The sequence below is a fragment of the Vitis riparia genome, chromosome 13 (genome assembly GCF_004353265.1).
Source record: "Vitis riparia cultivar Riparia Gloire de Montpellier isolate 1030 chromosome 13, EGFV_Vit.rip_1.0, whole genome shotgun sequence".
Taxonomy (NCBI): Eukaryota; Viridiplantae; Streptophyta; class Magnoliopsida; order Vitales; family Vitaceae; genus Vitis; species Vitis riparia.
The window spans coordinates 25,324,631-25,389,025 of record NC_048443.1 but is presented as its reverse complement, the minus strand read 5'-3'; the positions used below and the strand labels follow the sequence as shown (position 1 = coordinate 25,389,025).

At 36.5% G+C, this 64,395-nt stretch overlaps 5 protein-coding genes across 5 annotated transcripts in view; 3 read left to right on the top strand and 2 right to left on the bottom strand.

The window, feature by feature from the left end:
• Positions 1–14,085: 14,085 nt before the first annotated feature.
• LOC117928461 (cucumisin-like) lies at positions 14,086–20,310 on the bottom strand. The gene is made up of 10 exons (XM_034848339.1): positions 19,861–20,310; positions 17,019–17,110; positions 16,798–16,889; positions 16,464–16,707; positions 15,860–16,373; positions 15,635–15,738; positions 15,290–15,508; positions 15,078–15,189; positions 14,783–14,996; positions 14,086–14,615 (listed from the first exon to the last, which is right to left on the bottom strand). Exons 1-10 carry the CDS (start codon positions 20,308–20,310, stop codon positions 14,086–14,088), a joined length of 2,571 nt encoding a protein of 856 aa, XP_034704230.1.
• A 7,193-nt stretch (positions 20,311–27,503) lies between these two features.
• On the top strand, positions 27,504–30,774 carry LOC117927995 (cucumisin-like). The gene is made up of 9 exons (XM_034847738.1): positions 27,504–27,595; positions 27,860–27,954; positions 28,045–28,288; positions 28,379–28,892; positions 29,014–29,117; positions 29,247–29,465; positions 29,566–29,677; positions 29,761–29,974; positions 30,142–30,774. The coding sequence occupies exons 1-9, from the start codon at positions 27,519–27,521 to the stop codon at positions 30,660–30,662; spliced, it is 2,100 nt and encodes a 699-aa protein (XP_034703629.1). The 5' UTR covers positions 27,504–27,518; the 3' UTR covers positions 30,663–30,774.
• A 7,059-nt stretch (positions 30,775–37,833) lies between these two features.
• On the top strand, positions 37,834–41,726 carry LOC117929169 (cucumisin-like). Its single transcript, XM_034849398.1, has 9 exons — positions 37,834–37,922; positions 38,618–38,709; positions 38,783–39,026; positions 39,170–39,683; positions 39,843–39,946; positions 40,104–40,322; positions 40,429–40,540; positions 40,628–40,841; positions 41,112–41,726. Exons 1-9 carry the CDS (start codon positions 37,849–37,851, stop codon positions 41,633–41,635), a joined length of 2,097 nt encoding a protein of 698 aa, XP_034705289.1. The 5' UTR covers positions 37,834–37,848; the 3' UTR covers positions 41,636–41,726.
• A 7,911-nt stretch (positions 41,727–49,637) lies between these two features.
• Positions 49,638–51,692, bottom strand: LOC117928460. The gene has a single exon (XM_034848338.1). It carries the CDS (start codon positions 51,690–51,692, stop codon positions 49,638–49,640), a length of 2,055 nt encoding a protein of 684 aa, XP_034704229.1.
• A 12,603-nt stretch (positions 51,693–64,295) lies between these two features.
• LOC117928459 (cucumisin-like) overlaps positions 64,296–64,395 on the top strand; it is a 3,928-nt gene continuing 3,828 nt past the window's right edge. Inside the window, exon 1 of the mRNA XM_034848337.1 lies at positions 64,296–64,385. Coding sequence (XP_034704228.1) covers positions 64,296–64,385 — 90 coding nt within the window. The remainder of the gene's footprint in view (positions 64,386–64,395) is intronic.

Sequence of the window (64,395 nt, the reverse complement as noted above, 5' to 3'; positions counted from 1 at the left end):
CGGGTGAAGACCAGCAGTTGTGTGTTCAACGATGTGGTTCAGTGGCCAGCTTATTTGCACCCCAGACCCATTCTCTTTCCTCAAGCATGACCTGTTTTGCATGGCCACCTTTGGCATGCAACTCAGGGGCCACGTGTCAGTTTCCCTTTCTCCAATCCTCTTTGGTTTAGAAAGTAATTCTTCCCAACTTCATTTTGTAATTCCAAATTCTGTTTTGTTTTAAAATAACTTCAAGTCTTCAAAGTTTTCATCCTTAGAGTCTTTAGGTTCCACAAGACCCATTTTCAATAAAATTTGGTTGCCATTTTCTTTCCGGCAAGCCACTTTTGCATTTTCTTTATTTTTAAAATGTTTTTAAAAATAAGTAAGAATTAAATTCCGTAATTCCAAGTGATGGAATTTATGGAATTGATTCATGCAAAAATAAACGGGCTTTGGTGGGGGCCCAACATTTGAGATTTAAAAATAAATTTGATTGGATTGTGACATATGGTGATTCCTTGCTATGATTTAGTAACATCCGAGTTATATTTTGTATTCATTAATTGTGTACTAACCCCATTTCTTACTAGCACATTGCGGCTCGTTGCCCAGGTACGTACCCCCTTTCACTCTGATCAGTGTCTACGCATGTTCTGATTCTCATGTGTGCATGATTCATTATGGGTACTCATTGGTTTACTCGTCCACTGCCATGTCAGCTTCATTTTATTAGTAGAGACCCGACTTTAGGGACTTAGAGGGGTGCTACGGTCTTTACCGTACCTTCCCAATAAGTAACCTGACCCCCGAACCCGATCCGGTTTTTTCGTAGATCACCTTTTCCAAAATAAGGAGTCACGCTTAGGGTTTTTCTTTCTTATTTTGTTTACCCTTTAAAAAATAAAACAAAAATAAGTGGCGACTCCAAGTCATTTTCAAAGAATCAATAAAAATCAATTTTTCAAATAAAAATCGAGCTCACCATCGAGTGAGAAACGCATTGAGCACGAAATGCGGGGTCCACACACATATATATATATATATATATATATATATATATATATATATATATTTCCCTTCATCGATTTTCTCTTCCGTCCCTTTTCCCTTAACCGATTTTCTCCTAATTTGAATACATTTATGTTTTACAATAGCTTTCTTTTGTATATATATACAGACATAATGACAGAATAAAACACACAAGTTTTGTCATTGCATCCAAAGTTTTCATGGTATCAAAACGCAGTCGTTGTGCATAGGTCATGCAACCTCGTTGACCATCTCTTCTTCTTTGTTTTCATTTTTCCATGATAAGAGGCTCTATTGGTAACCAGAAAATAAATAAAACTGTAGATGGGAATAATCCATTTCATCTCCATCATTCTGACAATTCAGGATCCATGCTTGTGTCCTAACCTTTGAATAGTGAAAACCACTCAACCTGAATTAGGGTTATGCTTATGGACTTGAGTGGAAAGAACGAAGTGGATTTCATTGGTAGATCAATAAAAAAAACCCTCTTCAACGGATTCAACCTATGGCTTGTGAAATCATTGCAACAACATGATAAAATCTTGGATCCTTGATTTTTTAACTCAAGATTTAGCCAACGGTGTTATTTATGTAGATACAAGAGCTGAAATTAAGTTTGATCTCAAGGAGTGTTATTCTCAACTCAATGTCTCTCACCTCTTTCAAATTGAAAGAGATATTATCTCTCTAGGATAAGAACCACTTTTTGTTATTACCTATTATACCCCATTAAAAGCTTTATGGGATGAACTTACAAATTTGCAATTTTTTTCCACATGTATATGTCAAGCAAAAAAAGCCTTAGTAGATTATCAACAACACCATCTCATTCAATTTGATCTTGATGGTTTTGAATGAATCATATTCTACTATACATGGACAAATTTTGCTCATGGACCCTCTTTATAATGTGAATAAGGGATATTCTCTCATTCTACAAGAAGAAAGGCAAAGGAACATGGTTATGTGCTACAGGACAACTAAACATTGAAACCATTGCGTTAGCAACACAAGTAAATCAAATAGTAAAGAAATAGAATAATAAGGGCTCTAAGTCATTATAACTCAATTCGTAGGGAATATATGACCACCTTTAAGGTCTTACCCATAAGTCAAAGTCTCCTTTTGACTTCAACATACACTCAATGTCCTCTTAAGGTTGACAACTCATATAGTATAGTTGGTTAGTGAATCACGACTACCTGATACCTAATGTCATGATTCATTATAGGTGTAATCTACTGTGTAACAATACATATTAGTGCACTCACCATGAAAAAACAATTCCAATAACTTATCCTGAACTACTTATCATTTTGTAAGAAACCCGTGATTTAGATATTTTGTACAGTTTGAATGTATCCAAGTCATATACAATGCAAGTGATAGGGAAATGAATGCTCACATAACTAATTAATGCTAATAAGATATATATTAAAGGGTATCAAGATCATAAATAAATAAATTTATTAATGACACTCAAATGTGTTACATCATGTAATACTTTTAGGGCTCTATCCTAACAAATCACATGACTTCCACATTGAAAACGTATTATGAAAAGAGAAATTTACCTTTTTTTAAAAACTACAAATAAGATGACCCGACAACTCTCCCTCTCCCTATGAAGTCTTCCTTGAATTTCAGAAAGCATTTCTTTCTTTCAATCCAAAGAGTTAGGCAAAGAGTGCTAGGTTGGCCATGTCGTCAGGGTAAATAGAAGGGTTAGGGTTTTCTCTACCTTAATAGTGATGGAAGGTTTGTATAGTGGACTTTGTTTTGGGGTGATGCGGTTGCTAGCGTTGAAGATGGGTATACTAAAGCTCTCATAGTGGTGAAGGAAGTAAAACAAACATGGGTTTTCTTTGGGTTTGATTTTGGATTTTCTTTCTTATTATTTTCTTAAGCTCCCATGGAATGTACATGTGGATCCTTGAGGTGGTAGTCGGTTAGATGACAGTCAATGATTTAAAAACCGAATCGGACTGATTGATCGGACCGTCGACCGGCAACCAAACCGGTTCGGTCCACCCAAAAAAACGTTTGGGCATTAGACCATCAATGAATTGGACGAACTAACGGTTGAACCGATGAATCGAACAATTTTTTTTTAATTTTTTTTTAAGACAAAAAAAAAAAAAAAGTTTTGATGCCTTAAGAGAACCGAATCACTCCATGAGGAGCCCATCCAACCCATTTGTCATCAAGCCCAATAAGCTTTTAGTCTTGCAAGTTAATGATTCTTGCATGCCTTTTATACCCCACAATCCCTACATATTTTTGATTCATTTCCAATGTGAGATTAGTTAGTGAGAAGAAAGAAGAAAATTTGCAAGCTGGAGAGCTTGAGCTTGGGACCTTTAGGTGTAAAAATTGAAGTTTAATCATTAAGCTATGAAACTTCTTCATTACATTATATTTGCAAATCAAAATATATAATAAAATTAATATTTTTTTTAAAAAATTTTATTGTATAAAACCCTTTCACATTTATTTTTATAATAATTATATAATGTAATTATACAAATAATATAAATTCATTAATATAATAATTTCAAAATAATAAAATACAAAAGACATGCAAATAAAATTAAATATTATAATTTTTTCCATTTTAAATATATCTTTATATTTAAATATTATATATGTTCTATTTAATAAAATTTAAAACATTAACATATTTATATTTTTCTACATAATTTAATTTGATATATCAAATATAAAAAATGAAATATTATTAAAATTTTTAATTATATATAATTTTAATTTTTATAATTATTTAAAATTTTATATAATATATAAATTATTATTTATGACGTCACCAGTTTGATCGCGATTTAACCACCAATCTGACCAGTGAACTGTGAATCAATAACTTTTTCGGTTCAATTATCGGTCCGATTCTGAAAACATTGATGATAGTTGTTGAGGAAGGCTTTTTATTTTATTTTATGTGCATGCATATTCAAGGTTGGTTGCTATGAATGATAGACAACTTTAAACATAGATGATAGTCTTGGAAGTGTGTGGATATAGTGGGTTATATGGTAGTTGCTAAGGTAGACTTTTTTGATGTGTTGATTCGAGGTTGGTTGCTATAGGTGATAGACGACTTTAAACATAGATGTTTGTACTCGCTCTCGGTTAGAAAAGATAGTGTAGAAAATGTGATAAACATCCGGATATAATTCTCGGGTAGATTAACACATAAATAGGAACTACCACAGGAGTGGAGTGAGTGGTAAGTGGATAGAGTCGACGTGGGCACTGCTCTAATTAGTTACAATAGAACGTGGGAAGCAATAGGAGCAATTCCTGACATGATACAATCTCCCTAACAATTCTGTTGAGATAGTTGCCAGAAAGGTAAATAAAAAGGCATTCAAACTGCAAAATAGGTAGGTCTTGGCACTACAAGGAAAAAGATATATGGTGACATTTATAACAAGTCACCATATACATAGGGTGTCACCACAACATAGCATCACCTTCTCCACTGACACCATAGAGGGTACCAATTGGTGACGTATTTGGAAGTGACACCAAAGTAGATAAATGGTGACCCATTCAGAAGTGACACCATATATTTCTAGTGATAATAGGGTGTCACATTAAATGCATCATCTTTGAGTTATGATGTCATATTAAATGCATCACCTTTGAGTAATGGTGTCACATCATTGTAAATTATTGTGGAAGATATGATTGCTTTTAGTTATAGATTTTTGTAATGCTTATGAATTAATAAGTAAGATTAACTTGTTTATATTTTGTCCATAAATATAACAATCATATTATATTTAACTCATTTTTCTGTAATGTTTTTGGAATAACTCATAATACATTGATCATCTAATAATATTTGTATATTAAATGTTCACAAAAAGATAGTACATCCAACATATCAAACCCATCAAAACTAAAAAAAGAAGAGTGAATACATACCTCCATTTCATAAGCATAAAATCGGCTAACTATAAAATGACATAAAAGTCCCATCTAAAAATCTAAATTTCTCAGTACTAATTAAAGTAACATTTATGTCCTACAACGTATGACATAAGAGTTTCATTTAAAAACCCAAAATCTTGTTGCCTTCTTCTTTCTTTTTATTCTCCATTCCACCATCCCAAAAGTGTATATCTACATTTCATAGTTTAATGAGTTTTATAGATTTTTATTGAAGAAAATAAACATGGATCGATGTTATCATAAATGAAAAAATCTAAGAACTATTTTTTTTCTTTGTTTTTTTTCAAATAGAAACATTATTCAAAGAACCTATGGAAAAATTCATGTAGTAGCTAAAGGACTCACCATGCATGGTGATCATGATGCATCAACATGATTCATGATTAGTTGTAGCACAAAAGTAGCCCATTCTCATCTAATTTCATCGAATTCTACTTGAGAATATGTTTTTTTTATCACCAAATTGAAATCAAATAAGAAAATAACATTAAAATGCATAACATTTGGAAGCCTAAAACTATGTACAATTCATTAAATTTGTAATACCTTTGAATCAATAATTGTAGGATAAAAAATTATCTCTTTTATGAATTTGGGTGGGCCATTGAGACTACTATGAAGTGGTTATGTGACCCCACAAAAGGAAAACATTATGAAATACCTAATATTCCAAGCTCATGAAAAACATCCCTAGCCCATATTTATAAAATGGCTTGCTATTTTACATTGGCATGCTATTTTACAATAATGGGAAACTGATTGACGTGCCTATTCAATCTACAAAAGGACATAAAGAAGTAGCGAGAATGACAAGCCCCTGTTATCCTACCCGGTTTTAGAGTTACTTTCTTGTCTAAAACCGATTATACCACAAATTTCAAATTTTAGTAATTTTTTGACAACGGATTTGATGTGGGGACCACAAGATAAAATGTTCTACCAAATGAATTTATTTTTCTCATTACTAAATACTAACATTGAATTTTCTTCCATTTTCTTAGTCTCCAAGCATCACCAAAACTAATTGATAATGCCTACTTACAATCAAACTATATTATTTTCTTCCTCCTCAATTGAACAACTTATGTCACTTCTAAAGTCTTAGGTGGATAGAAAAATGGAAAAGGTTTTTATTTCTTTAACTTATGTTAGAAAGAAAATTAAAGGGAGAAAAAGAAAATATTCCATTTTAGCTAGCTTAGGATCAATATGGGAATTATGTTGTACAAGTTTGTTGTATTTCTTGCAAGCTTTTTCTTCAATTCTTCATGTTTCTTTACATATGGGGTTCTGATGTTGGTTGGAGAAATGACTTGGTTTCATTGGCATTGTTTACCAAGACAAGAGCTTTCTTGAGATGAGTGAGATTCCATTGTCAATTTTGTTTACAATCATCTAGTCATAACCATTGATAATCCCCTGAAAACAAGTCTTGCTTGTTTGTTTTTAGTGTTTTTTTTTGTTTGTTTTTTATTTAATATAAATTTTCTAGAGTCTCTTGACTCTCTTTGAATAATACACCTCAGCGACTAGGCAGAACATTATCAACAAAATCTTTTACAACCATATTCATTACGTTCCTAGGACAACCAATCTCCTAAACATTATCCTCAGTAAATCTGTGGATAAAGTGTGTTATCTTCTTTGCTGGCCTGTTCCTCTCCCTTGAGATATGACTAAATTTAGCATTCATTCTTGATTAAGAGAGATATAGTGCTGAAACAATGACACCAAGTGTTGAAACAATGACACCATGTGTTGTTGATAAATGTCACACACACAAAAATTCTAGGTCTAAGTTTTTGTGTTTGTGTAGCGCTTAAACACACACTAGACCAGCCTTCCTCCAAACCACAAGGTACACACACAGATTACAGGGCTCTTCCCAACTTGTAACTTATTGATTTCCAACAGAATACAAGAGGCTCTCTGTAAAGACTCCTACTAGGTAGTTCACTTGCTTTTTAGAAGGTCAGACCCTCCTTTTATAAAGGTTGCACCAAGCAGTCCTAGTCCTACTAGGAGACTAACTTTTGAGTCCTACTCTGAGTCTAACTCAAGCTCAACAGATGACAAATTTGAGTAGGACTCCAAGTCCTACTGAATTTAAAACTCTCATGCCACATCTCTCTATCTCCTTATGCATGAAGATTTAGTTTCCTATCCCGATTAGGAGTCTTCTCATGTCAAGAGTCCCTTTCTCTTCCTGCATTAGGTCTCAATCTCCCACTTTGACTAGAAGTCTCATGTGATAGGAGTATGTCTCATGCAATAGGAGTCTTGCTCATGTGATGCATCAGTTCACTGTACTTCCTAGTGTAGGAGACTACACTTTGCTCAAGCCATCCTGATGCCAAGATGTGTCTACTCAAATCATTCTTTTTTTTTTCTCTCTCTCTCGTTTTTGAGAAGGGATGAAGATTATGTGGTAGTATATCTAAAAAAAAATCTATACCTATCATTCTCACACAAATACATATTAAAAATCATTCCTTTTTTCTTGTTTTCCACTTGTTTTTATGGAGTTGATCGTGTGTTTGGTTTAGATTAAAAAATCAATTAATCTACAGGTTTTTTCTTCTATGCTAGAACTTTGAACCTAAGTTTTTCTTCCCTACAACTCAAAAAAACGCAGTTCATAAAAACCATAATACAAAAATGTTGAAACAATCAATATAATGACATTAATAAAAGAAAAAAGATGATAGATCGAAGAGATTTTGGCTTACCTGGGAGTCCACAAAGAGAAGAATGTCGATTATGAGTGTGTTGACTATGGGTGAGAGAAAATGTAGAAGAAGATTGTGATTTTTATTATATATAAGGTTTGTATACTGAGATTTTTTGGATTGTGGGTATCATGTGGAAACAATGGGCTTTTTATATATTGGTCCTCATTATTAATTCTAAAAGTGGGCTCAAGTAGGCTCATTAAGTTATAATATTTAAAAAAAATTGTTTTATATGATGCCACTTCCCGAAAAATGACACTATTAATATAAAACTAACATCATCTAACTACCTCAATTGAAGATTTTTAATATGATGTGTCACCTTTATTAATTATAAACCTTATGGTGTCATTATTTTAAAAGTGACACCATAAATAGTGACACCATAAATTATTTTTGTAGTAGTGTGGCTGGGGAGTTTTTCATCTAAGAATTATTTGCCAACAAGTAATTAACTTAGGCATTGAAGGGGATTGCCCAGAAACATATCTGGGTGAGCTTTCTTTTGCAGGAAGAAAGGAAGGCTATCGATCAAGAGTAGTTATTGATGCTAGATCAACCGAAAGAAACGTTTCTTCCTTGTTCCTGCAAAAGATGTTCGGACAGGTGGTCCGGACACACTCTCCGAAGCTCAAGTCAGATGATCAGTTAGAGAGAATGCCTCATTTTTATAGAAGCTTGGGAAAGAATGGATTAGAATACCTCCCTCCTTTTTTTCTCTCCCCTTTCCTTTGAGTTATGGGAGGGCTTTTATAGTGTCTGGGGCCCCGTCACATTTATGCTGAGATGCTCTTTTGACTTTCACAGTCATGATGGTTGCATAGATAGTAGCAGAGCAATCATGACTCTTTGGGTGGCTGACAAGGATCGTTGGTGAGGCGATCTGGTGGCTCGCTAGTCACCTCACTCTGCAGACGGCATGGCATAGAGTGTAGCAGGTCCTTTGAGAGAACAAGGAGGCGTCCCATCAAGTGTACTTTTGATGGGAGGGGGAATGATTGCTTGTGGAAGCCGACTAGGGATCCTGCTCGGAACGCATCATGCATTCTTAGAAGAGCACAAAGTAGTCGACCATTGACTCTTAGGGCCGGATTAGGGGTTCTTGATTGATTGCGCTTGTTCAGGCAAAGACGGAGGGACGCCACATGTCCAATAGAAGGGTGCCTCTAGGGACCAAGGCAACCTGCCACGTGGTTGCCAAGGAGAGGTCCTTACAGTAGCAATCATCAAGAACCCAACAATAGAGGATAGTATTGGAAGTGTGTGGTATTATTATTGTTAGAGTGCATGTTGAGGGATTATTTTCCCCACCCTCTACTTATTCCGAAACTCAAAAGTTTAAGTTCTCAAAAATGCTATTTTTACCCGTCGTTATATGGTTACATGATTTGCCCAATAAGTATTAAATAATATAGTCCAAATAAGAAAAATTTAGAATAAAATATTCCAATGAAAAAGAAAAAAAAACTTATATAACATGAATTTTTCTTAATACATCTTTCACCATCATTTTTACTTTTATTTTTATCAAACCCATTTAAAGAAATACAATGTTATTTTTCAATTTTTTTTTCTATAACCCTTTAGTGAAGAATTACCTTTTATAAATAAATAAAATGAGGTTTATTTAGAAATTTAATTTTATTATTCAAGAACAAAGAATAATTTTTTAAAAAAGAAATTCAATTTAACATAAGTAAATAAAAATATATTTTTGTAATAAAATATGAGAAATATTTATCGAACTATGAGAACTTGTGGATGATCATTCGTTATGATGTATATTTCTTTGTGAGTCCCTATAAATGATGAGACCTCTAATGAAAATTCATTTAATTTTCTCCCTACATCTTAGACCAATTGTTGGTGTTTTAAGACAAGCTAAGGAAAGAAGACAACAGAAAATAGAGAAAATATATCAGTGGAAGTCACTTCAAACTCAGGTAAGCCTTCCACCATTTCTGATTTTTGCATTTTGAGAAGCCCTTGATAATGATAGTGCCCCAACCGCTTATGCCGTAACTCAACAATATTTTCTTTTGCTGGAAAAACTATTTGTTCTTCCTCAAGTGGATCTAATGAGAAACTTTTTCCTCTCATTTTGACCTTAAACAACTATTTCGGGTATGTAAAGCACATCATCAATGACTTTAGTACCTAAATGGGTTGCAATAGCAATAGTTCCAATTCCTTTCGCAGGAATATGACCACCGTGACCTATCCGGACTCTTGCAATTCTTGCAGGCTTCAATTCTTTGAAAAGTTCCTTGTCATGAGTCATGTGATTGGTGCATCCACTATCAATCAACCAGCTATCGCTTGAAATGCTACTTGAAAAACAAGTTACAACAAAGAGATGATCATTTTCATCTTCATTAGCGATTTGGGCATCTACGTTTTGCTGCTGATTTTGGTTCTTGCAAATGATAGATTCATGTCCAAGTTGATTGCACTTGTTACACTTAGCATCTGGCCTTTTCCAGCACTTGAACGGTGAGTGGCCAGTTCTATCACAATGCTTACAAGGTGGGTACTTTCCTTTGGAACTTCCAGCTTTGTTTTTGTTGCTCCTGTGCGCCGCAGCTTCTCCATTTGCTTGCTGGTGCTTTCTATTTTTCTTCTTTTTGTTTCTCCAACCATCTTCATGTTTGGCGGGCAAGGCTTCCTCTATAGTTGCTTCTTGTCTCATAACCATCCATTGTTCTTGCGCCTACAAAGAGTTCAACAACTCTGCCAATGTGATTTTGGACAAGTATTTGGTATTTTCCAAAGTGGTTATGGTAGCTTCAAATCTTTCAGGAATAGTAACCAGAATTTTTTCAACAATACGAGAGTCTTTAAACTCCGAACCAAGCAATCTTACTCTGTTGGCTATGCTTAAAAGCCTTTCAGAGTACTCCTTGATGGTTTCTGACTCTTTCATCTTCTACAACTTGAAATCTCTAATTAGATTCAGCACTTTCATGCCTTTAATTCGATCACCTCCTTCATATTCAAATTTGAGATAACTCCGTATGGCTTTGGCTGATTTCAAAGACATAATTTAGGTGAAGATTGTAGCTGAAATTGCTGCAAATAGGCAAGCTTTTGCCTTAGACTTTCTGGTTTTCCTTTCCTTGTGATTCTTGACTTGAGCCATCGTTGGGTTGTCTGATATCGGAGGAATGTCATAGTCATCTTCAATAGCCTCCCATAGATCTACAGCGTCTAGGTAGGCTTCCATCCGCACAACCTATATGGTGTAATTATCACCATTGAAGACTGGAGGTGCCATTGCTGAGAAACTTGAGTCTCCTTCCATGCTTGAAATTTTGGTGAAATACGTGGTGTTTTGGTGGCCCTCAAATCTCTTGAAAACTCACAATTTTTTTCACTCATGGTCCCTCAAGAATATAAAGCTTTGATACCAAAAGAATGCTTGAAATAAAAATAAATAAATAAATTCATCTATAAAATTTATTATAGGTATGTAACTTTATTTTCTTTAAACAAAATATGAAAAGTAGTATGCGTGCATTATATTTAATTGTTATAATTTTTATTTACTTTATCTCATAACAAGAAGTTATGTAAATCATATTTCACATAATCAAACCAAAAATTTGTAACTATAGATATTTTAATTATTTAATAATTAGAAGTTATATAGAAAAAATTTTCATTATTAAAAGTTATGAAAAAATAAGTACAATCCTCATAACCAGAAGTTATAGGGTAAATTACAAAATTACAAATATATAACCAAAAACTATGCATATGATTCCTAAATATTTTTTAATTATACTATATAACTGTAAGTTATACAAAACAATATTATATGGTCAGAAGTTATATAATGAATAGTTCATAACTTAAAGTTATATGCAAATTTGCATAATGTATTGTTCATAATCTAAAGTTATTTACAAATTTACACAACAAATAATTCATAACCTAAAGTTATATAACAAATTTGCACTTTTTTTTTTGTTCTAATAAAATAATCATAGTCCGAAGCTATGAAAAATATTGATTTTTAATTTCTATTTCGTATTCACGCATTTTCCATAACTAGAAATTATTGAAACATTCTTTATTAACAATTATTTCATAGCTAGAAGCTATACACACAATTTCTAATTTTTTTGTATAACCATAAATTATATAAAACAAAATTATCAATTAACAACTATAAAACTAGAAAATACAAAGACAATTTTTAATTTTGTTATATAACCCAAAGTTATATCATAATATAATTATCAATTGTTTAATGTTATTATAACATTACTCAAATTTTAATTTTTCATAGCCTAAAACTATGGGAAAAAAAAGTTAGTAAATTAATAATTGTTAAAACTCGAATAACCAAAAGTTATATGAAAAATATTTTATTATAAACTTATATTATATAGACAGAAGTTATATAAATATTATTATTCATAACTTGAAGTTAAGAAAATGAGAAAATTAATATTCTTTGTAATCAAAGGTTATGCCAAAGTTGTTAATATGTATTTTCTTATGCCTAGAAGTTATAAAGAACAAAATTGTTAACTAACAATTTTGTACAATTTTATGAAATTCATGTAACCAAAAGTTATAATAAAAAATATTATAGCCTAAAACTATGATAACAAGCATGTAGATAATAATTACATATTATCAAAAGATCAATATTTTGTATATTAAGCTATACAAATAGGTAAGTTCTTGATAATTTTTTATGAACTCCTATTATTAGAAGTTACATCGTCATTAATAGAAATATTTACATATAAATGTGGAATTTTGTGTTACATGAAAGTATGATATTTATACTTAATATTTTTGTGTCAAAGGTGATATTTTTACATATTTTTATTCTAGTTGTTTAATACACAATAATTTTTTATATGATATAATAGTTGAGATTAATCTTAATCTTTATTTTCCAATATCTAATGTAAAATATATTTGTTATTCATATAGAAAGTTAAGATTTTTAGATAGCATATGTGCTTATGTTCCGAAAATTCTGGATAACATCTTTTTATTTGGTTGTATATGATTTAAAATTTTAATGCTTTAAAAAGTATGTATAAAAATTCTTCTCATGTAAAAAAAAAAAAAAAAAGTTTGGATTTACTTGTTGAGAATTTAATACTGAAATTATGCGTTGAAAATTTTGAGTACATAATTTGTTTTGAATACATGTGAAATATATGACTTGATAATATAATTAATAATATGATTTTATATGTCAATTTTCTTTAAGCCATGTTTTATTTATTATTTTTTTTAGGATTGCAAAAATTTTAGTTATATAAAATAATATATATTATTGCATGCATGTTTCCACATATAATATTTTTATTAATGCAATAATTTTATTATCCAACAATAATTTTGAAATTACAATAGGTTCAACTCTTGCTTTCAATATATTTTATTATATCTTTGTATATATATTTATATATATTTATGGTGGTTCAATTAAAGTTTTGAGACATGAAAAAATTGCAAGATGCTTTAAATCATGATGTGTTCTCTTAAAATTTTGATATATGAATTAATTTTTATACATTGATTTAGATCATAATAATATGTGAATAAAAATTATTGATCTATTATTACAATTAGTTAGATTATTGAAATACTTAGTTATTTCATGCATAAATTACTCCACACTTACGAAATCAAATATGTGAAATATCCAAGAAATATATAACTTTAAATTATCTTTCTGATATTTTTTTTGTTCTATTATATATATTGTGGGAACTTGTGAATGGTTATATATTATGATATATATCTCTTTATGATTTCTTACAAAATGGGATGGTTATATTATATATAAAAATTCATTCAACTTTCTTCCTACATTCTATTTTCTTTTTCTCGTTTTCTTTTTCTATCACTTTATCATTTTACGACATTACTTTATTATTTTACAACAACATGTTTGATTTATTTTCAAAGGAACTAATAATAAAACTTTGATTTAAAAGAGAAATTTTAGGATAAGGATGATTTAGTAATAAAAATCTTTATTTTACAAAAATCTGACGATGTTTTGTCTCAAGTGTTAGATAAACTTTTTTATTAGATAAAATTGAGGGGTTTATAGATAGGCTTTAGGGTTAAGTGATATAAAAACCTACAAGTTTCTCTTTCTCTTTCTCTCATTTTTCAAAGTTAGTTATTTAATCAAATACCCCTTATTTTATATTCTTTTATTTATCTCTTTTGCTAGCCGTAAACCTATTCCTCTGAGTCCTAGAAGCCTAGTAGATGCGAATATAGGATAATATGTCCTCTACGATTGTATCTCATTACAATTCTAGGATACAAGCCCCTATTTATTAGCAGAAATAAAAATAATAATAATCAATGAGGACAGGAAATTTTACTTAAATGCAGGAGCAAAAGCAGCAATGGGGCTTCTTACTTGAAAAACCCCATCATCCCACACCAAAGACCCTGATAGAATACTTTCATTGCCTGCTGCAGTAGCTGTGACAGTGAAGGTCTGCCTCTGGCCGACGGACTTGAATGTAAGGACAGGTGGCTCAACTTTGACCGTGAGTCCTGGAGGGGCAGTCACTTTTACCTTGTAAGTGGAGACTGGCGATCCAACATTCGTGACCGTCCTGGTGAAAGTGCGCGTAACGGTTTCTCCAGCACTAATAGATAGAGCAAAAGAAGGATAGTTCAAATCCCAAACAGTCCCGTTTGTGGCTTTTGTGCAAGTGCTGTTATCTCCAGTGATGAGCCTCAAGTTCTCAGTGCTATATCCTTGCCCACACAAAAATTTAACGTAATCTGCCGCTCCAGCATCATACACTAAACCAGGATTTGCAGCCTTTACAGGATTTAGATGACCCGCCCCGTATGCGAACTCCAGATCGGTGTTAGTTTTAACATTCATGGGAGTAGCTGCAAACAACAATGTAATCATGAAGATTAGTTACAGATTTGGTTATAGCATGAAGTATATTCTTAAAGCAATGGCAGTAGAAACAGATTTCTCATTTTTTTCTCTTCCTCTTAGATCTCAGACCTTAGCTTCAAAAATGTCCTCAGATTATGGATTAAAGCATTACCAGTTGTCATTAAAGCAGACTTGATAGCAGCAGGAGACCATGTTGGATGAAATGATTTGACGTAGGCGGCAGCCCCAGAAGCATGCGGGCAAGACATGGACGTGCCTGAAATTATGTTGTATTTAGCTACTCTTTCATCCCCTGGTACATCAGTCAAAGGTGAAGCTTCTGCCCATGCTGCTAGAATTTGAACTCCCGGTGCAGTTATGTCGGGCTGCATAAAAACAAGACGTTGCAACAATGAAGAAACTGGGTGGTCACAGCAAAAGTTAACGAAATTAGTTTGCTGAATTACACTGAGAATGTCACTTGTAATGGGGTTGGGCCCCCTAGATGAAAATGAAGCTACAATCGGGGCCGATTCTTCTTTCACGGCGATGGACCTCTCTATTTTTGCAGTAGGATTGCTGTTTATACCAGAAAGGATTGCATGAAAATTAAAATATATTTAACATCATCCACTGGTTCGCCAGAATCGATTATCAAATTGAAAAACATGAAAAATACCTAGCTGAGTTCATGTACTGCTGAATTTTGCTAATATTACTTGTGTCCAAGCAGGATGTAGGTACAGGGAAAGAAAAAGTTCTCCCCTCGTTGCCATCATCTGGAATTATGGTACCGGCTGCTCCGGCAGCCAGTACCGCCTGTCCTTGACTAGTCTCGTCACATAATACTATTTTTCCAGTTACCAGAGAATTGTCCAAGGAGTCCTCATAGCAGTACCTGCATTTCATGATAAATTTTTGGGCATTTTCAGTCTTCAAATACCAAACAATACTGAATTTTTTAATTTAGATTAAATGGATCTGTGGTGAAGACTAATACAGATTTCACATTTTTTTTTTTTACCTGGATTCAGACCCAGTGAAACCTCCTGCCTTATTTGGTGCATCTCCAGCATAAATGATAGGGAGCATATCCTTCATCTTGAAAGTATTAAGAGAGATTGAATCCTACATTCGAAAAATAGGTTGAATATTATCTGGGAAAGCACAATAAAGGGTAATGTCCAATCTCAAGATATGATTTTACAGAACTTAATGTATAAATGTCGTAGAAGGAAAGCTTGGTCACCTCATAAACCTGGTTGTCACCCAACACCAACTTGGTCAAAAACTTTCTGTCAATGGTACTTGCAGCGACAGAGAGAGACCAAGGCGAGAAATTTGTAATAGATGCAAGATCAGGACCTGAATTACCAGCAGAATTAGATGTAAGAATCCCATTCTTCATAGAATGGAACGCTCCAATAGCAACTGGGTCTCGGAAGTAATCATTGGGAGAGGATCCTCCAACAGAGAGAGAGATAATATCAACTCCATCAGCAATTGCATCATCAAATGCTGCAAGGATATCTGCACTGAAGCAACCATCAGACCAACATATCTTGTACACTGCAATGCGGGCAGAGGGAACCCCTCCTCTAGCTGTTCCTGAGGCAACGCCTAGCAAGCTTGCATCATCAACTATGCCTCCAGCGGCTGTGGATGCAGTGTGTGTGCCATGGCCATTAGCATCTCTTGCTGATTCAAACTCTCCTTCTGGTATACTTCCACTACTTCGGTAGTATCTAGCTCCAATGATTTTACTGCATAGGATTCCGTTTCAACTAAGCAGAATTAGGGATCTCTATCTATATATATAGTGGATGGTGGCAAAGAAAGAAAACAAATATTACTTGTTGCAAGTGAAATTGGCTGAGATATCACAAGTGCCCTTCCATTTGCTTGGTGGTGGACCAAATCCTTTATCGTTGAAACTTGCAGACTCAGGCCAGATCCCACTATCGAGCACTCCAACAACAATATCGCTTTCAGTAGTATTTCTTGTAGCCTTTTGGGGGAAGCCCATGAAGTCCCATGACCTTGTTGTTAGGAGTTGCTTCTTTTCATTTGGGAACACAGACACTACCCCCTTCATGGCTGATTATAAGCAGTAGATACAATCAGAAAGACAAACAAATTTAGGACAGTGATAATAATCTCTTGATAATTTATATATAATTCACCCACCAGACAGTCTCTTCATCTCCTCCTTGGTTAATTCCGCAACAAATCCATTGAAGCTCTTCTTGTAGCTGTGGAGTAAATATTTGGATGCACTACTACTGTGGAATGCAACCAATTGGAGAAGTTAGGAAGATCTGTCTTCTCAGGGTGTCATTTGAAGGTCAAAACTGGGAAGTGCTTCATAGAAAGTGCTCTTGATTTCAAAAGAAAAAAATGATGATTACCTGCCGACGACTTGTTGTAGCATGTTAGTGTGGAAAGATGATAAGGAGAGAGCACCACCCTTCGGAAGATCCCCCATGTACACGATATAGACCTGCAACCACAAATTGGCAAAAGTACCTATCAGATCTCAAGCCCAAGTCTTCTTCACGCATCAAACTTTTGAAGACGTTTTCTATATTTATAATAGTTTCTTCAATGAACACAATGAAAGAATAAAATATAAAAAGACATGGCAACAAGGCCAATGAGAGGAAGGGATCATCTGCCTCTCGATCTTCTTCGGAAGCTGTGCAGCTGATAAGCAGAGTACTGCAAGTAAGAGTGATAAAGAGAAGCCATGAAAGTGGAGGTGCCATATCCCCTAGCTATGGGCAGGGGTCGTACCAATTGCTTGCATTTTTATGCAAATGAATGGCCTTTAATTTATAGAAGAACTACAAGGCCCCTCTAAACAATGTTTTCGCAAATACAATTATTATTTGTTGGAAGTTTTTGATATTTTCTTATTTAGCTAATGTTTTATAAGGAATTTTATTATTATTAAAAAGGAAATTAAAAAATAAGTTTATCTTTGTAAAAAAAATATTTGTATGAAATCAGGACAAAATATAAAGTGAAATTTGATTAAAATAGTGAGTCCTTTATGAAATTTAGGAATCACTCTTTGACTACAGTGAATGGGTAGAATGCCTCACCACATTAACATTTATGTTCTCTCGTGATTGCTTTTTATTTATTTTTGTTTCTTGTTTATTATTCCCTTGCTTTTACATAACAAATATAGAGAAAATACAATGAATGTGATTAAGTATGATATAGAAAAAAAAAGAAATTTATTTTATGTACTTAAAAATATTTTTTTTAATATTTTAAAATTTTGTAGTGTCCAAATTTTTTTATTTCTTTAAATTTTAACCTGTTTAAAAAAATTTGTAGAAGAATTCATATTTAAAAAAGAAAAAAGAAAAAAAAAATCTATTTTTAGAAATAAAATAGAAAGTATATTTAAAACTATTAACTTAATAAATTCTAAAACCTTACCAAATTCAACTTTAAAGTAGTCCTAACCTAATTAATATAGATAGGCCCAACAAAATTAAAGAACATAAATTCAACCAAAACCAAGTTGATCAAAACAATTTTCGGCAAACCAAAACCATCAAAACCACTAATATAAGTCCAAACAAAAATAAGAAAATAATTATGGATCAAGGAAATAAAATGAGCAATAAAGATAATTTTATAACAATGGTCTTAAATTCATTTCCTTCTCAATAAGATTACCAACAGCTATATCATACACATTCTGGACTTGCAAAGCAATTTCTCAATTGAAACATGGTGATGTCCATCCTCATGTGAATTAGTCAACTGAATCAGATACTTTGGTTGTTTAGGGGGCTAAAGCTATCTAAATACATTATAATCAGTCATCACTAAATTCCTATACTTGTTAATGCTATCCATTCAACAAATTAAGTAATTTTATAAATGGATTACAAAAGAGAATATATATAAATTAAACCATGAGAAACATTCAGAGTCCAAAATCTAAAAGTTGACAAATTTTTTATTAACTATAACGTAAAGAACACCTCTTTTCTTATCAAACTCTTCATCATTAATATTAATAGAATTTAAAGTCTCTTGAGATTCAAAAATTTTCATTGCTTTTAGATAATTTGTCAATTCCTCACAATATCTTTAATATGTCTCTTTTCATAGTAGTAATAACTGTTGAGATTTAATACGGAAATTAACACACAATAATCCAGATCATTGAATTCAAACTCATCTCTGATAATAAAATAATAAAAACATTAATTCAAAAATAGATTACATACCGTTTGACGAACACGCAGCCATGAGAGATTTCCCTTCAGTTTATAGATCTTAAATCCTTGATCTCTTCTTCTCCTTATCAAACCTTAATACACAGAATTGTTTTCTGAAATTGATGGAAGAGAGCACACACCGCACATGAAGGGGTTTCTGTATATATATCTTATTGATAGGAGAAAAGGACCAAGAATACACGTTCAAAAACCGTTCTAAACGTGTTATTCGAATAACTATTTTTATTCTAAATAATAATATTATAATTATTATAATTTACCCACTCCATCAAGGGTAAATATCTTTATAACAGTTTAAAGATATTGGGTATTCTTTTAATTGGCTAAATACTAGGTTAGTGGTCCACCCACTTAATTTTAATGTGGAAATAACATTCTCCCACTTGGCCCACTAAACCGATTATGAAAACTATAATATATATAGTTTATATATAAAATATATACTGGAAAATAAATTTGACACGTGATCACGATTTCAATAAACTTAGCCAATACGTTCAAAATCATATACCATAATACTGAATAGTTTAGATCATAAATGCGAGTCATGGCGGTCACATGACCATAATGTCATGTTTCCTTCTATGCACCACACATCAATAACCCTTACTAACCCAGTCCTTAATGCCAAATAGCCCCTGTAATTTGTCTTGTTAGGACAATTCTTGTTTATCAAACAATAAAACGTGCACCCATAATTGAAAACAAGAATAAACAGAAACAATTTTAATGCGCAAATTGTCAATTACATAACCACCATTCATTATCATACATATTATGGATTACTCAAAAGGCCCATCCTCATAACATGTTCCAAATATGCCTTTAGAGGTAATCCTTTAGTTAATGGATCAGCAACCATAAGTGTGGTCCTAATATTTTCAATTGACACTTGTTGTTTCTGAACTCTTTCTTTAACAACTAAATACTTTAAATCCATGTGTTTCGATCCACTAGAAAATTTGCCATTCTTAGAGAAGAAAACAGTTGCGGTGTTATCACAATATATTCTCAAAGGTTTAGCAATAGAGTCGACAACACCAAGCCCTGAGATAAAATTCCACAACCATAAAGCATGACTTGAAGCTTCAAAACAAGCAACAAACTCGGCCTCCATCGTGGATGAAGCAGTAATTGATTGCTTTTCACTCTTCCACGAGATTGCCCCATTTGCTAGCATAAAGACAAATCCTGAAGTTGACTTTAAGCTATCGAGACAACCACCATAATCAGAATTCGAGTAATCGGCAACCTCTAATTGTTCTGATCTTTTATATGTGAGCATATAATCCTTTGTCCCTTGTAAGTACCTCATCACCTTCTTTGCAGCTTTCCAGTGTTCGAATCCTGGATCACTTTGGTATCTTCCTAACATACCTATAGCAAAGCTGATATCCGGTCTTGTACATGTTTGAGCGTACATCAAACTCCCCATAGCTGATGCATAAGAAATTTTCTTCATTTGTTCCCTTTCCATGTTATTCCTTGGGCACTGCATTTTACTTAATTTGTCACCTTTCAATATAGGTGCAATACCCAATGAACATGCATGCATATTAAATATCTTTAAAACCCGATCAATATATCATTTCTGAGATAAACCTAGCACTCCTCGAGATCGATCCCTAAAGATCTCAATGCCAATAACATAGTTTGCCTCACCCATATCAACCATATGAAAGTTTTTAGAGAGATATTCCTTGGTTTCACGTAATAAACCAAGATCACTGCTAGCAAGCAAAATATCATCCACATACAGTATCAGAAATATAAACTTGCTCCCACTAACTTTCAGATATATACACTGATCAACAATGTTCTCTTTAAATCCAAAAAATGTAATGGTATTATTGAACTTAATATACCATTGTCTGGAAGCTTGTTTAAGACCATAAATGGATTTCTTTAATTTGCAAACTAGGTGTTCATTTCCTTTCTTTGCGAACCCTTCAGGTTGTTCCATGTAGATATCTTCATCCAAATTCCTATTTAAGAATGCAGTTTTCACATCCATTTGATGTAACTCTAAATCAAAATGAGCTACAAGTGCCATGATGATTCTAAGCGAATCTTTCTTGGAAACCGAAGAGAAGGTATATTTGTAATCGATACCTTTCTTTTGAGTGAAACCTTTGGCCACAAGTCTGGCCTTAAATCGTTCGATATTGCCTTTAGCGTCGCGTTTTGTCTTAAAGACCCATTTACAGCCGACGAGTTTTCAACTATTAGGCAATTCGATGAGATCCCAGACATCGTTATGGGCCATAGATTTCAACTCTTCATTCATAGCTTCCATCCATTTACTAGAATCATCACTTTCAATGGCTTGTGAAAACGAAACCGGATCCTTCCTTATCCCAATATCAAAATCAGATTCCTGTAGATACACCACATAATCATCTGTAATGGCAGGTCTCCTTTCTCTTTGAGATCTCCTCAAAGGTGCCGGTTGTGGTGGCTCTACAGCATTTTCAATGGCAATATTTTCTGGTGGTAATGAACCATCTCTATTATGTTGCTCATTTTCCTCAACTTGTTGAACAGGTTGAGGGACAATAATTTCTTGAGGAAAAAAAAAGTGGTGGGATATCCACTCTTATCTTCTCAATATCTACCTTTCTTGGTTCATTACTCCCACTGATTTGGCCATTCTTTAAGAATCTGACATTACCGATTTCAACTATTCTCACACTGTGGTTAGGACAATAAAATCTATACCCTTTCGATTTATCCGGATAGCCAATGAAATATCCAAATATCGTTCTTGAATCAAGCCTTTTCTCATGTGGGTTATAGATTCTTGCCTCCGCTGGACAACCCCATATATGTATATGTCTCAAGCTTGGTTTCCTACCAGTCCATAACTCGAAAGGAGTTTTTGGAACTGCCTTACTAGGAACTCTGTTCAAGATATACATTATGGTTTTTAAGGCTTCACCCCACAATGAAATAGGTACAGAAGAGTAACTCATCATACTCCTAACCATTTCCATTAATGTGCGATTACGCCTTTCAACAACACCATTCTACTGTGGCGTACTAGGCATTGTGTACTGAGCACGAATGCCACACTTTTCAAGGAATTTGGCAAAAGGACCAGGATTTTGTCCTGATTCATCATATCTGCCATAATATTCACCGCCTCGATATGATCTCACAATTTTAATCTTTTTATCTAATTGTCTCTCGACCTCTATTATGAACATCTCAAAGATGTCAATGGCCGGAGACTTTTCATGCATTAGATAAACATAACCATAACGAGATAGATCATCTACAAAGGTGATAAAATATTTCTCTCCTGTAAAACATGGAACAGAGAGTGGTCCACAAATATCTGTATGAGTTATCTCAAAGAGCTCATTAATTCTTGTGGCACCTTTCTTTGTATGTTTAGTTTGCTTTCCCTTTATGCAATCCACGCATACATGAAAATCAGTGAAGTCAAGATTTTGTAAAATTCCTTCCTTCACTAATCTCTCAATTCTTTCCCTAGAGATGTGCCATAGTCTTCTGTGCCACAAGATTGAAGAATTTTCATTAATTAAGCCACGTTTTGAACCAACATTTGAATGCAGGGTTATCAAAGCTTGTGCAAATTCATGATTCAAGGAAATTTTATATAAACCATCACATAAAATACCAGAACCAACTGTAACAGAATTTAACATCAAACTTAATTGTCCAGAACTGAATAAAATAGAATATCCAGTAGCATCTAATTTAGACAAGGAAACTAAATTCCTATAGATAGAAGGTACATAAAAAGTGTTTAAAAGATCCATCTGATGACCCGTCTCTAATAGTAAGCGATAGGTACTAACAGCTACCACTTCAACCTTGAGACGGTTTCCTATATAGAGGAACTTTTCACTTTCCTTTGGTTTCCTGGTTGTAAGGAATCCCTGCATTAAATTAGTCACATGAGTTGTGGCTCCAGAATCAATCCACCAAGTATTTGAAAGAACTTCAGCAAGATTGGATTCATAACATACAAAAGAAAGATTTATACCTCTCTTTTCGAACCAAGCCTTGCGCTTGATACAGTCCTTCTTCACATGTCCTTTCTTGCCACAAAAGTAGCAACTTACCGTGAATTTTCCATCATGACTCTGGCTACCTTCCCCAGGTCCGCTTTTCTTAGGTGGAAAGTTCTTTCCTTTTTTGAATTTTCCTTTCTTCTTCGTGACTCCATGAGTTATAGCAAGAGCAAGATTATGTCCTTCTTGTCTTAATCTCACTTCCTCTTGTATACATTTATTGGTGAGCTCATTCAAGTTCCACTAATCACTGTTAGTATTATAGTGGATTTTGAATGGAGCAAACTGTGATGGAAGTGAGTTAAGGACAAACTGTACCAAGAAGGACTCATCCATACCCATGCCTAGTGCCTTAAGCTTTGCAGCCTTTTCAGTCATGTTTAAAATATGTTGCCGAATACCTTTCTGATCATCATATTTCATGGTGGTCAATTCAGCCATCAATGTGCCTGCAAGGGACTTATCAGTGCGTTTGAAGCGCTTCTCAACAGATTTCAGAAATTCCGAGGCAAACTCGGTTTGAGGGAGAGAGGTCTTGATATTATTGGCAATAGTCATTCTCATAAACCATCAGACTGAGTCTGTTGGATCTTGCCCAGGCTTTTGATTGTTCCACTTGCTCCGGAGTATTGTCATCCGTAGCTTCAGGAGGTTTATCCGTTATTAAAGCTAGGTCAAGATCCAATACGCCCAGTGAGAATTGAACCCTTTCATACCATTCAGAAAAGTTCGACCCATCAAAAACAGTCATTCCAGATGCAAGAGAGTGTAATGAAGTGGAAACTGTACAAAATAGAACAATGCTCACAATAAGGCCTCAAGTATAAAATAAATAGCAATGAACTATTGATATCATTAAAATTCTCCTTTGGGTAAATTTTAACATATCCAGTGTTCACTTGGAGGGAGCTTAAAACACTTTACTATTTTGTGTCATTTATATGTTACTTTGGGTATCCATTTTACCTTTCTAAGCAACACAAAATAAAAACATTAATTAATAATTAGCAGAAATTGACTCTCCTTTGGGTTAGTCTCATTCTCCTAATTATAAAGAGAATTATTAAGAATTTTAAAAGTCTCCCTTTATTCTTTTATGCAATTCAATAAATACAAGACTCACTAATTTAGGTTACTCTGGCAACTATCTAAATTAGTTAACCTTACATTTATAAATTGTCATTTGGATAAAATTTCACAAGATGAAATTAATTCTTTTATTTGAGTTAAAAAAAAATCAAGGAAATAGTATCTTTAATAATCATCTCATTCCACCTGGACGGGAATCCCTCATTCCACTTGGACGGGAATCCGGCACCCTTGTCGCCGGATGGGAGAGGGGGACGCTTCAATTTCCCCGGGCAGACATGTCTGGATCCTTCAGTAACACCTATCTGGAGTGCGCGCTTAACTTGTCCGCGATCCTCACACTTAGCTCCTGGGGTTTGAACCACCAAACCTCCAGGCTTTCCTTGCTTTCCGCCTAGGCTCTCAAGGGTGCAAGGTCTACCCATAAGGCCTAATTCTCCAGGTCTGAATCAAGTGGCTAAGGGGCTGACAAACCAAACGACCAGCAATGGCGCTTGAAATGGCGCCTGAAAATGGCCAGCAATGGTGCCTGAAAACGGCCAGCAATGGCGCCTGAAAATGGCCAACAATGGTACCTAAAAACGGCCACCGGACTGACGCCAAACCAGCGCCCCTCACCGGCATTGATCCAGTCAGCGTTGCAAGGAAAAATAAAAATCTTCCTTCTATGCGTTGAGACTGGTCTTTACTTTGTTTAATTAATTTTTTTTTATTCATTTTAGTGAGACGAATTAATCAAAGATAAATCTTAAAATTTAATCTTTATAACATAATGATTCTGAATACTTAAATTCAACCTTGCTCTGATACCAATTGTTGAGATTTAATACGGAAATTAACACACAATAGTCCAGATCATTGAATTCAAACTCATCTCTGATAATAAAATAATAAAAACATTAATTAAAAAATATATTACATACCGTTTGAAGAACACGCAACCATGAGAGATTTCCCTTCAGTTTATAGATCTTAAATCCTTGATCTCTTCTTCTCCTTATCAAACCTTAATACACAGAATTGTTTTCTGAAATTTATGGAAGAGAGCACACACCGCACATGAAGGGGTTTCTGTATATATATCTTATTGATAAGAGAAGAAGGCCAAGAATACACGTTCAAAAACCGTTATAAACGTGTTATTCGAATAACTGTTTTTATTCTAAATAATAATATTATAATTATTATAATTTACCCACTCCATCAAGGGTAAATATCTTTATGACAGTTTAAAGATATTGGGTATTCTTTTAATTGGCTAAATACTAGGTTAGTGGTCCACCCACTTAATTTTAATGTGGAAATAACAATAACACCTCATATCCCTCCATAAGTGTGATTGGGAACAATCATCTCTCTTATCATAGTACTTTTCTAGCAATTTACTCATACTACAATGTGGTTTAAAATTCATCACAAGAGTTTGTATATGAGATGAACTACTTGGCTATTTAATATTTTTAGTTTCTAAAAGAACAATTAACACCTCATTCACCATCATTGTTGTCTTTCCAACTGAAAGTATAATTACCACTATCTCATATGATTTTGGTAGGGATCCTAAACAATCTTGACTTCTACACTTAGTAATTAGGTGATTGCTTGCTAATCTCTATTGTAAATAAAACACTAAAAACTAAAAACATGATCACTCTAGCCAAGAAAAATCGAATATAGAATAAGCATGGTTTTGTAGTATTCCAAGTTGTCATCCTCGGGGATCAATATTTATATGTTTATTTGTTTTTAAATCAAAATGATTAATTATTTGTTAAAGGTAAAAAAATGCCTAATTCAAATAAATTAGAATAAAATATGAACAAAGATTTCTTCAATAAACATATTTAAATTGTAGAATAATTATTGATTTTTAATTTAATTAATCAAGATTGGGGATCCACAATCTAACATCGAGTATAGACCTTTAGGTGAAACTAGTCTTAGAGTAATTAAAATACATGGTCTAATAAGATTAACCTAAGTTTCACACCTTAAGAGTTAATCTATATCATAACTTTTAATATTTTATTCTATTGAATTACCTAATATATCAAAGAATATGAAATTTCAGTTTGAATTTAAAGTTCTTAAATGTTTATCATATTTACCTTAAGAATCAAGAATTACCTTTGATAACTAGGGATCAAGAATTATCAAGAATCCCTAATATCAAGAATTACCTTATGTAGATTTACCAAGAATATTAAAATAAAATGTTAAAATTTAAAGAAATAAACAAATTTGGACACTTACAAAATTTTAAAATATTAAAAAATTATTTTTAAGAACATAAAAATTTCTTCTTCTTCTTCTTCTTCTTCTTCTTCTTCTTCTTCTTCTTCTTCTTCTTCTTCTTCTTCTTCTTCTTCTTCTTCTTCTTCTTCTTCTTCTTCTTCTTGGCTTGCTGATTATTGTTTTGATCAACTTGGTTTTGGTTGAATTTATGTGCTTTGATTTTGTTGGCCTATCTATATTCGGGCTTTGCTAATTATGTTAGGACTATTTTAAATTTGAATTTGGTATGTTTTTAGAATTTATTAAGTTGAATAGTTTTAAATATACTTTCTATTTTATTTCTAAAAATAGATTTTTTTTTTTTTAAATATGAATTCTTATACAGTTTTTTAAATTTGGACATACAAAATTTTAAAATATTTAAAAAACATTTTTAAGAACATATATATATATATATATATTTGGGTTCCATAATCACCGGTTTTTTGTTTTTTTATTTTTTATATCATACTTTATCACATTCATTGTATTGCCTCTATAATTGTCATGTAAAAGCAAGGGAATAATAAACAAGAAACAAAAGTAAATAAAAAGCAATCACAAGAGAACATAAATGTCGACGTGGTGAGGCATTGTACCCATCCACTGTAGTCAAAGAAGTGATTCCTAATTTCATAAAGGACTCACCATTTTAATCAAATTTCGTTTTATATTATGTGCTGATTGCATACAAATATTCTTTATAAAGATAAAATTATTTCTCAATTTCCTTCCTAATAATAATAAAATTCCGTATAAAAAATTAGCTAAATAGGAAAATATCAAAAGCTTTCAAAATATACCATTTTAAAACATCTTCCAAAAAATAATAATTTGTATTTGCAAAAAGATGGTCAAAGCTAGCTTAGAGACGCCTTGTAGTCCTTCTATAAATTAAGGGCCATTCGTTGGCATAAAAGTGCGAGCAATTGGTACAACCCCTGCCAATAGCGAAGGGATATGGCACCTCCACTTTCATGGCTTCTCTTGATCACTCTTACTTGCAGTACCCTGCTTATCAGCTGCAGCACAGCTTCCGAAGAAGATCGAGAGGCAGATGATCCCTCCCTCTTATTGGCCTTGTTGCCATGTCTTTTTATATTTTGTTCTTTCGTTATGTTCATTGAAGAAACTATTATAAATACAGAGAATGTCTTCAAAAGTTTGATGCGTCAAGACTTGGGCTAGAGATCTGAAAGATACTTTTGCCAATTTGTGGTTGCAGGTCTATATCGTGTACATGGGTAATCTTCCAAAGGGCGGTGCTCTCTCCATATCGTCTTTCCACACTAACATGCTGCAAGAAGTCGTCGGCAGGTAGCACCGTTTTCTTCTTCTTCTTTTTTTTTTTTTATTTAATCAAGAGCATTTTTTTATGAAGCACTTCCCAGATTCTTTTACATTGAAATGGCACCCTGAGAAGACAGATCTTTTGTGGTGCTTAATTAGTGGTGTCTGCAAAATTAGGCGTATAGGAGAAAATAGATAATCATGATCCAATATAGAACACATGAAAAACATTAATGCCAAGAACGAAGATGTACCAATGACTTAACTTCTCCAATTGGTTGCATTCCACAGTAGTAGTGCATCCAAATATTTACTCCGCAGCTACAAGAGGAGCTTCAATGGATTTGTTGCGGAATTGACCAAGGAGGAGATGAAGAGACTGTCTGGTGGGTAAATTATATATAATTATTAAGAGATTATTATTAACTGTCCTGTATTTGTTTATCTTTCTGATTGTAACTGCTCCTTGTAATCAGCCATGAAGGGGGTAGTGTCTGTGTTCCCAAATGAAAAGAAGCAACTCCTAACAACAAGGTCATGGGACTTCATGGGCTTCCCCCAGAAAGTTACAAGAAATACTACTGAAAGCGATATTGTTGTTGGAATGCTCGATAGTGGGATCTGGCCTGAGTCTGCAAGTTTTAGCGATGAAGGATTTGGTCCACCACCAAGCAAATGGAAGGGCACTTGTGAAACCTCAACCAATTTCACTTGCAACAAGTAATATTTGTTTTCTATCTTTGTCACCATCCACTGTATATATAGATAGACATCTCTAATTCTGCTTAATTGAAACGGAATCCTATGCAGTAAAATCATTGGAGCTAGATACTACAGAAGTAGTGGTAGTGTACCAGAAGGAGAGTTTGAATCAGCAAGAGATGCTAATGGCCATGGCACACACACTGCATCCACAGCCGCTGGAGGCATAGTTGATGATGCAAGCTTGCTAGGCGTTGCCTCAGGAACAGCTAGAGGAGGGGTTCCCTCTGCCCGCATTGCAGTGTACAAGATATGTTGGTCTGATGGTTGCTTCAGTGCAGATATCCTTGCAGCATTTGATGATGCAATTGCTGATGGAGTTGATATTATCTCTCTCTCTGTTGGAGGATCCTCTCCCAATGATTACTTCCGAGACCCAATTGCTATTGGAGCTTTCCATTCTATGAAGAATGGGATTCTTACATCTAATTCTGCTGGTAATTCAGGTCCTGATCTTGCATCTATTACAAATTTCTCGCCTTGGTCTCTCTCTGTCGCTGCAAGTACCATTGACAGAAAGTTTTTGACCAAGTTGGTGTTGGGTAACAACCAGGTTTATGAGGTGACCAAGCTTTCCTTCTACGACATTTATACATTAAGTTCTGTGATATCATATCTTGAGATTGGACATCACCCTTTATTGTGCTTTCCCAGATAATCTTTAACCTATTTTTTGCATGTAGGATTCAATCTCTCTAAATACTTTTAAGATGAAGGATATGCACCCTATCATTTATGCTGGAGATGCACCAAATAGGGCAGGAGGTTTCACTGGGTCTGAATCCAGGTAAAAAACGAAAAAGACTGAAATCTGTAATAATCTTCATCACAGATCCATTTAATTTAAATTAAAAAATTCAGTATTTTTTGGTATTTGAAGTCTGAAAATGCCCAAAAAATTTATCATGAAATGCAGGCTTTGCACTGATGACTCCTTGGACAAGTCTCTGGTAACTGGAAAAATAGTATTCTGTGATGGGTCTAGTCGTGGACAGGCGGTACTGGCTGCCGGTGCAGCCGGTACTATAATTCCAGATGAAGGCAACGAGGGGAGAACTTTTTCTTTTCCTGTACCTACATCCTGCTTGGACACAAGTGATACAAGCAAAATTCAGCAGTACATGAACTCAGCTAGGTATTTTTCATGTTTTTCAATTTGATAATCGATTCTGGCGGACCAGTGGATAATGTTAAATATATTTTTATTTTCATGCAATCCTTTCTGATATAAACAGCAACGCCACTGCAAAAATAGAGAGGTCCATCGCCGTGAAAGAAGAATCGGCCCCAATTGTAGCTTCATTTTCATCTAGGGGCCCCAACCCAGTTACAACTGACATTCTCAGTGTAATTCAGCAAACTAATTTCCTTAACTTCTTTGCTGTGACCACCCAGTTTCTTCATTGTTGCAACGTCTTGTTTTTATGCAGCCCGACATAACTGCACCGGGAGTTCAAATTCTAGCAGCATGGACAGAAGCTTCACCTTTGACAGATGTACCAGGGGATAAAAGAGTAGCTAAATATAACATAATTTCAGGCACGTCCATGTCTTGCCCACATGCTTCTGGGGCTGCCGCCTACGTCAAATCATTTCATCCAACATGGTCTCCTGCTGCTATCAAGTCTGCTTTAATGACAACTGGTAATCGCTTAATCAACAGTCTAAGGTCATTTTTGAAGCTAAGGTCTGAGATCTAAGAGGAAGAGAAAAAAATGAGAAATCTCTTTCAACTGCCATTGCTTTAAGAATATACTTCATGCTATAACCAAATCTGTAACTAATCTTCATGATTACATTATTGTTTGCAGCTACTCCCATGAATGTTAAAACTAACACCGATCTGGAGTTCGCATACGGGGCGGGTCATCTAAATCCTGTAAAGGCTAGAAATCCTGGTCTAGTGTATGATGCTGGAGCGGCAGATTACATCAAATTTTTGTGTGGACAAGGCTATAGCACTGAGAACTTGCGGCTTATCACGGGAGATGACAGTAGTTGCACAAAAGCCACAAATGGGACCGTTTGGGATTTGAACTATCCTTCTTTTACCCTAACTACTAGGGATGGAAAAACTGTTACGCGCACTTTTGCCAGGACAGTGACCAATGTTGGATCAGCAGTCTCAACTTACAAGGTAAAAGTGACTGCCTCTCCCGGACTCACTGTCAAAGTTGAACCAAGTGTCCTTACATTCAAGTCCCTTGGCCAGAAGAAGACCTTCACCGTCACGGCTACGGCAGCAGGCGATGAACTTAAGCTAACTGGGTCTTTGGTCTGGGATGATGGGGTTTTTCAAGTGAGAAGCCCCATTGTTGCTTTTGCTTTTTGAGTAAAATTTCTTGTTCTCGCAGATCTTCGCCTCTGTCGTGTCTAGCTTTTAATAAATCTCATCAATGTTTATTTATTTTTGTCATATCCTAGAATTGTAATGAAACACAATCATACAGAACATATTATCCATTGTTCGCATGTACTATGGCTTGTGGTACTAAGAAGTTTAGGGCTAAACACACAAAAATAATTACGTAAAAGAGATAAATAAAAGAATATAAGACCAGGGATGTTTGATAAAATTAATAGCTAATATATGAAAAGTGAATAAGAGAGTGACCTTGGCTACGTTGTGGGTTTGATAACATAAATTTTTGTCACTCAACTCTACACTAAATGCTACTTACAAACCCTACAATTTATTTAGTAAAAAAAAAAAAGTTTGATTGACCACTTAAACAATATACCTTTGGTAATTCTTAAATTGGGTTATTTGATTAAAATTTATTTAGTAAAAAAGGTTTGATTGACCACTTAAGAGAATATTCCTTTGGTAATTTTTAAATTGAGTTATTTGATTAAAAGGGTTATTGGAAACCAATTTTGGAAATCTAACACTTCATTCTTTTTTAACCTCATTTTTACAAAAATGTTCTTATTATTTTCTTGTAAAAATAACTCTTTCTTTTAATACATATTGTAAATACTTGAAATAGTCAAGGACATTTATGTCAAAAATAAGTTATTTTTTTTTAATAAAAGTATGGAAATAGTTAAATTCATAAGTATAGAGAGTATTTCATCATTTTTAATCAATTATTTCTTTTGAATTTTTATAATCTACTAAATCATCTCTTCTTTTAAATCAAAATTTTATTATTAGTTCCTTAAAAAATAAATCAAATTCTATTTTATTTGACATATTAAAATTGAATTTTCTTTTAAAATAAAATATTTTATTCTTTATTCTTTAATAATAAAATTGAATTTCTAAATAAACTAAATTTAATTTATTTATAAAAGCTAATTCTTCATTAAAGGGTTATAGAAAAAAAAAATGAAAGATATCATTGCATTTCTTTAAATGGTTTTGACAAAAATAACAGTAAAAATGATCCTAAAGTAAATTAGGAAATGCATCATTTTTATGTACTATGAAGATTTTTTTTCCTTTTTGTTAGAATTTTCTGTTCTAAACTTATTTTCTTATCATGACTATATTACTTAATACTTATTTGATTGTAAGAAAGTTTGGGGAGAAAAATTTGAAAAAGAAAAATAGAAGGAATGAATATAATGAAGAAAATTTGTAAAATTCTTCTCTTATTTAGTTATTTGTAGAAAACTGGAGAAAAAAAGTATTGAGAAATGTATCTTTCCCAAACTTCTAAACTTTTTTTTGCGGAAAATATCAAAGACAATATTTTAACATTTTCCTTATGGTATTTATTCGCCTCTTTTTGTGCATGTAAACATAGGATAATGATTTTTCTTAACATTCTTTTCCTTTTCATAGCATTTTTGAAGAAATGTAAATATTTTTATTAAAAGAAAAAAAATATAATAATGAAATTAATTGATAATCTACTACTTTTATTGTTAATTAATATTTATGAGATATTTTTAGATTATATTTTATTGGTTGGATATAATATGGAATAAGATAAAAGAATGAATAATATATTCAATCTCATGTTTAATTGGTAATGAGATAATTTTAAAAAATACACGGGACTAATTAGTAAAAGGCCTAAAGCCATAAGTGATCAAGGGACCTTTCCTGAGGTTTGTACCAAGTTTCAAATAGAAAGGAAATAGGATCTTTATTTGAATACCTTCTCTTAACTAGTTATCAACACAAGTGTTCTTCACCCAAAAAAATATTCATTTTGAAACAACATCTGTGATTACTACTCAAAAAGTGCTATTTCATAACTTGTAATTAACTCTTATAAACACTTTTGAGTAGTAGTTATCACATTTTAACCCAATTAACATATTAATGACCCTTGTAATCAATTCTAATCAAATTGTGTTAAGTTTTGGTGTTTTGATAGCTTTTTTATCACCAAAGCAATCTGTGATTGAGGAGAGTTCTTTGGAATCCATGGCAAAGCAAAGGAAAGCTCAGAAACATGAAGAACTGAAGCTTTGAAGTCCTTTGCCATAAGCAGATCCGGAATGTAAGGAGTAAAAGATGTCCGGACAAGGCGTCCGGACAGGATGGTGACGGAAGTCAATGATCCGGACAACACATTCGGATAGATATGCTATCGTCCGGGTGTGATGTTCACGAGTGCCGTGTGCTTCTCCCTAAGGGAATCCGGATAGGGGAGCGCGCCACATGTCCTATTTGGGAATCTGGATGGAGTTGATCCGGATAGCCATGCGCACTCCGTGTCATCCGGGAGAGGGGTCCCTACACCTTGCACGCAGACGGTTCCCCTTTGCGGCATAGCTCTTTTCACCTGGGGGAATCCGAATGGAGTTTATCCGGATGGGAAAGGAGGACGTTCCGTTCGCCGACATTTCACATCCGGATATCTCACAGCCGAATAGGAGAGGAGGACGTTTCAACTTCTCCGGTCAGACATATCCGGATCCTCAAACAGCGCTTATCCGGAGAGTTTTTCTCTCAGTATACAGTGCCGCGGTGTTCTCCTGAAGCTTCTTGATATTTTTGACTGACATCTTGAGATATTTTCGACCGACATCTTGAGATATTTTGCTTTAGATATTTGTTGTCTAAATCCCCAAAGTCTCCTTGTAGCCCACCTATCATAGGATTCTTTAGTCTTTAAGTAAGCACAAAGGGGTGAATAACCTCTTATATATAGATCTCGGGAGCTTGTTCTTGGAGACGGATCCTTTGTACAGTTTTGAAAGGAAGTAAAATACAGAGCACTTGCTCTGCTTTTCATATATATTTTTGTTTTCTTGTTCTTTTTCTTTTTAGCCAATCAAACTCTGAGGATTTTTCCTCAGAGGATGAGAGGCTAGGCTCTTCGTCTCTTGGAGTGAAGAAAGCCGGGTAAGTTCCTCATGCAGAAATTGGAAGTTTTGTTGTTTTAGTTTTTAATGAAGAGAAAGCGTGACCTGTTAATGGTTTTTATCTTTTTAGTTAACTTAAAACACCTTTAACTCACCTGGGCCAACACTTGATAAGGCAAGTGATCTTCATCCATTGAGATGCACTTGTTTATCTCTTGCGAGCCTTTGGGAGGTGGTTTGAAGGTAGGATTTTCTAGAATAGCCAACACTTGGGAAGATTTTGGACTCTAAGGAGACATCCATTAGTTATCTCTTGCGAGCTTGTGAAGGGAAATCCAAGGTTAAAGATCACCTTGAATGGCAAATGCTAGGTGAGAGGCACGAGCCATTGCAAGTTGCATCAGTGAGAGGGATTTAGTGTTTGAACCCATTAATGGGAAGCATCTGTACCACACCGGTTAGAGAATTAACTATATGTTAATTCTCTCATGCGAGGAAAAGAAACAAGTGATCGGAACTTTCCTTTTTGTATGAGGAACCTGAATCTAGTGATCTAAACTCCAAGAAACACTTTTCTTTGTAAGTAAAATCAGTTACTATTTTTGGTTAGTTTAAAACCAAACCTTTTTCATTTAAACATCTTTATGTTTTCTTTTAAAGCTAACCTTGAAATGAAAAGACACCAATTTAGCTTTGAATTAATATCAATTGTGAAGTGAAAACCCATCCCAGTGAACGACCCTAGAGCCACTATGCTATGCTATGCTAGCTAAGGCTATCCTAGTACATGGTGTAATAGGTTATAAATTTTGTTGATTACTCCCTGAGGACCACAATTAAGGGACACCAGCTGGACACGAATCAAATGACACTACTGTCAGGGACCATTGAGAGGACATGAATCAGCTGAGACACCAATTGGGAATGAATCAATCTGCATTAGTATAGTGGTAGAAAAAAAATATCATGCTGGGTCTGGACTTTAAACGATTTAGATACGCATATAAACGAACTTTGAGGAAAAAATACCCATTTGAATGGTTCATAGTACATATCATTATATGCATTGAAACTAGGTTATTTTATAATTTATTTTATCCTATATTTAATTAAATATGAGATAAAATAAGCTGTAAGATATATTATCTACTCTCTTTTTATATCTCTTGTACATAAAATATGTTAATCCTAAGTTAAGAAATAAAATATACATACCCATGTATCATAAATCTTTTTATCAAATTTTAATATTTTTTATTACTTATTTTTAAAATAAAAATTTTATTATAAAATTAAATTTGTGATTGAAAAAGAAGAACTAAAAAATATTTATAAAATAATATCAATATATTTATGATTAAATATTATATATATATATATATATATATATATATATATATATATATATATATATATATATATATATTAAATAACAAAATATAAAAATCTTGATTTATAAAGTTTAAATATTTTAATCACAAATATTATTAAATCATAAGAGAAATTTCATATTTTTTAAATAGAAAATATTAGGACACAATATAATTTTTATTTCAAATAGTGAAAAATAATATATATTCTGTTTTATTTTTTTTATTCATTTTATAAACTAAATATAATCATAACATAGCATATCCAATTGATATAATATCTAAAATATCATATATCCCATTGAAAATCATATCATAAAATAATTTCCTATTAAATGAGAGATGACATCTCAATCAAACCTAACATTAGAGCATGATTAAATTATTTTTAATTACACATGCTAAATTGAAGAATGTGATTGAATAAGCTTTTGGAGTTTTGAAACAAAGATTTTCAATCTTGAAAACCAAGGCACCAACTACTTGTTTGGTAACTATTTTTTAAAACAATTCTAAAAAATAGTTTTTAAGAATAGTACAATGTTTTGTAAAACAAAAGTCCATTTGAAAAATTAAAAGGGTTTTTCCTATTTTTAAATATGTTTCAAAAATAATGTTTATATCTATAGCTTTATTTTTAATCATTATATATGTTTGTATTAGTGTTTTTAAAATAGCTCTAGAAAAACAAATCAAAACAATTAAAAATAACTAAAAGATATTATTTTAAAACACTTTATTTTCTGTTTTTGATAATAAAAAATAAAAAACAGTTTCTCATTGTCAAACATATTTTCGAATTTTTTTGTTTTGAAAAATAGAAAATTGTTCTAAAAGATAGTTGTCAAACAGATAATTTTTTATTGTAAAGAAAAATTGTTATTATATATCTAGTAATACATCACTATCTTGAAACACAATCTAATTAGATTTATACGTTCAATTTGTATGACCAAATTATAATAAATTATTTAATAGTTAAATTTGAATATTTTTTTTAGTTATTTTAATTATCAAGGAATTTTTTTTTTTAACTACCGCTCATTGTTCTAATAACAGTAGGAAACAATCCATATAATATTATATCAATTAAATTTTTTGTTAATCAAATATGTTATTCATATAATATTTAAACAAATATTCAAAATATATCATATTATAAATATAGGATTAATTAAATTTATAATATAACCATTTCTACCCTTAAACTACTTCTGTTATCAAACCGTTAAATTAAATTCAATACTTAGATACTTTTAGCATAAGATAATATCAAATACTTCCACTTTTATTAATATAACACTTATAATTAAAGAATTAAGTTTTCAGTTGTGATTTTCATTTTATTACCCTATTACTCAAATATAAAAACTAAAATATATTATTCAAATTAGAAACTATTTTAATTCACTTTTTTTTTTAAAAAAAAAAAATCTAATCTAATTTATAAATCTTCCAAAAACTCATATATACTTCCCAACAGTGGAAAGATTATATACTGATTACTACTTTGAAGTTATTATTATGTATTAGGACTATAATTCCAAGTGCAATGAGAGAGAATTGTGGGGAAGAGTACAAATTTTCTATATATGACACCCAAATGCCAAAAGGACTTTATACAATAATGTCTAACCCTTTTGGCTTGCCCAAATGCTACTGAGGCAGCCGCTTATGTGAGGTCCTTTCATCCCACAAGGTCTCCTAATGATACAAGTATGCTCTTATGACTATTGGTAAATATTGTATCAAAGATAAAATTAATTCACACATTAAGATATACCAGTTTTAATATTCTTTTACCAATTAGGTTTATATCTACGTACCAAACAGAATCAACCAACCATATTATAAATAGCTCTAAAGCATCCTATGTACTCATATTCCTTAAGCATCTTATGTTCAAGTTCCCTTAATGTTTTTTTTTTTTTTTTTTCCTTTTTAAGTTTAGGCCCATAAATGGTTGTATTAACATTTTGTTCAAGTATTAGTTAAAGTCTATCATTTGGGATCAAATTTTTCTAACAGAATTTGTAAATACTCTAGTCTATTTCCCAAAATAATAATAATAATAATAATAAAAAATTGGACTATGTTAGAGGTATGTGTTGGTGTGGTATTTTTATACATGTTGTATAAGTATCTGAATCACATAACGGGGGAAGAAAAGCTGGCTAATGTTGAAGGACGGAAAAGATCGAGCATAGATTCTGCTTCTTAGCCGAATGATGGAATATATCTAGGACGTACACCCATATTGTGTCTGTTTCGAATTACAATTCTTGAGCATATATATACTTATATCACATTGATGTTGCCAAAAGCATTGGAATTCATATAGCTCCAATTATATGAGACAAACTAACGTAACTGCGGGCAGTGATTGTGATTCATTAGAAGCATTAACATATAACAAAAAAAAAAAAAAAAAATCACACCCTTAGCATTAGAGCTAGCCGGCTTTGGACTGTAATATTTGTTGGCGAGGTTAGCAATGATAGTTTGAGAACCCAATGAGAGGGCGCCTTGGGTCAATTTCCTATAAAAGGCAGCTTGCATCAAAATACAAGCACTGTCACCTCAAGATTCTGGGACTATCCCCTTCCAGTGGGCAATATGGCGTCTCCTCTTTCATGGCTTCTCTTGATTAGTCTTGCTTGCACTCTACTTATTAGCTGCAGTGGAGCAACGGACAAAGATCGAAAGGCAGATAATCTCTCCCAAATGTTTCTTCTTCTTTTGATCAACTTATTGTTTTTTGATATAAAAATGTTTGAAGTATTTTAGAGTTCGATGCATGCAAATGGTGCGTGGGATACAATTGTTTTATAATGAAACTGATGGATACTTGGGAATTTGTGGTTGCAGGAGTATATTGTGTACATGGGTGACCTTCCAAAAGATCAAGTGTCGGTGTCATCCCTTCACGCTAACATGCTACAACAAGTCACCGGCAGGTTATAAGCTCTCTTCTTCCTTTTTTTTTTTGGTTCTAAACGAAAGAGGATTTATAATTGCTTCCTCCATAGATTATGATAGCTGACTGGCTAGAAAATTAGGGGCACCACAATGTGAGATGCACTAGAGGCCTTGAAAATTAAAATTAGCTATTAAGAAGTTAAAAAATAAAATAAAAAATTGTTTTAGTTAGGCCTTGATTAATTTTTTAATTAATTGGTTCTTGTTCTGTGAGGAGGATATATCAACGTTACTTCTTAAACTTCTCTTACTTCACTTTTTAATTAAAGCTAAAACTAAAAAATTATCTTAATTAAATTGTTTTTACTATAAGTAATAAAATAAAATAAAAAGTTGCAATTTAAAAGTTTAAGAAAATAGATCTAATGTGAGTTTTTGTATGAATTGGTTCTTTAAGATCTGTATTTTTCCAACCAGACCAAAAATTTAAGCTTGCAAGTATGGCAAGTCACACTTGCACTATAGTACTGTCTATACATAATTTACCATGACTACAGCACGGGGAAAAAAATTTCAGAAAGAAAGTTTAGGGAAAAAAAATGGAACTTTAGATGGAAAAGTACATCATATACACATGGATTATGATCCAAGAAAAGAAAACACACACTGGAAAATCTGCCAAGAATGAAGATCTTTTAGTGGCCTAACTTCTCTAGTGGATTGCATTCAACAGTAGTGCGTCTGAATATCTTCTCCATAGCTACAAGAGGAGCTTCAACGGGTTTGTCGCAAAGTTGACGGAGGAGGAGTCGAAGAAACTGTCCAGTGGGTGAATTATATATTATCTTAAATTGTCCTATATTTGTTTGCCAACCTGATTGTAACTTTGTATATCCAGGCATGGACGGGGTTGTGTCTGTGTTCCCAAATGGAAAGAAGAAACTCCTTACGACAAGGTCATGGGACTTCATCGGCTTCCCAGTTGAAGCTAATAGAACAACTACTGAAAGTGACATTATTGTTGGAATGCTGGACACTGGGATCTGGCCTGAGTCTGCTAGTTTCAGTGATGAAGGGTATGGCCCACCACCAACCAAATGGAAGGGCACTTGTCAAACCTCATCCAATTTCACTTGCAACAAGTAAATGATTTTTTCTTTTCCTTCCTTTTTTTTTTTTTTTTTTTTTTGTCTTTTCTATTCCCTTTTTTTTTTCTTCACTGATGAGATATGTAGAGACCCCACTGCTGCATGCCTAACAAAAAATTAAATTTAATGCTATGCAGTAAAATTATTGGAGCTAGATACTACCGGAGTGATGGAAAAGTACCTCGAAGGGATTTTCCATCACCAAGAGATTCAGAAGGCCATGGATCACACACTGCATCCACAGCAGCTGGAAACTTAGTTGGTGGGGCAAGCTTACTGGGCATTGGCACAGGAACAGCTCGAGGAGGGGCTCCTTCAGCCCGCATTTCAGTGTATAAGATATGTTGGGCAGATGGTTGTTATGACGCTGATATCCTGGCAGCATTTGATGATGCAATCGCCGATGGAGTTGATGTAATCTCTCTTTCTGTTGGGGGATTCTCTCCATTGGATTACTTTGAAGACTCAATTGCAATTGGAGCTTTCCATTCCATGAAGAGTGGGATACTCACATCTAATTCTGCTGGTAATTCGGGCCCAGATGTTGCTTCCATTACAAATTTCTCGCCTTGGTCTCTGTCAGTTGCTGCTAGCGTCATTGACAGAAAGTTTGTGACCCCCCTGCATTTGGGAAACAACCAGACTTATCTGGTGAGCAAATTTCTCATCGTATATGCATTTTTATCATCAACTTTTGTGAATATAATTGTCCACAATATCTACTGAAGGGATCTCATATCTGAGATAGGCATTGACCATAATTGTCTTTTCCCAAATTATCTTAACCTTATGTTTAATTACATATTGTAGGGAGTACTCTCTTTAAATACTTTCGAAATGATTGATATGGTTCCTCTCATTTATGGTGGAGATGCGCCAAACACGTCAGCAGGTTATGATGGATCTTCTTCCAGGTGAAGATGTGAAATCTGTAATTATATTCATTAAAGTTTATAGAAGTTGTTTTCAAGCTCTAATTTCATTTTAAGTAGTCTGTACATTTCAATGAAGATTCAGTAAGGTACGTATAATATTTGAAGAATGGAAAAACTTATCATGAAATGCATGCAGGTACTGCTACGAGGACTCCTTGGACAAGTCTCTGGTAACTGGTAAAATTGTACTCTGTGATGAGTTGAGTCTTGGGTTCGGAGCATTGAGTGCTGGAGCAGTAGGTACTGTAATGCCACATGAAGGCAATACGGAATATTCCTTCAATTTCCCCATAGCTGCATCCTGCTTGGACTCCGTCTATACTAGCAATGTTCATGAGTACATAAACTCAACTAGGTACTTTTCATGTTCATATTTTCCAATTTGATTATCGTTCTTGGTGAGCCTATGGACAACGATTAGATCACACTAAATTTTCTTGTACTTCCTCCTTTGTTAACAGCACACCAACCGCAAATATACAGAAGACCACCGAGGCCAAAAATGAATTGGCACCATTTGTAGTTTCGTTTTCGTCGAGGGGCCCAAACCCTATTACCCGTGACATTCTCAGTGTAACTCAGCTATTCAATTCCCTCCGGATCTTTCCTTTGCGTACCCACTTCTTTCTTAATTAGTTGCAATGTCTTGTAACTGTGCAGCCTGACATCGCCGCGCCAGGAGTTGACATTCTAGCAGCATGGACAGGAGCTTCAAGTTTGACAGGAGTTCCAGGGGATACAAGAGTAGTTCCATACAATATCATTTCAGGGACGTCCATGGCTTGTCCACATGCTTCCGGGGCTGCTGCCTACGTCAAATCATTTCACCCAACATGGTCTCCTTCTGCTATCAAGTCTGCCATAATGACAACTGGTAATGGCTTCATCCATAATCTGAGGGCATTCTTCAAACTAAAGTTTTAACGCAGATTATCGTGTTCCACTACTCAGTGATCACTTGAGCAAAATGAGATTGAACTGCTATGAATTCAGTTTTCTTTATTTGGGAACCTGAAGCTGAGGAGGAAAAGGAGAGAGATCTCTTTCAACTCTTTTTGAAAGTTGCTTTTGCAGACAGCTAAGTTCTAGTATTAATATAACCCATATCTGTAAGTAATGCTCATGTGTCCATTGTTATTGGCAGCTTCTCCCATGAGTGTTGAAACCAACACCGACCTGGAGTTTGCATATGGGGCAGGTCAGTTAAATCCCCTACAGGCTGCAAATCCTGGTTTGGTATATGATGCTGGAGCAGCAGATTACATCAAGTTTTTGTGTGGGCAAGGCTATAACGATACAAAGTTGCAGCTTATCACCGGAGACAACAGCACTTGCTCTGCAGCCACAAATGGAACTGTTTGGGATTTAAACTACCCTTCTTTTGCTGTATCTACTGAGCATGGGGCAGGTGTTATTCGCAGCTTCACTAGAACTGTCACAAACGTCGGATCACCGGTCTCAACTTACAAGGCAATTGTGCTTGGCCCTCCAGAACTCAGTATCCGAGTTGAACCAGGTGTACTTTCATTCAAATCCCTTGGAGAGACGCAAACCTTCACCGTCACTGTTGGTGTGGCAGCACTAAGTAGCCCTGTAATATCAGGTTCTTTGGTGTGGGATGATGGGGTTTACCAAGTGAGAAGCCCCATAGTTGCTTATCTTAATTAGTTCTTGTTTAATTTTAAAAACAATGTGACATGGTGTGGTGTGTTCCGCAATAAAGTCGAAGGCAGTTCTATTCGCCCTACATGAGAATTGCTTTAAGATACATGGAATATGCTCCTTTAGATCGAATTATAAATTGTGAAGGCTCCCACTTCCTAGTTTGAAATAATAATATGGAACCTTTGATGATGATATGATAAACCTATTCCTTATTTTACGTTATATCAATTATTTTATTATATTTGATTTATATCACTTGTTTAAATATGATTTGTAGTGAATATAGGAGTTAAATGAAAGATAATAAGTTGTTCATGATTAGTTCATTTACTTTAAAAATCCATTAAAATTGTAGTGTATTACCTCAATAGTAGGGTGACTAGTCTTAGTTATCGAATTGAAGTTTATCTTAGTATGTGTACTAATATATCTAATTACACATTGATCAAGATCAATGAAGAATCATGAATTATTAATACAACTTTTCTAAATTATTATATATGTTATATTACTTCAATCCAATGTTTTGAAAATCGAATTAGATCAATCAAATCAACTTATTAAACCATCATTTGGTCCATGGTCTAGTTTGATTCATCATTTGGATCAAACAAATTGTTAACTAACATTGAATTGTGTGGTCCAATCGCTAAAGTAGATCATCCGACCAGTTCCATAAGAACTAGGTTTTTTTTTTTTTTTTTTTTTAACTCAAAAATTAAGAGATGAGGTAGGTGTGGAGGATGTAGACGAGGAAGCCTTTCTGACCAGGAGAAGGAAGGTGGTAGGTGTTGAGGTCTCGTATTCCCAATGATCCACGTGGTTGCCAAATGGATGGACGTACGATCTCAACTGTGATTCCTGATTCAGCTGCTCCTGCAAAAGGCGTCCGGACAGGGTGTCCGAACACACCCTCCGATGGTTTTGTCAGCCATGGAAAGAGAGATGAAAGCAATTGGCACAGTTGGCCTTTTACTAGGTATTGAAAGGCTTACCTTCTTCTTTGCGCGAAGGTTTGTATATATAGTTATTTGGAAATTCTCTCTCCTCCATAAATTATGGAAGGCTTTTTGGTTTACCATGATGCCACTAGGTGGTGGCAGGGACATCCTCATCCTACGAACGACTGTCAGAGATCGTGGGAAGTGACTTGCTGTCACTTCTGTCTTTTCACTCTGCAGGTATTGGAATATGGATTGTGACAGGGTGTCAGAATGACGTAGTGAGTCATGCTTGGTTTGATCGGTGATCCGGATGGACATATCCGGATAGAATATGAAAGGTCGCCGGATGAGTAATGGCGGTGGTCCGGATAGGATGTTTTGCGAGTCCCGTGTGCTCTTATTTCAGAGGGTCCGGATAGGAGAGCGTGCCACGTGTACTCTCGAGGAAATCCAGATGTGGATACTCCGGATAGGATCGCGTGCCACGTATTGTCAGGGGACGTGTGCCACGTGTCATCAGGGATGGGTCCCTACAATGCCCCCCTTTTTAACCTGTCGAGTTTGCCCTAACAAAATGGGCGGGTTAAAAAAGAATGATTGCTTTTTGAAAACCGAAGTTGCTTTTTGTGCTAATTGGACCACGTGGCAAGCGGGGGCGAAGAGACAGGAGAGCATTTATGGCGAGCCGCCGTCTCTGGGTATTCCCTAGGCAATGTGTCATTTTAATGATAACGTTTGCTGAACGTTTGGAATACCGAGGGGCTGTCTCCTACAAATAGCAGCCTGTGGCCTCCTGTTGTATTTTTCTTACTGCATTTTCTCTGTTATTGCTTCATCTGCCTACTGCGTATCTTTGCTTGTGAGTGCATCGGCATTATTTCAGGTCGTGACGGTGACTGCATTTGCGATTTTCGACCCTACCTTCCAGTTTACATTTGGTACGTATGCTATTCTGGTTTCTCTCCTTCTTGTATCCTCTTTTCTTGGTTTGCTTTCGATTTGCTTGGAAAAGCTGTTTGGGCGACTGACTGTTGGTGTTAGCTTCTAGGGTTTCTTTCTGCGTTTTGGGTATGTTTGGGGTGTCTGTTGCCCCCCTGCGCTTTTGGTGGGGTATTTTGAATCTTCTGTGGGGTAGGGCTTGAGGTTTTGTGGGGTCGATTTATTTTGTTTGACTTGTTGGATTTCTTCCATGCAGATTCCGCTTCATCTTTAGGCTAAAAAATGTTTGCCAACAAGGAAGTTACCTCGCCTCGCCCGTCTGGTGACGCTCGTGCTGAAAAATCTGTGGAAAAGTTAAATGTGAAGGAATTTTGCGAGCGATTTTGTATTCCCAATGGTGTATCTGTGGAGCTTTTTGATGGAGAGGGCGCGTTGCCTGAGAAACCGGAAGATAATGCGATCTTTTTTACCAAGGAGCATTTCAATGCTGGGCTCTGGTTCCCCCTCCCGTCTCTGGTCAAGGAATTTCTGCATTTCACCCATATTCCACCGGTGTATATACATCCCAACATGATTCGGGTGCTGATGGGGTGCAGCATCCTTAGTATGTTGTTTAATTTGGACCTCTCGCTACTGGACGTTCTCTTCATTTATTTGATCAAGAAGGTGAAGAATAATATCTTTAGCTTCGTCGCCAGCCTTCCATCTCTGCAATTGGTGACCAGCCTGCCGGATTCGACTAAAAGGGCCGCCAAGGGGCAAGTGCTGGTCAAGGGCGTATGGGCAGGTCTGGCGGATCATCCGGATAGGCCCTTTGTCCCCAACCAGTCGCTAAAGGTTCCGGGTATAACTAGGCTACTTCCTGTCTTTGCATGGTTTGTAAGTCAGCATTGTTTAGGTGGCTGACATATTTTTCTTGCTTGGGTGCAGGCCAGAATAAAAGGGAAAAACTGGTGGACTGGGTGGAGAAGGCCTCGTTCGACCGTTTGAACAGGCTTTTCGAGATTACGTCGGCCGAGCGGAGTTGCGAGCTGTTTCTTTCTGCGCAGAACCTCCGCTTGGTCGTCCAGGAGCCTCAGGTATACGTGCTGAACATACTCCCGAGGCGGATGCCTGAAGAAGTGGTAGTTGGGGAGCATTTCACCCTTGAAGACCTTCCCTTCTACGAGGGGGCGCGGAAGGCAGATGCCCGGACACGCAAGGCCCGTCTCAACAAGCGGGAGAGGAAAAGACAAGAGGGGCTCCTACGGAAGGCTCCGGGTGGGAAACGGTCCGCGTCCTCTCCACCTGCTGGTGCTCCAGCGAAAAAGAAGAAGAAGTTGGGTAAGAATAAGGGAAAGGCAGTGAAAATCCCAACTCCTCCGAAGGAGTTTGTACAGCCTCCCATTGGCTATGAAAAGGAAGTAACAATACAAGAGCCGGAAAATCCCCTCCCGCCTTCTGTCTCAAGCGGTTTTGAATTTATTAGGGGCCTAAATCTTTCGGGGCCCTCAGTGGCGCCGGACGTTCGGATGGCTCTTCTGACTAAGGAAGCGCCCTCAATAAATCAACCCGGCTCCCCTCATCCGGATATGGGTGCGGCCCGGGCCTCTAGTGCTGCAACCTTGCCTCCTGCGACACCCCCAACAGGAGAAATGGGGGCGGACAACCAGGGGTTGCCTTCTCATGGGCCAAGCCCTCGTGCCTTTATACCTATGAGAGGGCCAACCGGGAGAAGGTCGCGTCCGATACGCGACTTGAAGTCTGGCCTCGCTAGGCGGCTTGAGGGTCGGTTTTTAGAAAGCATCGAGGTCAGCTACTCATCCGTCCAGGAGGGTCACCCGGAAGGCAATGAGACGGAGATGGCGGAAGAAAACCCAGCTACCCCAGTGCTGGTGCCGGATGAGGTTCCATCCAGAGAGACCCAGTCGGCTGAGAATGCTGAAGCCGTGGTCCCGGAGGAGGAATCGCTCTCCAATGCCTCCTTAGGGGGGAGTCTTTTTTATGATGCCACTTTCAACCCTGCTAGCCCTTTCAGCTATGCGGAGATGGAAGAGAAGCTAAAACGGATTCCTTCTGGTTCAGACGTTGGAGTGCCTTCAGCTAAGATGTTTGAGATAGTGGAGATGGTATAATTTGTGTCTTGATTTCTTTATATTGATGCATTTGTTACATGGTTTGTAACTTTGCCTTTCTTTGCTTGAGTATTCTCCTACAGCTGGTGAGTGGCCTTCGCGGCATGGCTCGTCAACGCGACCTTCTTTCTGACCTGCTGGAGACTGCTGATTACACAAAATCCTTCGTGTCTCAGCGGAAAAATGATGATGAGAGGTTGCGTTTGAGAGTGGAGCAGGCTGAAGCTAGTTCCTCTACTGGTCGAGAGGAGAACGAGGTTCTTCGAGAGGAGCTTGCTGAGGCGAAGAGCCGGGAGGATTTTATGGAAGTTCGCCTTTTTGAAACGGAGGACGAGATGGCTCTTTTGAGGAGGGAGGTGAGGCACCTCCGGACAGAGGTGTCCATTGAGAAGAGGCAGAGAGAAGAGTTGCAGTTGCGCTTATCAGCGCAAAAAGAAGAGCTGGAGGGTGAGTTTGCTGCGGAAAGGGAGGGACTTGAAGCGGAGTACCAGAAGCAAGTTGATGAAATGTACTTTTTTGGCTATCGCTGCTGTATGAAGAAACATGGAATCAAACGGGATGTCCCTTCAATTCATCCGGGTGAAGAGGAGAAGCTGCGCAGCAAACTTGCTCAATGAGGGTCTTTTCTTTTTGTAAAGAATTTTTACTGCTATCTTCTCTTGTATTTTTGTAGTCTGGAGACTTTTTGTATGTGATTTGTTTCACAAGTATCAATAAAATATACTTGTTCATTTTGCCTCATCCTTTATTGGTAATACTACTTTAGATTAGATACATTCCATGGTCGCTGCAACGGGGTTCCATCTAGCTCTTGTAGATGATAGGCTCCACCTTCACTTGCTTTAGACACTATGTAGGGGCCTTCCCAGTTGGCTTGGAATTTTCCTGCTCCTATGTCAGCAGTATTTTCAAAAACTTTTCTAATGACCAGCATACCATTTTGAAGCTTCTGGGCCTTACTTTGCGATTGTAGTGAGTTGATGCCCTTTGTTGGTAGTCTGCCATCCGGATGGCTGCAGTTTCTCTTACTTCGTCCGTCCAGTCTAAGTTTCTTCCTAACTCTGTATCTGCATCATTCTCCCTTCCTACCTCGGTCCGGACAGTGGGTAAGCCTATTTCAGTAGGAATGATTGCGTCCATACCGTATGCGAGGGCGAAGGGAGTGTTTCCTGTTGGTCGTCCGGGTGTGGTTCAATAAGCCCAAAGGACGCCGGGTAGTTCCTCCGTCCACTTTCCTTTGACTTGCTCGAGTCTTTTCTTCAAGGCAGTGATTAGTGTTTTGTTTGTGGCCTCCGCTTGACCATTGCTTTGAGGATATCGTGGCGTAGAGTATGAGTTCCGGATGTTTAGTTCTGAACAGAAATTCCAGAATGCGATGCTATCGAACTGTGGGCCATTGTCTGCTATGATGGTCTGGGGGATTCCAAAGCGGCAGATGATGTTTTTCCATACGAATCTGGTGACATCTTTATCTTTGATGCTGGCATAGGCTTCGGCTTCTACCCATTTAGTGAAGTAATCCATGGCTACAAGCAGGAATTTTTTCTGGGCGGGTGCGGCTGGTAGAGGTCCTACTATGTTCATGCCCCATTGTGCGAAGGGCCAGGGTCCTGAGATTGTTTTCAATTCTCCTGACGGCATGTGTGGAATGGGGGTGTGTCTTTGACATTTGTCACATTTTTTGACATATGCCGCCGCATCCTTTTTCATCGTAGGCCAGTAATAACCTTGCGAATGGGCCCTGTGCGCCAGAGACCGACCTCCGGAATGATTTCCACATACTCCTTCGTGCAATTCAGCTAATATGTACAACACCTCTGAATGATTTAGACATCTGAGGTAGGGACCTGTGAAGGATCGCTTGTACAAATGCCCCCCTATTAGGGTGAAGCGAGCGGCTTGTACCCGGATCTTGTGTGCTTGCTTGGTTTATTCGGGAAGGGTGCCTGTCCGGAGGTATTCGATGATAGCTGTCATCCAGCTTTTGTCGTTTGTTTCGTTTTCCTCGATGGCATTGCAAGTGGAGGTTTCCGTGACAGAGGGCTTGGTTTGCACATATATAGGCAATAGTATAGCTTCTTTGATGGGAAGAAAAGCAGCTATGCCTGCTAGGGCGTCGGCACGTGAGTTTTCAGTCCGCCTAATTTTCTCAATCGTCCATTCGGTGAATCGCTGCAAGGTGTCTCTCACTTTGTTTAAGTATCGCGCCATGCGTGCATCCTTGGCCTCATATTCTTTCTGAACCTGTCTTACCACAAGTTGGGAATCACTATAAATCCGAAGTTTGGGGACGGATAGGACTAGAGCGAGGTCCAATCCGGCTAAGATGGCTTCATATTCTGCTTCATTGTTAGAGGCGGGGAATCCCAGCCGGATGGCTTGCTCCAGACGCTCTCCGGTTGGGGATTGCAACAAGAGTCCTACTCCGGATCCGGACGATCGGGAGGCCCCATCAACGTGTAAAGTCCACCATTGTTTTTCGCTTGGCTCCTCGTGTTGGGAGGGCCTTCGAGAGTATTCCAGCACGAAGTCAGCCATCACTTGGCCTTTTATGGACAATCTGGGTTGGAACTCGATTCCAAATTCACTCAATTCTATGGCCCATTGAAGCATTCTTCCGGTTAGGTCCTGCTTGTGTAGGATATTGCGAAGGGGTTGGTCAGTTAACACGACCACCGGGTGTGCTTGGAAATAGGGTCGGAGTTTCTGGGCGGCACTTCGAAGTGCTAAGGCCGTTAATTCCATCTTTGAATATCTGGTTTCTACGTCTACTAACGCTCTGCTTATGTAGTAGATGGGTTTCTGCTCCTTGGGCGATGGGCAGCGGAATAAGACAGCGCTAATTGCCCACTCTGAGACAGCCAGGTACATATACAATTTTTCTCTAGGGAGAGGGCTGCTTAGGATGGGTGGTTGCATGAGGCACCGCTTAATTTTTTCGAAAGCATTTTGACAGTTGTCCGTCCATCCGCTTACTCCTGCTTTGCGGATTGCCAAGAAGAAGGGTTGGAGCTCATCGGTGAAACGGGCTATAAAACGCCCTAGGGCGACAAGCTTGCCTGTGAGGCGCTGTAATTCCTTCTTGTTCCTGGGGGGTGGTGTTTCTATGACTGCTTTGACTTGATCTGGGCTAACCTCTATCCCCCTTTGACTGACCATAAATCCTAGGAACTTTCCAGCACTTACGCCAAAGGCGCATTTAGAAGGATTTAGCTTCATGTCAAACTTCCTCAGGAGGTGAAAAACTTCTTGCAAGTGGAGAACGTGCTCCTCTCGAGTTTTGCTTCTGACCACGATATCGTCAATATACACCTCTACTGTGCGGCCAATTAGAGGTTTGAATACCTTTGTCATCAGTCTTTGATAAGTAGCGCCAGCATTTTTGAGGCCAAATGGCATGACTTTGTAACAATAAAGTCCGTGTGGCGTTATGAAGGCTGTCTTCTCTTGATCATCCGGGGCCATGGGGATTTGGTGATATCCGGAGAAAGCGTCCAGGAAGGAGAGCATCCCTTGCCCAGCAGTGGAATCCACAATTTGATCTATTCGTGGCAAGGGGAAACTGTCTTTCGGACACGCTTTATTGAGATTGGTGTAATCAACGCAGACCCGCCATTTGCCTTCTTTTTTGGGTACCACTACTACATTTGCCAACCAGTCCGGATAATCCACTTCTTTGATGAATCCGGCTTCCAGTAGTTTATCGATCTCATTCCGGATGATTTTTTATCTGTTCGGGTGGAAACGTCTAACCCTCTGCCGGATGGGTTTCGTTGTTGGTAAAATGTTAAGTTTATGAGAGACTATTGATGGATGAATCCCCTTCATATCAGAGTGCGCCCATGCGAAAATGTCATGGTTTTGTCGGAGGGCGTCTTGGATGTTCTGGGTTTCTTCAGGTGTTAAGAGGGAACTGATATGAGTAAGGTGAGCATCTTCTTCTGAAATTTGGATTGTTTGCAAGGGATCTGCTACCGGGGGATCTCTGTCCGCCGGGCATAGTGACTGTTATTGGTCAAGTGCGTGCGTGGACTCAGGGAGAGGTTCATTCTCTTGACTGGTCCTTGGTTCTCTTGCTATCTGGTAGCATTGGCGAGCAGCTAGCTGGCTGCCGTACAGGTTGATTTGCCCACCCTCAGTAAGAAAGCTTACCATCTGATGATATGTGGAGGGGATGGCTTTCATGCAGTGTAGCCATGTGCGCCCCAAGATAATATTGAAGGGTGACAAATCTTGTACCACTGAAAATAGGACGTTAAGAGTGATTGGGCCAGCTTGAACTGGTAGCACAATATCTCCTAAGGAAATAGTTGATGCCCCGTTGAATCCGGATAGGATTCTCCCAGGGTTTTCGAGACCTACTAAATTGTGTCCTATGTAGCTTACGACTGATGCTTGTACCAGATCAGCTGAGCTGCCTGGGTCAACTAAGATGCGTCTTACATCAAATTTGTCTATCCCTAAGGATAGAATGAGGGTGTCGCGGTGCGGGCGTAATATCTGTGTGGGGTTTACTGGTGGAAAAGTGATCGTCCCATCTATGGGGTGAGGGCTTCCTCCGGTTATCTCAGGTCGGATGGAGTTGACACGCTCACGCACCATTGCTTCTCGTAATAATTTTTGCCTCTTTCGTTTGGAATTTATCTCTTCATCCGACGAACCTCCATTAATGTAGTTTATGACGGCTTTGGGGGCGGCTGGAACCGCGGGGGCTCCAGAGTCGTGGCCCCGGGAGGCGTCTCTATCTCTGGCATCTGAGCGGAGGTATTGCCTTAAATGTCCCGCCTTTATAATCCTTTCCACCAAATATTGGAGGCTTCTGCACGTCTCCATTGTGTGGCCATGCTCCTTGTGGTAAGCGCACTTTTTGCTATGATCTCTTCTGGATGGGTCCGACCCGAGGGGTCTGGGCCACCTGAAATCGGACATGCTTTTGATCATAGGGAGAAGCTTCTCATAAGTTATGGAGAGTGGTTTGAGGGGTGGCATTTCCGGGCGGCTTGGCCCTTCTTGCCTTCGATCGGATGGCCTTGGCCTGTCCGGAAGTTTAGCGCTTCCTTCTATATTCCCTTTGGACGGCTGTCCGGCAACCAATACTTGCTGGGTGGCTGCCCGTACGTCATCCTCAAGCATGGAGTATTTGTTCGCACGTCGAAACAAATCGTCCATCGTCATGGGAGGTTTCTTAGCTAGTGATTCAAAAAATGGAGTGCCTGGACAGATGCTTCGCTTGAAGATCTGTAGGACAACGTCCATGCTGCAAGCTTCCACTTGTAGGATAGCTTGGCCAAATCGTTTCACAAATTCCCTCAAGGATTCATTATCCTTCATTTTTATATTTTGCAAGGTGCTGATGTTTTGTTTATGCCGAGCGGAGCATAGGTATTGCCCCACGAAAGCTTCTGAAAGGTCTTTGAAATTATCCACCGAGTTAGGAGGTAGGCGATGGAACCATGAGAGAGCCTGTCCTTGTAGACTGGCAGGGAATACCTTGCACAGCAGCGGGTCGTTGCCTATATTGAGGGTCATGAACTGTCGATAATGCATGATATGGTCGAAGGGGTCACTGCACCCATCGTACGTGGAGAACTTTGGTACGAGGAACCCCCTTGGGGGCTCGTAATGAATGATATGAGAGCAGAAAGGCGTGGAGAGCATGTCATCCAGCCTTTTGCTATTGGAGCCGATGGGTGGCTCGTTCGGGGGATTTTTCCCAATGGTTCGTACCGCTTGGTGCCGTGGAACGTTCTGCACCATGGGGGTGACCAAGGGGTCACGGTGCGAGAGAACGTTCTGTGGTATGGGGGTGACCGTAGGGTCATGGTGCACTCCCCTTGTGGTGGTTACTGGTGACTTGGGCCTGCCAGGCTGCTGGGGTCCTAGTCTCGCACGCATAGCGCCCGATAACTGGGATCTTCTGTCACGCTGTCTCTTTGATGAGAAATGAGTGGAATTGGAGCTCTCTTCGCGGGGAGCTTGAGGCATGGGTGTGTGTGGCTCATGCGGCCTAGCGCTGCGTGTTTCAGGGATTGCCTCCGCTGTTCCGGGGTAAATCGACTCCATATGAGGCCTTGAGTTGGCTACTTGGCCTCTAGAGTGCTGACGACGGGGTGGCCCCGTCGATGATGCCTGGATTCGCAATATTGCATTTTCCTCTCTCAACCTTGTCGTCTCCTGGAGGAAAGTTTGCAGTTGTCACTCGCTTGCTAACTGCCTTCTTTCGATGGCTTGGCGCCATTCAGAATTGTCTTCCTCCCCTCTACCAGATGAGCGGCTTTGGGAAGGCGTGGCCATCTTTGCTAGTTACTGAATGAGCGAAAAAGTTTCCCACAGACGGCGCCAATGTTGAGGTCTCGTATTCCCAATGATCCATGTGGTTACCAAATGGATGGACGTACGATCTCAACTATGATTCCTGATTCAGCTGCTCCTGCAAAAGGCGTCCGGACAGGGTGTCCGGACACACCCTCCGATGGTTTTGTCAGCCATGGAAAGAGAGATAAAAGCAATTGGCACAGTTGACCTTTTACTAGGTATTGAAAGGCTTACCTTCTTCTTTGCGCGAAGGTTTGTATATATAGTTATTTGGAAATTCTCTCTCCTCCATAAATGATGGAAGGCTTTTTGGTTTACCATGATGCCACTAGGTGGTGGCAGGGACATCCTCATCCTACGAACGGTTGTCAGAGATCGTGGGAAGTGACTTGCTGTCACTTCTGTCTTTTCACTCTGCAGGTATTGGAATATGGATTGTGACAGGGTGTCAGAATGACGTAGTGAGTCATGCTTGGTTTGATCGGTGATCCGGATGGACATATCCGGATAGAATATGAAAGGTCGCCGGATGAGTAATGGCGGTGGTCCGGATAGGATGTTTTGCGAGTCCCGTATGCTCTTATTTCAGAGGGTCCGGATAGGAGAGCGTGCCACATGTACTCTCGAGGAAATCCGGATGTGGATACTCTGGATAGGATCGCGTGCCACGTATCGTCAGGGGATGTGTGCCACGTGTCATTAGGGATGGGTCCCTACAATAGGGAAGCGTTTTTGGACAAGGAGAATGGTGACAAAAAGGCGGTGGAGGTGATGATGTACGTCGAACATGATGTGGATGAACGATGGCGGTGGAATTGTATTGCTGGCGGTGGAATAGAGTGGTGGCTGCAAATAGAAAAGAGAGAGAAGAAAGAGGGAGAAATAATGACGGTGGAGGTGGGTCTGCCAATTTTTCCCTCTATTAGAATTTTTTTTTTTCTTTTGGGAAAAGGGTTGAGATGTACAATGGGGATTAAGTCTAAAATAGGTACATAAACTTAGTAAGGAGTATGTAAATTTTATGGGAAAAGTATAACCTAAGCCATCAAAATATAAAAGTAAATATTTATATTTATCTATACATAATTTTAAGATAGTGAATAATAAAATATATATAATTATTGAAATATGAATATATTTAAATGATAAAATTTTATTTCATGTCAACCATTAAAAGTTATATTTTTAATAGTATTAGAAATATCAATAGATTAATAAATTTTATTCTAATCATGATTTCATCTATTAATATTAAAGATAAGATAAAGAAAAATATTTAAAAATTTTAATTACTTATATATTTTAAATTTTTATAATTATTGTATTTTAAAAAAAATAAATTATATATTAATAACATCATAGTTTGACCACGATTCAATCACTGGTTTGACCAATGAACCTTAAATTAGTAACTTTTTTTGGTCTAGTTTTAAAAACATTGGTTCTACCTATAAAGAATCATGAAAAACTAACACAACTTTTCCAAGTTATTATGTTATATAGGTTATCAACCTTCAAATAATATTTCATTAGTGTTTGAGTCATCAATGACTTTGATCTTATAGGCGTTTGATGGTTTAAACCACTTGTAATAGATATTCCCGAAACAATATGATACAAGTTTGTGATCTTAAAAGAATATTTCATCAGTGCTTAAGTCATTAGTAACTTTGATAATATATATATATTGGGTTCACAACCTTAAAAGAATATTTTACTAGTGTTTGAGTCATTAGTGACTTTGATCTTGCAGGTAATTGATGGTTTAAGCCACTAGTAATAGATATTCTTGAAACAACATGTCATCTTGGGTGATTTGAATGATGAAAATTTCCCAAAATTTTGAGAAAATATTGGATATCGGCAATTTCAGTGGAGATATATATATATATTGTCTACTTTTTTTTTTTTTTTTTTTCTAATATATCAATTTTGGTGGAGATATATCCAACAAACATGAAACATATGGTTTGGGATCATAATGGCTCAACCATTTGGGTTGCATTGACCTTATTTATAATAATACCAAGTTACCTATATATATATATATATATATATATATATATATATATATATATATATATATATATATATATGTTCTTCTATTTCCTTCATTAAAAATAAATAAATAAATATACTTTTTAACAAATTCATACTAGATACTAAAATAAAAATTTAATAAATAAATTCATTTTAATGATATTATATTTAAATCATTTTAACAAAATTGTTAAAAATATTAAAATCATTATTATAATTTTTTTAATGAGTCTATATTTATATTTTTTTGTATATTGATTGAACAAATGAGAAATACAAATATATATCCTTAAATACATCCAAATTAAATAGATTTAGATAAATTGTGTTTTCAAATTTTGGTATATTATTGTTGAATGTCACAAATTATATCATACACATATCATTTTTTTCAACAAGAATTTCAAAAGGTGTATTAGTACCGTTTGTTATATCATTTTCTATAGTTTTTCTCTCACTGATATCTTTTATAAAAATTCTTGTCAATTATCGATATTTTCCTTTTTGGGTGATTCTAAGTATTTATGATTATAGGAATTCCTTCGGTTGTATTTAACATCTATTTTTAGTGAATTTAACATTTGAGTCAAGAATTAGAGAGGTAATTTTGAAAAATTGATAGCTACAATCTTAATGAGTTATAAACATTAGTTTATAAAGAGCTTGCATGCAACAAATACTAGGTCATGAACTTGAATAATTAATTAATTTTGTTTCAATTTAATTTTGTCAGATACTAGAGTACAATTTACTATTTTTAATAGAATGACAAGTTAATTTTATAATTATGATTATAAGGATCGAGCTAGTATTTTTTCATGAGTCCTAGTGATCAACCCTTGAGTTCAAATTTCTTATGGTATTGATTATTGAGAAAATTATATTTTAATTATATTATGTGTATTAGGCACACTTATTTAATTGGACTCCATCTATGGGTCAATTAATTAAATAGAATCTAATGGGTTAAATTAAGTGACATTAGCCCATGTCATGGGCCCTAGTTGCTTACGCCCATCTCTAGTTTTATAATCCTTGTACAACATCTAGAAAAATTCTAACCTTCAAATACTTAATTTATTTCATCATCATTTTAAAATTTTTTTTATCCAAATCATTTAAAGAAATACCATTGCAATTTTTGATATTTTTTTATTAACCTTTTAATAAAAAAACTAATTAGTATAAATGAATTAAGTTACATTTATTCAAAATTCTAATTTTATTATATCAAATAACTAAAAATAAATCATTTATTTTAAAGAAATGTTAGAATTCTAGCTATTCCAACCTAAGATAATCATTTAAGAAAGGTGCCAATATAGTAATGATTACCTTTTACAAATTTAACAATTATGAATACAAGTCAAAAAATGAGTTTTTATTCTTGAAACAATCAATTCATTTATAAAAAAAAAATGAATAAATGAGTTCTATGAGTTTTGCAACTTTTGTATCTTTAGTATAAAATCATTATAGATATTTGACTAGATAAACTATTTAACATTTCGAAAACCTCAAGTATAATATTAATCAAAAGTGGTTTTTATTTAGAAAGACTCTTCATCAAATTTATAAAATAATAAAATCAATTTAGGCACTTGGATGATTGTAGGTGCTTAAATAAAAATATAATTAGTATGGATCTAATGGGCCAATGATCTTACAAAGAAATTCTAGAAAAAATGTCATAATCTGACACCACCTCCTGCCCATGTTGATGATCTAATCATGTCAGTATAACTATCATTCTTGGCATGTGAGCATGGATTTAGTGATTGCACTTTTTTTATATATATAGTGAAGATAGCAAGGTGATGTTGATGGATCGATCAGTAACAGACCCAAAGGCGTTATTTGTTGCACTGCCTTGATGAGTGCATAAAGATTGGAAAGATGGGTAAGAGCATAATGTGAAGAGATCAAGGCAATCCGCTAGTTTAAATATGGTATAAGGTGCACTTCTTTATTGGTGGAAAATTACATAGTTAGGGATTGTGATGAGGTGTGTTTCTTTATTAATGAGAGTATTGTGCACTTATGGTTGTAATGAGGTGTGCATAGTTAGAGCCATGCAAGCATAGGGTAGTGGGGTGATCTTCCTTCTTGCCATACTTAAAAGGCACACAATGTTGAAATTTCTAAGGGGGAGCACTATTCACTTAAGTCCACTAAAGATGTGCACAATCCGAGTGGTGTCCTCTAAGTGTGCTTTATGATCAACACAAAGCAAGTTGTGCTCCTAGGTGCACAATTTAAACTATCATTCAAAGGTGAGCTATTCATAAGTGTGCTTCTATAAATGGCACAATTTATATTGGTGCCTCTAAGGTGCACAATTTGTATTAGGCTCATAAGAGTGCGTTATTGGACCCAATATCAGATTGAAGTGGGCTTCCAGCATATGCTTCCCCCACTTAGGTTCTTTATGCTCCATGAATCATTAGGAAGGTTGTGGATATACCAAAAATGCCTTAACCACCCTGCCAAAAAAAACACACACACACACACACATCAAAAGAGTTTTTCTAAGGCACTAATGACAAAACAAAGCATTGGCCCTACTATGATTGCCTCAAACACACTAAAATTGACTTTTTGAAGCCACCCAAGTACTGAATTTGAGTTCTCATCAACATGCTAAAGGAATTCAGTAGCACTCGAGGACCATAATAGAGTTCTTGAGATGATTTTTCTCTTATTTAATGTGACCACAAGATGTTGTAGCATATGTGGTGGCCCTAGCAATAGATGACATAATAGTCAAAGATAGTTGATGATAGCATTCAGAATCAATTAATCTTGACGAATCTAGATAGAAAAGGCCAAATTTAGTGAGGTGACACAATTGGCAGTAATGGTGGTAGGTGAGCAAGGCTTGGTGTCGTCAATATAGCCAAGTAGATCATAGCCAATGAAAAGAAATTGGAATTGTAGTTTTCATATGAGATAATTCGTGGACGTGAGTTTGAGGGGAAGTTGAGCGGCAATATTAATAGTAATATGAGTGGAGTGAGGTGTGTTGGTATTTTGAATGATAACAACATTGGTTTCATTCTTGGCCATTAACGCTCTGGTTTAGGATTTGGAGGCATCGAGGCTTAACACTCATGATATCATATAACGATAAAAGAAGATTGAGAAAATATAGCATAGCCTTATTATTGATGATAGATGAATATTTATAAATACAAATAAATAACAAGTCTATCTTCTACTTTAATTCAAACCAATAATAATTATCTTTTATTTTAAGTTAAACTAATAATAGATAAAAATTAATATTCAAATTAAGGATATACGTTATCTTTCATTCACTACACTCTACCATTTCTTTGTAATATTACAACAGAGATTATTCTCTCGCATCTACCAATATAGGTATAATTGAATGATATATATCTATATATATATTTGAGATATATTGAAGTTAATTGAAGATAACTTCTAAGAACAACATATAAGGCTTGTGTGACCGGCCTAAATTAAAATTCAAGTCGTTCTAAGCACTCTATCATTGACTCGGGCAGAAGCTAGCTAGCATTGAAGGACAGATAAGAGCATAGACTTTGCTTCGTAGCTGTAGAATGGTGGAATATATCTAGTAAAGTAGACCGATATTGTGTCTGATTCGACGTAATACTCCGTGAAGAGAATTGAAATAGCATAGGATCACATGTTAACATTTAAGCATGCATTTAATGGCAAAAAAAAAAAAACCGGTTACCTTGGTTTATGCCATGGGAAGCCATTTCTTCCTCCTCTGATATCCAATAAGTTGCTCCAGGTGTGTGATGGTACGAGAATTAGGGATCAATGAGCTCTTCCCTTTCCTCCCCAAAAAGTCAGTCCAAGTGCAAGTGTGTGTGCGTGCAATGCTCTCCAAAAGAAGAAAAAGAGAGTTGTTTCCAAATGCACATATATCTCAATATATATATATATATATATATATATATATATACACATTACACACTTTATTTGAACCGCTTGACTTAATGGGCCAGTCAAGTAAATTAAGGTGAGCCCATAAAAAAATCAAGCAACAATATGTGTCCAGTCCCATTATAGACCACAATGCAAAAATTAAATTAACACTGATTTATGATATTATCAAATTGATTATGTAAGTCCACACATAAAAATTCCAACACTCTGAACATATATATACGCCAAAAACAATGGAATTATGGAACTACAAGATAGAAATGAATGCATGACAGTAAGTTGATCATTTAATTTGATTTTGTGCAAGACCCAGATTGTTGTTTCTGTACACACAATCGTGATGGACAACACTCATCTTAAACATATCCTCCAAAGAAAATTTTAGCATAACTCCGATTATATGAGACGAATTAATGGAACTGTTGCCAGTAATCGTGATCAGAACCATTAGAAACTAGCTGTAGATACATCTGATCACTACATTAATATATATATATATATATATATATATATATATACATAACAAAAAATAAAGTAAAACAAAACCCAAGGCCCCAGCATTAGAGCTAGCCAGCTTTGGACTGTAATATTTGTTGGCGAGGTTAGCAATGATAGTTTGAGAACCCAATGAGGGGGCTTGAGTCAATTTCCTATAAAAGGTAGTGTGGACCCCGCATTTCGCGCTCAATGCGTTTCCCACTCGATGGCGAGCTCGATTTTTATTTAGAAAAATGATTTTTATTGATTATTCAAAAATGACTTGGAGTCGCCACTTATTTTTGTTTTATTTTTAAAGGGTAAAAAAAATAAGAAAGAAAAACCCTAAGTGTGACTCCTTATTTTGGAAAAGGCGGTCTGTGAAAAACCGGATTGGGTTCGGGGGTCAGGTTACTTATCGGGAAGGTACGGTAAAAAATCGTAGCACCCCTCTAAGTCCCTAAAGTCGGGTCTCTACTAATAAAATGAAGCTGACATGGCAATGGATGAATAAATCAATGAATACTCAGAGCGAAACACGCACATACGGGAGTCAGAAAACGCACATAAACTAAACAGAGTAAGAATGAGTGTGTACCTGAACAGCGAACCACTATGCGCTATCAAGAGAGAGGGTTAGTGCACAATAAATAGCATAAACATAGCTCACATGTCACTAAATTGAGTGCAAAATCGTCAAAGGCACGCATGACACTTCACTCAAATTTCACTTTTATTTTAAAGAAAATTCATGTGATGTTGGGCCCCCACCAAAGCCCGTTTATTTTTGCATGAATTAATTCCATAAATTCCATTATTCAGAATTACGGAATTTAAATTCATGTTTATTTTAAAACATTTTAAAATCATGAAAATTTCGAAAGTGGCTTGCTGGAATGAAAATGACGGCCAAATTTTATTGAAAAGATGATTTTGATACCTAAAACTCTAAGGATGAAAATTTTGATGACTTAAAATCATTTAAAAATCAAAAATTGAAAAAAACATTTGAAAACGAGGTTAGGAAATCTTTATTTTGAAATCACAGGGAAGGAATTTGAAGGGGGAACATGACTCAAAAAAAGTGACCATGCTAGGTGTGACCATCCAGTCCATGCATAAGTGGAAGGAGATGAGGAATGACAACCACGTTGATGGGGACAGAGAAGGTGTTAGCAGCATTCCATGGGCTTGTTAAAGCCACTTTGATAAGCACAAAACTGACCAAAGTGACATCTGAAGGTATCCAACCATAATGCCCAGATTCATGCTTAAAAGGTACAATGCTACTCCCTAATGTTTTCCTTTCTTTTGCTTCAACATGCATTTCCTTATTTTCAAACCTCAATTTCCTCCCACTTGAATATTGACCATCTCCATCTGCATCATCCCTGCCATGTAAATCTCTTCTGCAGGATCACTGCCTCATTCATCAACTTAGGAAGTAGAATCAGCTCATTGCCAATTGCCTTCAAGAAAATCAATGGTCGGGAAGAAACATCCTGACTTAGAAGCTGTGTCAAAAATCAATGACAGACAATGGCTCAATAACAGCAATCGAGGACATATCAATATTCAGCGACAGCCTCATCTGAATTGGCCGAATGCTCTGATAGAAACCACGCCAACTTTTCAAACCTTCACCCAATGGCTGCCTCATCTGCCTGAGTTAACATGGAACCTGGAATTGCATCATCAATCCGGGCTTTGACACTAGGTTCAACTCAATGCAGCCTTATTCTCATCAATCACAGGCTGCTTTAGCTGGTGACTGAGAATACCTTCAACAACCTTGCAGTCATATGCAGCAGCCACCTTCGGAATAGCAACTGTTACTTCTTTGTTCTTCTTTCCAGGCCCCTGAAGTCTCAATGCGATTTTGGCTGTAGTATTCGCTGCTGTAATAACATCAGCCGCTTTACCTTGCATTGGCTCTTCTTGAAGGATTTGTTTGAGTGAAAGCGGACTCCAAAGCTCTCAAGATCAGGCCACTGACCCCACACTGAAGAGGCACCGACAGAGGATGACAAACTGTCAAAATCTGAAGCAAAAGTTTCTCCGAAAACCGTCCTGAAGCTTCTTGAGAGCTGGTGACGAAGGAGCATTCGGTGCGACTATAGGAGACTTCTCAAACATCCAGTGAGTTGAATAGAACCCCACACCAATCTGTACAATCATGCCCACATCAGTGCCAGTAGCTGAAGCTTCCAGGAGTTCCTCATGAAGGTTACGTGGTGTGAAAATATAGGCATGATGGGTTTGAAAGACATGGGCATCTTTAGTGGACCGGGTAGTAGGAGAGATGATGTTGGATAGATGAGTGATAGGTGGGGTGAAAGTGAAAGAAAATGGGCTTGGTGAGCCTATGGAACAAGAGATGGGTATATGAGAGTAATGAAAAGTGGTGATATGGGTAAGGTATTTCCATGCATGGCGGGATGGAGTTATGAGTGAAAGATATGTAGTGACATAAGTGGATTGGTATGAGGATAAAGGACATATATGGTGGATTAAAGGATGGAGAATAATGAGAATATGGGTATGAAGGTGATGGGAAAATGGTGAGGTGTTTGCATGGGTATGAATGATGGGTGGTGGGTGTGGTTATGAAGGATTTGATATGAATATAGAGAGATGGTCAGTGGGTATGAAAAGAAAAGGTATGAAGGACGTGGATATGTAGTGGTGATAGGATGGATATGGATGAGGTGGGGCATGGTTCAATGATGCTGTGCACGGGTTTGTGCTCTGTTTCGTTATCAATCCTGGAATCAACCCATTGTTGAAGCATGAAATTAGTGGGGTAGTGTAACGGCTGCCCTTACAATTGTTTCATGGAGTCTGGGCTCAGATAAGTTTCCCACCCAAACCTTTACATATTTGGACTGTGCTGTTTGCATAGCACCTGATGCCTACTGTGGTAAGGGTATATTAGCTGCTGCATTCTTGTTCACACCAAGAGATGGCATTCCTGGTTGCACTTGTTGAGACATTCCTGGAGTTGGAATCATTGTGCCAGTTCCAGAAGGTATACCTGATGAACCAAGTCCACTCATCATGTTCTGGTTCATACCAATTCCACTTTGTACCATTTGTCCACTAGGAAGATTCCCTTAGCTCATTCCAGGTACTGTTTGGCCCATACTAACACCTCCTTGAAGATTACTCAATGGTTGAGAAATGCCAAGGTTTGAGTTTACTGACATGTTAGAAGTTGCTGAAGTGAACGAACCAAGAGCTGAGTTTTGTGCAACCTGTGTAGTTCCTGCTAGTGTCCCTGATCCAGCAATTGATGATACAGCGGACTGCCCAGATGAGAACGCAGTTTGAAGCACAACTTTTGGATCCTTATGCTGAAGTTCCCGCACCGGTATGTTCAAGTTAAAGGACTTAATCACCTTCTGCAACATACTGTTATCTCCATCAGATGAAAGGCATATGGCACGGGCCTCCACCCCAACCAGCCTTATGATCAAGCGGCCCTTTCTTACAGAAAGCAACAAAACATCAGATGATTGAGAGCATGAGACAACAATTCCAAGATCTGAACTAACACAACAATAGACTATTTCCTTGAAGTGGCCTCGAAGAATGTGTATGGGGCCCTCAATTCACCGCCTCCTGCTTTTGTTTGCCGAAATATTTGCTACTTGCTAGAGTGTTACTGCTAAAGTTTAGAGGGGCTCTGACGTTTCTCATACAATGGGCCATCCATACTGACTTTGACAAATGGAGCACCAAACCATCCCTTTCCGGTCTACTTCAGCCTTCTTTGAAGCAGTGGTCAACGTGTTCTTCCCAAAAGATCGTACAAGTGTCAACCTCGTCAACCTGAACCTTGGCAGTAGGTGCACTGCCATTATTATTAGCCATGATCTGGTTATGACTACTTCCATCGGTAGCATGAGGACGCTCCTGCGGTACCTTTGGCGGCGCTTCTTTGTTTACAACTGCTGACTGCACCCCAGATGACCTGGACGATAACATCACATTTATTGTGGAATTTGCAAGAAACTCTCCTGGTCCTACAGATTATGGAGATTCAGATTCGGACCTAGGTGCATGAAATATCCAATTTCTTTCAGCATAAACAGAACTTTGCATCTCAAGGAACCTCATTCATGGTGTCAGAGAACCCTCTTTTGCTGTCTGAAACAATCCATAGAGCCAGAAGAAGCCATTAGAGAGGTATTGCTCTGCCTTCTCTCCTCCACACCCAGTAGTGATGGAGACATCAGACTTCAATTTACTCTTTGAACCTCACAAGAATTGCAAGAAACGTGAAATGAGAAAAGCAGAGAGTGCGCACTTAAAGTCCCCTCCATTGAATACAAAGTAAGCCATTATCGTGTCGAGATACTTGTCAGGGTCAAATATCCTATCCACCAATAACACTATATCGTCTTTCAGTTTCTACTGTAACCTAGTCCCAAACACAGCAAATCTATGCACCATGATCCCAAAACTTCATGGTCCTGCAGTATCTAAACCAATATGAGAAACAGTAGCAGCGACGTCAGTGGCCGTGAGTTGATATTTGGTTGCCAAAACTTCTTTACATCTCATGCTCTCTTCCCTTAAGCTCTGTCTCATTTCGGCGTAGAGGGACACGGAGGCAAAATCAACAAGAGCGAACACCATCAAAACGATCAGAAGAAGAGTGACAAAGTCCTTCGTCTGATTTCTCTCAAAAATATTCTAGTCAAAATAGTTAGACCCAACACAATGTTCAACTGTAGTTTTTCGTGTCCAAGGACTGAGAACCAATCTCCTGCAATACCCTTCCTCTCCAGGCAAAGATGGGAAATCTGAGACATGATATGGATGGGTACTCGGAACAGAGGATGGACAGCAAAACAGAGCAAAACAGTAGGAAACGAAATGAACCCATTCAAGCCTCATTTCATGTATTTATCAATGGGCTCAGATGCAGGGGATGGGTCAAAATGGTTTTCAAACAGATTTCATAGAAAGAATAAGATCGTGGTGACCAGCAAACTCATAGAGAGAAAATTAAGCTAAATCTCAGAAAATGGGTTAGAAACATAACATAACATAACATAACATAACATGAGTATAAGCGAATCCCGACATCAAAATAAAATCTCATTACGTTCAAAGAACACAAATCAAATGACCTGGATACGGAAGCGAACTTATGGAAATCATACCTGTGTCGCCCTTTTGTATATTTCCTCTTCTTTCTGACCAGCTGGAAATAACCCTCCCTGAAATTGAATACGTTTCCCTTGATCTCTCTGGCTGGCTCTTCGAGACCCAGTGATGCGCTCCTCCTTAGACAACAACCCTCTCCCTCTCAACCAAACTTGCTTCCCTTCCCTCAGCCAATCTTGATTCCTAAAAAAAATGAACCTCTGCTCCCAAAATACCTCTATGAAAACCAGTCTCTCTCAGAATCTCACCCCCCAAAAAAAATAGCGATGAAGACCTCTCACTGCCTCTAAACTAATTTCTGCCTAAGCCCTCAAAACTCTCTCAAGATATCTCACTCCCTACGGCCCGGAAGACCACTCCCCCTAGAAGAACCTCTCCCCTCCAAAATATCTCCAACGGCCAGACACCTCACACAGCTGCCCTTCTCCCCCCCTGCAGCTGCCATCCTCAACCGTTTTCAGCTTTTTCTGCTGAAAGAAATCTCCACATGTCAAGCTTCCATTGGCCATCAAAAACCACTAACTTGATTCTTTTCTAGTCAATCTGGAAGAGACACGTGGCTCCTTGAGAGCCTTCCACCTGCAAAGAAAAACTTACAGCCAATGTGATAAAAACATGAGCCCCTAAATGGGGGTCTACAGGTAGCTTCCATGCAAATACAAGCACTTGCCCCTCAAGCTTCTGGGACTCCCCTTTCAAATTCGAATGGGCAATATGGCATGTCCCCCTTCGTGGCTTCTCTTGATTAGTCTTGCTTGCACTCTGCTTATTAGCTGCAGTGGAGCAGCCAACAAAGATCGAAAGGCAAATAATC

Bases quoted from the DNA above. Each gene is read 5' to 3' on its own strand.
- LOC117928461 (XM_034848339.1), bottom strand. From the start codon at position 20,310: ATGGGGAGTTTGATGTACGCTCAAACATGTACAAGACCGGATATCAGC. The intron at 17,111-19,860 runs GTTTTCTTCTCT...TTGTGGTTGCAG, and splicing joins ATTGTGATAACACCGCAACT to GTCTATATCGTGTACATGGG. The intron at 16,708-16,797 runs GTGGGTGAATTA...GCTTATAATCAG, and splicing joins GGAGATGAAGAGACTGTCTG to CCATGAAGGGGGTAGTGTCT.
- LOC117927995 (XM_034847738.1), top strand. From the start codon at position 27,519: ATGGGTAATCTTCCAAAGGGCGGTGCTCTCTCCATATCGTCTTTCCAC. The intron at 29,118-29,246 runs GTAAAAAACGAA...CATGAAATGCAG, and splicing joins TTCACTGGGTCTGAATCCAG to GCTTTGCACTGATGACTCCT. The intron at 29,975-30,141 runs GTAATCGCTTAA...TATTGTTTGCAG, and splicing joins GTCTGCTTTAATGACAACTG to CTACTCCCATGAATGTTAAA.
- LOC117929169 (XM_034849398.1), top strand. From the start codon at position 37,849: ATGGGTGACCTTCCAAAAGATCAAGTGTCGGTGTCATCCCTTCACGCT. The intron at 39,947-40,103 runs GTGAAGATGTGA...AAATGCATGCAG, and splicing joins TATGATGGATCTTCTTCCAG to GTACTGCTACGAGGACTCCT. The intron at 40,323-40,428 runs GTACTTTTCATG...CTTTGTTAACAG, and splicing joins GAGTACATAAACTCAACTAG to CACACCAACCGCAAATATAC.
- LOC117928460 (XM_034848338.1), bottom strand. From the start codon at position 51,692: ATGGAGTCGATTTACCCCGGAACAGCGGAGGCAATCCCTGAAACACGC.